The following is a 66,828-nucleotide window of genomic DNA, read 5'->3' on the forward strand; positions in this document are numbered from 1 at the left end:
GGCAGACACCGTCTCCACATTTAAGACTAGACTTAAGACTTTCCTCTTTGATAAAGCTTATAGTTAGGGCTGGCTCAGGCTTGTCCTGTACCAGCCCTTAGTTAGGCTGACTTAGGCCTAGTCTGCCGGAGGACCCCTCTATAATACACCGGGCCCCTTCTCTCCTTCTCTCTCTCTCTCGTATCCTATTACTGCATCTAGCTAACCCGGCCATTCTGGATGTCACTAACTCGGCTTCTTCTCCGGAGCCTTTGTGCTCCACTGTCTCTCAGATTAACTCATATCACAGCGGTGCCTGGACAGCGTGACGTGTGTGGTTGTGCTGCTGCCGTGGTCCTGCCAGATGCCTCCTGCTGCTGCTGCCATCATTAGTCATTAGTCATACTTCTTCTGTTATTATACACATATGATTATTGTCACACATGTATACTGCCAGGTATTAATACATACTTTCAACATATTGTACCGCAGTAACCAGAACTATAACTATAATATTATTACTTCCATTAATGTTGTTGTAAGATACTGTCATTACCTGCATATCTCTCTCTCTCTCTCTCTCTCTCTCTCTCTCTCTCTCTCCCTGTGTCATATGGATTACTGTTAATTTATCATGTTGATCTGTTCTGTACGACATCTATTGCACGTCTGTCCGTCCTGGAAGAGGGATCCCTCCTCAGTTGCTCTTCCTGAGGTTTCTACTGTTTTTTTTCCCCCGTTAAAGGGGTTTTTTTGGGGAGTTTTTCCTTATCCGCTGTGAGGGTCTTAAGGACAGAGGGATGTCGTATGCTGTAAAGCCCTGTGAGGCAAATTGTGATTTGTGATATTGGGCTTTATAAATAAAATTGATTGATTGAAATTGATTGATAATACACTCAGCAAAAAGAACCAAAAAAGCTAATCTGATCATGCACAAGAGACAGACGAAGAACCCGGATTAAAGTCCAAAAGCAGGGACAGCAAACCATTCAAAACTCCGCGCCACTAGCACACCACCACCGCCACTCACACCCACACTCACTGGAACTGGAAAGGAGAGGAGAGGAGAATGCACTTAGCCTGACTGCTGCAGCTGAACACAGGCCTACTTTGTGGTTTAGAGGACAGATGGTTGGTTTGTTATTTCATTTAATCAGAGAACAGCATTTTTATATTTTGTGTGAAGATTTTTTTAGCTGTGATGGTTATTTACTTTATAGACCACTAAAGTGTGCACAATGTGGCATTGCTGTCTTTGTTGCTGCCTGTTATAGATAAATGATAAATACAGAAAGTGAATGTGTAGCAACTGCTGGGTGCATGTAGTATCCTCCTGAGACCTGAACTTTGTTTGGTGTGCCTTTTTAATTTCTCCTAGCTATTTGGGATCAGTAGGACCCCATAGTTATAAAAAACACAGTAATTAAGTTCCAATGTCCTCAAACAAGTACTTCCTAATTAACAGCATCTTAGCTTGTTACTGTTGCAAAAATTGGTCAAATTTGTTGCCATAAAAACCACAGACATTATTCATCATAAAGAAACAAGTTTCAACCATAAAATTTAATCAGGTTTTGGACCTTGTCCATCTTTGTGTCAGGACCTGCTGTAGACTGACTTGGGAGAAATGACTGCCATCTTGTTTTTAGATGGATTAGTGTATTGTGTTCTTACTACCACTAGATGGCGCAAAATAGTGTCCACAAATGAGGACAACAGGACTTAGTTAGAGAGTTAGAGTGAAATATAAGGTCAAACCCAAAATGTGATGTCCTCATATGAGGACACAGGGTCTCAGGAGGGTATAGACATTTAGACACCACATACACCTATCAACTAAAACATTAAAACCACTGGTGGATGAAGTGAATAATATTGATCATCTTGTTACAGTGCAATGTTCTGCTGGGAAACCTTGAGTCCTGGTATTCATGTGGATGCTGCTTGATGCACTCCACCCACACGACGTGTTTTTGGACGTTTGAATCTGGGGCACTGTCAGCCTCCATTAGGTGGAGTTGTGTTGCTACTCCCTCTCCCCTTGGATCTCCGCAAGTGATGTGAGGACTCTAAAACTTCACCTGAGCCTCCACTGACATATGGGTGAGTAGATAATGGCTGAATTTTCATTTTTGGGTGTACTATCCCTTTAAGGTGAATGCTCATGTCAGCATGCTAACATGCACGCAATAACAATGCTAACATGCTGATGTTACTGTAACAGCTGTAATGTTTACCATGTTCACCATCTGAGTTTAAGATGTTAGCATGCTAACATTTGCTCATAAGCAGTAAACAGCTGAGGCAATCACTTTTGCGGGTAAAATCAGGATCTTAATTTATTCGCAGTTCTTCCTGAGGGAGCATAAATGTCTGTAACAAATGTCATTGTAATCCATAAAATAATTGAGACATTTTTCTCAAAATCACAAATGTTGACCTCACTCTTTTATACATGTGCACTGTGTACTGTATACAATGCACATGTATAAATGTTGACCTCACTCTTTTATACATGTGCACTGTATACAGTACATATGTACAGAGTTACAAGTAATAATAATTAAAAAATATATATATACTGGTGAGAAAAGGTTTGAATTGTGTGAATATGTGTGTAAAAATGGCAATTTGTGCTGCATAGGACATGATAGGAACAGTTTTTCTCTGTGACTTCAAATTTATTGATATGCTTAGGAGAATAATTTCTTTAGATACATATTCAACTGCTCAACATGCATGTGTTCTGCCATAAAAATACTTTCATATCAAACTATAATTATGAAAAATATGAGAGGTAGCCACAGAATTATTTAAACAGTAGTGAAAAAAGGACTTAAATCCTTTATTTAAGTAAAGCTATCAGTACCACAACGGAAATATACTGCATTTAGAAGTTTGTGCAAGTCAGAAGGATTTTAAAGTCAAATAAATGTAGTAAAATAAGTCCTCATGGATGTTTTAACATTGTTATATTATTGTTGGATTAAATTATGACTTACGTGTTAAACTGTCAATAATATATTTCTCCACATACTGCTGGTGTCAAACCCTTCAAGGAATAATTCAACATTTTTGAGAAACTCAACATTGCTTCACTTTTAATCAGAGCCAGGTTAGCTGCCCCCCACCCCTGTCTTTATGCTAAACTAGGCTAAACATGTCCTAAACAGAGACCCTCTACTACTAAAAAATAGCTCAACATCTTGGAAAATAGTTATTTACATTCTTTCAGTGAGTGAGATGTCCAGATTGATATCAGTGCCATGTCTGTGTGTCAAGTACAGAGCTGGAGTCAGGATGTGGTTAGCCTAGCTTAGCATAAAGACTGGAAGCAGCTAGCCTAGCTATGTCCAAAGTTAAGAAACACACCTACTAAGTGTTCTTAAGTTCATTGAGTAACATGGTGTGTGTTGCTTATTTCATTTACAGAAATACAGATATGTTAAAAAGACAAGTTTTTGGTTTTAATGGAAGTTGTGTGCTAGAACAATTTCTTGTTGACCAACAGCCAGGTACAGTGATGGTATGCAGCTTCTGAAGTCTTGTCATCAAGGTTTCCAAGTATTGGTACCATTGTGGCTGTACAGAGCAAAACCTGTGCTCCCCAGCCAACTTCTGAGACAATTAACTGAAGTAGCCCACTGTCAAATGTATAAACTATTCATCAAGAAATAGTTCCAGCGCGTAACTTAAAACCTAAAACCACAAAGTGTCATCTTTGCATTCCTGTTTCTGTAAAAGTGAAAAGGCTAGATACGTCATGTTAACCAATGAGCTTTAGAGCCAGGCTAGCTGTTTCCCTCTGTTTCCAAACATTATGCTAAGCTAGGCTAACCACATTCTGACTTCAGCTTTGTCCTAGCAAAAAGACCAACGGATTCTCATCCCAACTAATGGACTTCAATGTCTACACATGATGCACTAGGTATCCATCTGCGTCTGCTGGAATGCTGAGTCAATTTACACTTGTTACATGCATTGTGTCTTTTCAAAATACACGTTAATTTTCACAGAAAATGTACAGTTTCTGCTTGACAGACACCCCATATTTAAGTTTATTTATTAGCAAATGTTTAGGTTAAGGCAATAAAAAGACGTAGTTAGGTTTAGGCGATAAAAGCACATGGTGGGATTTAGGCTATAAAAGCATGTGGTAAGGTTTAGGTAATAAAACCACATGGTTATGTTTAGACAATAAAAGCACGTGGTTAGGTTTAGACAATAAAAGCGTGTGGTTAGGGTTAGGGTTGGGGTGAGGGTTGGGGGGTAGGCAATAAAAGCATGTGGTAAGGTTTAGACAATAAAAGCACATGGTTAGGTTTAGACAATAAAAGCACGTGGTTAGGTTTAGGCAATAAAAGCGTGTGGTTAGGTGTAGGAAATAAAAGGGTGTAATTAGGTTTAGGCAACAAAAGCATATGGTTTGGTTTGGACAAAAAAAATATCATGGCTTGGCTCAACATTCACACGGGAAGCAAAAAGCAAGCTCCCGGGTGAAAGTCCTATAGTGACATTCCAGCTTTTTATATTACATTGTAACTGGTGGCATTAAAAACTGCTGCCAGCTGATGCGCTTCATAATGCCACAAAAGATGCCTTTGTGAATTGATATCTTATGCAGACGTCCACTGCAGCGGCATTTGACAGCTTCGGTTGGTGGCTGTTGCGTAAACAGCTGCCACCACCTGGTGCACGTCATAACACTGTGAAAGGTGCCTTTGTGTGTTGGTATCTAAAGCCCAGGTCACTGAGAAAATGGCAGAATTTGACAAGTTCGGAATGACAGTAGACTAAAAAGACACAAGATTGATATCCATCCTTTCATGTAACTCTCTAAAAGATTTAATTAGTAAGAGTTTGAACCATTTTGTAAAGGCACAGTCATGCTATACATTCCCAGCTAACTCTTGGAAAGGAAGCAAATCAGAGTATTTACAAAAATGTTGAAAAATTCCTACAAAAGGAGGAAAATAACATCAAAGAAAACACAGACTCGTCACTTGTCTTTACTTAAAATACAACAAATGAGGAAGGTTTGTTCATGTTCCCCCTTGTGGAGGTCCAAGGCATTACCAATCAAGCCATGATAAAGCAATCACTACAAATCAAGCACAGAGAAAGACTAATGTACAGAGATAAAGATTTGCATCACTGAGTGCATATTAAAATAAAATCTTTGAAGCCTACACATTTCTATTATCACACTGCCTAGTTTAAATTCTAGCAGTGCATCTTAGTTATATTTTGCATCTAACAACGTTAGTCTTTAAAGTAACTAGTTATTACAGTTTAATGAAGTGGAGTAAAAAGGACAATATTTTCCTCTAAAATGTAAAAGCATAAGGTCTCACAAAATGGATTTACTCACATAAAGTAAAGTACTTAAAAACTAGTATACTAAATGTACTTACTGTTTATATCTTGGCTTAACTAACCCAAACCTGCATTACTCCCTCAGAACACAGCCACTTCAACCTCTTATTGTCTTAATCTTACAGTTGTTAAAATATAGTCTTATTTTCAATGCCACTGTATACTGATGTACAAACTGCTCTACATGTCATTTGTCAAATGGTTCAGCTTTGGAGAAACATCATCCAACCGACAGAGAAAGGCTTATCTCACATGACACTGTATGATAGTTTCTGGACATCAAGATGTGCGACAAGAACACGTGTTTTTCACTGAAGTCGATGCTACTTTACAGGAGATGGGAGCTTATCTATTATTGCCAAAGACAACTAAAGTGCATGCTGCTTTATATTCACTAACTCAATGGCTTGTACAGTAAGTCATAAAACATACATTAATATAACATTTAACCCTATAATACTTACAGGGTTTGCAGCACAATGTGATAGTATTTTATCCACTTGTATACAACGTATACAATCATCACATTTTTTTTTTTTCAAACAAAGTGCCATAAGTAACCAAAAAACATCCAATATTTCAAATCAGTGTCACATTCAGCCACTGCTTATATCACCTTTGACTTTTGTTTGTGTGCTATGGGGCTACGCAAAGACAAACATATAACCCATACATTAGTTTTCAACTTAAGTTTGTGTTGCAAAATAAAAACTCTAGAAATTTGCTGCTTTTTGGGGGGTAAATTTTCATAAACTAATTGACAAACACGGAAGTTTAGCAGACATGAAATTTGGCACTTCTTTGAGCTTCCCTCAAGCACACAACGCATCCACATCCAGTGAAGAAATATAATGCATAAAATCCAGTGTATCTACTAAGCATATTGTATATTTGTGCACAATATTTTCCATATATAGAAGTAAGCACAAGCATCCAGCACTCTGGAAATGTGGAAACACATCTGAGACTTGATGGCTGAAGATACTTTCCCTGATTAATGGGATATGGGGGCGCTACTGGGCTCGATAAGCAGTCTGCAAATTTTTTGAACCCTTTTCCTCTAATCTTATTTTTTTCATAATCAAATACATCCTGTCTGTTAGTATCCCTGACTTGTACTTGCTGGTGATGTGTGCCCATGCTATCTGTATGGTAGCAAAAATGGTAATATGTTAGACAGCAGTGCCCACTTTGTCAATGGCTTTGTTAATCATTAATAAATCATTTATAAATGCTTTATAAAGTGGTGATAAACCATTTGTTTAAATTACTTTTGGATTATTAGGTTGTGTCCTCCCAAGAAATTTTAAGTATTAATTGTTTATTGAAATGCCTGAAAACCATGTTTACTTCGTAAGGACGTCTATTGACCACGTGCATTCTGACTTGACCGTGAAAGCAGTGGCAGTGGTAGCTATAATGTTACTGTATAGATTTCAAAACCTGGATGGGTGAAAATAGTGGTAGAGAGTGTGGCAATTAAGTGTCTGGCTTTGACACAAGTTGCTGCTGTTCCTTTCCCAATCCCAGTGTCCGAATTTCTACTCAGGTTCCCTTACCTTGACAAACTTTTAACCCAAAGCTCAATATTTTCACACCAACCAAGTAGTTTTTAAATGTAACCAAACCTCAACCACAGCAGTGGCAGATAAGGAAACATCACAAAACTAATGCAGATCTTAGCAGAGAAGAGCGCCACCGCCTTCAAATGGAAAGGTAAAATACATTAGCATACCTCAAATCTACAAGTATAAAAGAAAAACAACCAAAGCCCAAAGAAGTGTGTTCCTTTATGTTTGTCTAGTGCCCTTACCTTCTAATAAAGCCATCAAGTTGCTAATAAATTTAGTTTGATACTTTGTAGTCCCAAGATGTATGTACAGCTTGTTCTTATCCCTAGGTTGTCAAATACTGACACTTTGTCACACGTCTCGATGTGACGCTGAGAGCAACTGACATAGTATAAAGAGCAAGAAAGTCTGCATGGGGCAGGAGGTCGATGGGTCAAACAAACCTGGTCTTTCAACCAGGAGACCGCAGTTTGTGTCCCATTCGAAGTAAAAGTCAATGTTGTTTAAATGTAACATTACGTTACTTAAGTTACCTACATCCTGAGTGAAACCAACGGTCACCGTTGTTTTAAGAAAACATTACATATTTTATTTACGTCACGTTTGGGTACATAAGAAACATACTTATTTTAAGACAAAACATGATCTTTCTTCTAAACCTAACCACTAGTTTAGTTGCCTTTACCTAACTGTGACTGTTTAACAACATTAACCACAGGTTACAATGTGTTTCAGCTGTGTGTCACATAGAGAGGCTAAAGGGTAGCTGTCAGGCCCCGAGGTGCATTACACAGAGTCAGTATTTGACAATCTATGAATGAGAACAGGTTGGTGTTGAAGAGCTAGCTAAAAAATATATTTTGCTGAAAGATGATACACTGTACATCAAAAGGATTTTTCACAATCTTGCAACCCAAATGACCTTTAAAGCATAAATAAATGATTTGTCTCATGAATAAATTAAATTATTAGTTACAATGTGTAAATCCTCTACAAAGTATGACTATAAAATCCAAGACCTCTGTTGGGCTATGTGTTTAGCTGTCATGCAAAATCAAAGAAATCATCTTAATAACAGCTTTTCTTTACTGATCTATATTAGCAAATGATTTATTAACAAGCATCCCTTATGTGAAAGTGGTACTGAAAGGGATTAATCCAAGAACTCTGTTTGTCTATGTGTCAACAGTCGAATAAAACCACACTGCAGTTATGCAAAGTCCAATTTCAAACTCCAAAATACAGTCATCAAAATTTGGAGGGTAAACAGAAGTGCATCAGGCAGAGTACCCAGTCACTACTATACTGAATGGTACTGTAAAGCCTTGGGTTGAATGTAGGGATGCATGATAATATCAGCATGTTGTCAGTATTGGCCGATATTGGCTTAAAAATGAAAGATCGGAATTGGTCAACACACTGATAATATCACTTAAGGATAAGAGTGTGCATTCATAATATGATGTTAATTCCACTACAGAAGAGACTTGATGATTACTAAAATTAGGTGGCAAAAAATGTGCTTAAATATCTATATCGGTATCAGCAGTCAAATGAGTTATTACATATTGGCATATCGGAGATCAGCAAAAAATTCAATATCGTGCATTCCTATGAATGATGATGAATAATGTCTTCTTTTTGTGTGGTATTTGCTTAGGCATTTTTGGTCACATTTAGGTTGTTGATCACTGAAATGATATAACCACATTTGTTGGATTGATCTCAATCTGCAGAACTCAGCGGCAGAAACTTCTTTTTAATGTGTGAATCACTTCAAGTTAAAGACCTTAGAAGTTTGAAGGAGTATCTTTACCTTTGGCTATGGTTTCAGAGGGAATTACGAACATCTGTGAGCTCATGCATTGATGATTTGTGGATGTAATGAACAATCTGGATCATTAAGAAGGCAAAGAAACACATAAAGGAAACTTAAATCTTCTGCCAGATTCATTTGCATGCCAGTGCGAAATTGTTTGGAATGTCAGAATGCTCTTGATAAGCCATAATAAAAGCATCCCAAAGATGCTGTCTTTCAGATGAGATGATGAGTGAGTCCACTTCATAGAATTTGATCAGTATTGGAACTATGCAAACTTCCATTTTTGTGTGCATATAGTAGCCAAACAAATTGGAGTATTAAAGTTCAAATATGACAAAACTCAGAATGGCAGCACAAATGGATTGAAATCGACCAGGCCAATTTATTGAGGTTGCCATGACCCAAGCAACTTGAGGGGGTAAAAAGAAGTTTGTTGGTACACAAAAAGCTTCAAGAATTACAAGTCATAGCTGAACTTTAAGGCTTTAGTTTACTTTAAAGAAAGTACTTGTCTTTGAAATGTAATCACAGTTAATTATACAATTCACATCCAGTCTTTGAAGACACAAAACAGACACAGAATCACTGAAAAGAGGTACTACAATGGCAAGCTTTTTGCCCCATTTTCAAATGTGGCCATTGGTAACAGGTATAAATGCTCTTCTCATACAACTATTTCCTTTAAAGCAAACTGAAGCCTGTAGATAGATGGAAGTTTTACAAGGGATTGTTGATTTGTAAATAGGAAAAAACGCAGATAAAAGAATGTGTCTCCCTTAATAAATTATAAAAAAGTGACCAGGAATCATCATCAAGTCCTGAATCATATACAAGACTCATGAATAAACAGGAGATCTCTAATGTCGTTTGCCTGCTTTGAAGCTTATAATATTAGGACTCAAGAAAGCAGAGCATGCTGAAATGGTGCTAAAAGTGAAGTGGCAGCAGGGCGCATTGAGTGAACATTGAAAATAGAAAGTTTTATTCTTTTTAAAGTGAGGTGATCAGGGATGACAGGTTTTTCAGAGATAAATTCACGACTGGCCACTCTTTGTTTCCTCTAAATGAGGCTGTCATAAGCTTTTTGGCCATTCCAGTGTTGACATTAGGTCTTCATTCTGGCATCTCACAAGCTCCAGTGGCTTTCCAGCACAACGTACAGTATTTACATGTGTTACATATTGTAATGACAAGACAACAAAAAAGAAGTTAATCAGTATATTTATCATAATCTGCTGAAGGATATCCTTACTTGCTGTTATAGGGTTAGGGTTATGTGAAACTTAACAGAGGGTGTATTTGATTGTGAGGAAACTCGCTCGTACAGAGTATGTTTCAAAGATTACTCAGCTGGTTAGAGTTTACTGTATTAACTGGTTGTGTGTTTGTGTCTGGGGATGGAGAAGGGCTACATATGTACATTTCTTCAACACTGGATAAAGGCTTTTAAAAAATCTTTATCTTCTAGACATCATCTTCAAACAGAAGGCAGTAAAGCACATGGGTTAAAATGATTGTTGTTGGGTTTTTTGTTGTTGTTGTTTTCTTGAAATCACAAGAAAACTATTAAAATAAGCAAGCATTGTTTTATCGTGATTACAAAAGTATCAAAACTGATACCAAACTGACTTCTCATGATCATTTAGACAAAAATAGTGAAACTCTTATGTGGCAATTCAACAATGATTAGCACCTCTGAGTCTGAGGTCATGGTGCATTACTGCAAAATACCGCAAAAAGATTGTTGACTCCAAGTTAGGAGTGAGAAGCTGCCAACAAGAAACCTGAGAGCATGCATCTTGGGGTGGAAGAAGCAGGATCGACAGGCTTTTGTCTACTGTCATGATGATCATTGGTCCCTTTGGGTTGAGAAAGAGTAACTGCCCGGGGTCAAAGAATTCAAGTATCTTGGTGTCTTGGTTATCAACAGACAAATCGATGCAGCATCAATGTAATGTAGACACTATACTGGACTGTCATGGTCAAGCTTATAATTTACCAGTTGGTCTATTTCCGAACCCTCAACGATCGCAGTGATGCAAGCAGCCTAGACAACTTTTTTTCACCCTTAAAGAAAGGGTGACAAATTCAGAAAATGTGGAAGGAACTCAGAGTAGGACCTCTGCACCTTCACTACTAAAGGAGCCAGTTGAGATGGTTCAGGCATCTAATCAGGATGCCCCCAGATACATTTCTTTGGAGGTTTTCTGGGCATATCCAACTGAGAGGAGACTCCAGGGCAGACAAAGAACATGCTGATGGGAATGCATATGCCATCAAACTTGGCAATGCCTTTCCGATCCCACAGGACTAGCTGCGGGGCATGGCTAATGAAAGGTATGTATGAGCTACCTTGCTTGGCCTGCTGCCACTGCAACCAGGATGGATAGACAGAAATGATCTATGATCTAAAGTCTTGCTTCCATGAAGCAGTCCAATTCAGTTCAGTTCAGTTCAGTACACATTAGAATGGTTATTTTTACATTTCCGTTGTCAAAAGTTGTGGATGGTACCAATAGAACTACTCCATTTCGTCCTGTTTTTTCATTACCCCTCAGCTGAGGTACCTGATACAATACGAAAAGGTGCTAGAAACACTGCAGTCCATTGACTGGTCAAGAGAAAACTTCTGCTCTTGCATTACAAGGACTCAGAACACAAATCTCCCATTTTTAACATATCCCATAGACTGTGACAGAGACTTAAACATTTCAGCAAGTTCTTTTTTGTTCTGAAAATATCTGCATCAGCAAGAGTTCGTTGGAGCAGTGAGGCAGCTATTAGTCTACCATTTCGTAACAACCCTGCCCACATAAAAGAGTACTGTCTGCTGTGGAAATGCAAAAATGATCCATGGTTCAGGTACATGTCCATATGGCTTATGTACAGGTTCTGAGGGTACTAAGAGGGGTAATGCAGCTTAGGACTTAAGGCTGTAGACTAAAGCACTGCCTTAGGCCCCAGACCTGATGGACTCCACAAAAGCCTCCCGATTCCCGTGTGGCAAGAAGTTTGTAATAATTTGCAACTTTTTTTTGGGAACACCAGAAAAGGAGCTTCCAAAGCAGAACATCAGCTGACATGATAACATGAGTAGTTCATTGTTTCTGCTGATATTGTGGAGCTAATGAATAAAATTGTGCTTAATCAAACTGCCACACACCAAAACTGGGGTCATGTTGTAGTCCAGTATAGGAATACTACAATAAATGCACAGTTTGAGTCTGGATCATGAAAGCACAGTTTGGGTTATGTTATGCTTAAATCACAAAAAAAAGGTTCTTTTATCACGATAAAAATGGATTTTCATAAATAGATTACAAAAATATTCTGTGATCACGAAAAACAAATGGTAAAAAATAATTACACCCATGGCCTTCCAATCTTTTACATCTTCACTTCATTCCTGGCAGCAAATGATAGGGCATCAGTTTAGATGAGTGGTGACTTTCTTTGGTTACAAAAAATAGCATAAAAATGTAGTTGTCCTCCTATTTTGTTATGCTCCCTGGAATATGTTAAGGATTATGGCCACTCTGACAGGTCCTCCCTAAACTATTAATAATTTAAAAAAGGATGTCTGTTTACTTTCCCTTTTGTAAAAGCCTTTAAGGATTTGACTCATCATTTAACTTTCTTCAGAAAAAAAAGCCCAGTCATCTACACAACTACAAAATTGCATACCAGAAGAGGAAGGGGGTGAAAGTCAAGATAAAGGGTGGTCAAGGCAACAGGAGGGTAAAATAGTACTTTACAAACTGAGATGTTTTTCTAACAAGATATTTCTGTCTGGCTCAGATTAATGGTCCTGTGTCAAACCCTCTTAATGGGCATTTAAAGGGAGATTTAGAGAGTGTAAAGAGTGTGCTGTGGATACTTATATGATATCATATCAATTAATCACGTGAGAAAACATTTAAAAATGTAAAACTTTTTTTTTTGGTCTGCTACGATGGCTCTAATAGAGGTCAAATATGTGGGTGATGGTGGACTAGATGTAGGTGGAGGCCAAAGAATGTGAAGCAGACTGGCGTTTCCTCCACTAACCATTATTTTCTATATGACGAGACATCAGTGTTTGGTATTGTGCTTATACCATGGCCAGTTATCACAGAAGTCTACAGAAAAGCTCTGGCTTTGTGAGGCAGTACTTTAAGGTCTAGTCTATAGGATTTAGTGGCATCTAGTGGTGAGGTTGCAGACTGCAGCCAACGGAAACTTCTCCTATGTGCCAAACATGTTGGAGAACTATGGTTGCCAATGCAAAACTGCAAATGGCCATAACTAAGGCCGGTGTATGGTTTGTCCATTCTGGGCTACTGTAGAAATAACATGGTGGACTCTGTGGAAGAGATCCCACTCCATATGTAAACTGTTTATTCTAAGGTAATGAAAACACAATGATTGTTAGTTCCATGACATTTTACACTAATAAAAAAATAACTATATAATATTATATTCCATTTCTGATAATATATTCCCCTAAATCCTACATGCTAGACCTTTAGGCACAGCAATGCTTAAACGGCAGCTAACATGACTATTGGTGTGTCTCAAATCACACACTTCTGTACTAAACACTTAATATTTTCAGCGCACTAAGTGTGTTCACACTGCACAGTACTGGAAATTGCAGTGTACTACTGGTGTAAGCTACATCACAAACTTCCCAACTTTTGATGTGACAGCTGGGGACAACAAGGATCCTTTTAGTTATACATGTTTTATTGCACTTAGTACCAATACTGTTTTGGAATAGAATGTTGGTAATGTTTGTTGGGTCTGTAATGATTTGACTGCAAACAATAATGCGAATGCATTCGCCAGCAACTCTTAATCAGCACTGATGTTGTGGCATAAGCTTGGTGTATGTGTAGATGGAGATGGTGGTCAAATGTAGGCAATAATGCTCCACTGTCCATTGGCAATTTGCCTTTTAAAAAGAAGACGAAGAAAAAGAGGAGGCAATTTAAAAAAAGTGGTCGTCACTTCCGGTAAGTGCAAAACAGCAGTGCCTGATATGAGACAACACTGCCCTGTTGAAACTAGTGCACCACGCACCACGCAAGAAGGACATAGTGCACATAGTGCACTACAGTGAACTGAATACGCTTGAATCGTGGGTCGTGGTTACACTGCTGTTTTGGTCTTGCCTGATGCCGACTACTACTGCTATTATTATTAGTCATACTTCTACTATTATTGTATGTGTATAATTATTATTGTCACATACATATACTGTAACAGTAATACTTACTTAAAACATATCTGCTACCAAAATACTATTATTGTTATTATAATATTATTACTAAAAATCGATGTTATGGTAGCTATTATCATTACTGTTTGCCCTGCATCTCTCTCTGTCTCTCTTGGTCTCTCTCTCTGTCTCTCTTTTTGTAAAATTTTGTAAAATATGGATTACTGTAAATTCATTTTGTTGATCTGTTCTGTACGACATTTATTGCACGTCTGTCCATCCTGGAAGAGGGAGCCCTCCTCAGTTGCTCTTCCTGAGATTTCTACCATTGTTTTTCCCCATTAAAGGGTGTTTTGGGGGGGGGATTTTTCCTTATCAACTGTAAGGGTCAAAGGACAGAGGGATGTCGTATGCTGTAATGCCCTCTATGGCAAATTGTGATTTTTGATATTGAGCTTTATAAATATAACTGAACTGAATTGAATTGAATTTAAATGAATGTAATTGAAGTGTACTAATCAAAGTATGCAATCTGAGACACACTCTATGTTTAGCAGTTCTAATGTTTCTTGTGTTTGCCATCGTAGTTTACTATGTTACACTAAACTAGTATTTGCTAATAAGTGAAAATAGAGCTGAGGCTGATGGGAAAGCCATTAATTTTGCAGGTATTCGGTCATAAACCAAAGAAGTAGACAAATAGAAATGTTGACCAGATGATAGCGCTAGATGAAAATTAAGAGGATCAACTAAGTTATTACAGTTATCCTGAGGGGAACATGGATATCCGAACCAAATTTTGGATTAAACTATGGGCTGATTTGTGTTATAGATGTAATGTTTCACTGCATAAGTAAAATGTTAACCTACTGGTGGCATTATGAAAAGCCAGGGGATTACCAAAGTCATTAGGATTCATCCTCTTGGGTCCATGAATGTTTGTATCACATTTCATGACAATCCATCCAGTTATTGTCAAGATATTTCAGTTGGACAAAAGTGGTGGGCCAACATACTGACTGACATCCCAATAAATATGCAGCTGCATTTTAATGGACATGTGCCTGTTGTGCGGAAATTGGTACAGTCCTTGGCCATGGTATAATCCACTGTATTCCCTTCATGTCTGCACAGTAAACTAGAAATTTGTTTGCTCTAACATGGCTGAACCTGACCAACACTGGTCTTCTATTTTCACAGGGAACACTATTTTTCAAAAGGCGTTTACCGGCTAATATTAGTGATGGTTAAAACGTATCAGTATAGTTGTGTTAAATCTAACACAGTTATATTCATTCTACTCCTCCCTGCATAAGCTGAAGTCAGTAGCAAACTGCACAGTAGTCTGTTAAACATTTTCAAGCATTAGCATTTTGTTTGGCATTATGCTAGCAATCTACAAAAGTAAGCCTAGATTTCACTTTCAGCTTCAGAAGTTAATAATTTCTGTTAAAATTTTATTGCAGCATTTAAGTGAAAATATTAAATTAGTAACGTATATATACAGTAAAAGAGTTGAAACAATAAAAAGAAAAATGCTAAGACATAAGCCTGACCATAACAAAGGATAAATTGTCAGCCATTTTGTGACTGAGCATGTTCATTTCAGTAGCAGGCTTTGTTGGTTGTTTCTGCAGAGATTTGATGTTCCTATGGTAATACTAGTTAATAGATGGGATCTGTGAAGTACCCCTATTTGATCCTGAACTATTCCTTTTCATTCTAACTTAGACACAACCTGTCTATGTAGTTTTAATAAAGTGCCTTCAGAGTTGTGCAGATTTAGTAACCCAACTCAGCTTGTGTACATACTTAGAAGGTTCATATTTACAGAAAGAACAGAGGCAAAAGGTTTTTGATGCCCTAAGGGTACTTAAAAAATTTTCGTAAAAGAATAGCATTTGCATGTTGACTGTTTTTAGGTTTTAGGTTACATCACTGCTACCGGTGTGAGAAAGCCTCTCCAAGTTCAGTCGCTCCTACTACACCTCTCCATGCCATACAACATACAGAGGGTGGACATAATAACCAAAAAGACTGTAATACTTTTAATCAAAGTTAAATTCAAGATAAGCTAACAAGGTGGTGATTCAACTCTATGGTCACTTTTGAGGCTATAGGTTGTAGTTTGTTGCTTTGGACTGTATTCAGGTCTAGTCACATCAGCATAAATAAGAACGATGCTTTGGACCAAAAACTTTCTTTCAATGGAATTGCAAGACCATGTATTTTCTTGCTTATTTATGAACTTTGGGTCTGGGTCCATTTTGGATCCAGTCCAAATGTTTTGACCCAGGAAGCAGTTTTCCATTATTTAGTCTCCCCTCTTTCTTTATACTGGGGGCACATAAGTACACCTCAAAGCTATGGCCTTAAGATTGGTACTTAGAGATGACTGTAAAGTTGTATCACCACATCTCTGACACTAATTGTATATTATTGTAATCATTACAAATATATTTGTAACAGACCTACTGAAGCTGATTACATTGTATTGTATTCAAAATTGTATGTCCACCCCCTGTATTTGTTTGTGTTGAATCTAACGTACTGCACTCTTAAAAGTTGATTTGTTTTGTAGAAACTACATTTCGTTTGCTTGGTTCCTATCCCTCAGTACAAAGGATTATGTTTTTCTGTGAAGTGTAATTGAGTTGTGTCCATTCCTTGTTGTCTAGACCCTTGTCTTCATTCCATTCTGGCTCCTTCATCTTCTACTCCTTTCCATCCACCTTCTGTAACTACACGATGTCTGACTCCACCACGCATTGCTCGGTGTACTCCTTCACCAGCTCCACGCTCAAGGTGTGGTGGCAGAATTCAGCCATGGGCTTCCAGAGTGGTGGGTCCAGGAACATCTGGCACATCACGTGACCCATCAGGGTGGCAGTGTGGCGCTGCAGGTGGCACAAGAACTGCTGCCGGGCCAGGTCAAGGTCTTTACCAAACATGTCAATGTTCAGGTAATACCTAATTAAACAAAAGTTTAACAGTTAATTTTTTTTTCTTATTTTGAGAATGAATAACATGTACTCTTACATCTTATGAGCATCTTGAAGCCACTATATGTAGTATCTAATAAATACTACAACTCTGGTGCCCCCCAGTGGTACTATCAAAAATGCTATGTTAGATAGCAGTCCATGCTTCTACATTGTTGTACACTTTCGTATGGACAGTAGTTGTCCCTGACTGAACCAGCATTATGAATTAATTACAAATAAATAAAGGACAATTACCAGTCATCTCCAATGGGCACCCTGAAAGGGAAGGTACAGAGGCTAGCCACAGTAGGGTTGGACACATCATCCACCATCCAGTCAATATCCTTCTTCAGTAGGATGGCCATGTTACTGGGCAAAGGCTTGAATGGCTGCCAGTCTTGAATGATGGTTGCATTAGGAAGGACCCCCTGCATCAGGTCAGTGGTCAGATACAGCCGGTGGATAGCTGTATGGTCAAGACGTACCGGAGAAGAGTTGGAGGTGGACAAAGAGGATTGGATATTTGCACCCAGACCAAGCTCAGACAGACGGAGCTTGAGGTCTTCAGCTCTGAAGCGCACCAGCAGAATACCCTGTAGAGAAGAAAGTCAATGCATGAACTGGCAAAGACCTAGACCAAAACACAGAAAGTCTGCTTTTGTTGCTGGTACCTGCTTGGTTATAAGGCGATACTTCTGGAAATCCTTGGGTCCAAGCTGATCATCACGGGTCAAACGGCTTACTTTGACCTCTGGGTACTTGGATTTCACCAGCTCAGAGCAAAAGCGCAGTAGAACTCCTGCTACACCCTTGCCCCTTTCTTGAGGGGCGACACGCAGACCTTCCACCAGCATAGTCTCCCCATTGTCAATCACGCACACCGATTCAAGAGCAATCTGTCGAACATCACAGAGAAAGGAGGAAAAGGACTTAAATACGATCACACTGACATGTCCTGTGTAGAACTTTACATCATTCCCAGAGATGGGGCAGAGCAGCATGACCTGTTGTAGAGATTTGGGAAACAAGGGCATATTAATCAGAGCATAAAGCACAAGCCTCTTTCTGCTCTTTATCCATGAATGAGTCAAGGTGGCAGTGGACTAAGCAACATGCCAGAAGGACCACATTACCAGCAAAAAATAGATGATGTGGGTCTTCTGGGGCTATGAGATTGAGACCCCAGTGCGCACTGGGATATTCCAATGTTCATCTTTCATCATGACATTTGGATGATGATCAATCAAATCACATCGCAGATTTAAGCAGTGCAAATTATTGTTCTTTTATAGATTGGTTGGGCTCATCCTTGGAGGCTGGGTGAGCAGCTCAGACATCCAAAAGGTGCTCAGAGTAGAACTGCTGCTCCATTATGTCAAAAGGAGCCACCTGAGATGCTTAAGGTATATAATTGGGACGCTCCCTGGTATTCTAGTAATGTCAAACTGGGAGGACAACCCAGGGAAACTCAGAACAAGCTTGAGCAATTTAGATATCCCATCTGCTCTGAGAATACCTGAGGATACCTCAGGACAAACTGGAGGATGTGGCTAGAGAGAAGGATGCTTGGGCTGCTTTACTTAGTGGGTGGTGGGTTCATATCAGATTGGTTTATATAAAGGTACCTTTGACGGAGCTGTGCTGAGTAACAATAGAAAAGCAACTTGTCAATAACAGGTCTATGTACATGAAAATGTGCCTATGTGTACAGAGGGTACATACAGTACAAATGTTTTCTCAGATCGTCAGGGTGGCTATGTCCATTATTTTATACAGTATATAGTTTAGATACAAACACCTCTTGTTTGCAGTTTGGAATAGCTCAAGTTTTGGTTTAAAATACCTGTTTTTTTGGCCACAATCTGTGGCGGAACTGCAGCAATGTCTTAGTAAAAACCAACAGCTTTCGGTGGCAAAAAGCCGCTGGAAACAGAGTAATGGGTGGTTCAAAAACATTCTTTGTTGGTCTCAAAGAGTTGTCTGCAGTGATCTAAAGCTGAAGCTAAAGCTAAGCAGTCATCCCCCCTAGGTATTATTCTGATTCTGATGACAAAGTCAGCTCACATACATGTATTCAGAACTGTTACTTTTAGAAATGTTCCCATGGTGCGTATGAAAACTTTTAATAAAACATTTTAGTGGTTTGCAGAAATGTGCAATGCCAACATTTTCTTCTGGTGACTGGGCTGTAAATTTCCTGATTTTCAAACTCAAAGTCATGAAATACCTTACCTTTGCATGGAACCAAATATCAGAGTACTATACCTTCTATGTCTTTGATTCTAGAATATAGGAACTCTGCCTTTTTTTGAAACCATAAATTAAAAATATTTTTATACTATATATTAAACTTACCACTTTTCCCTGTTTGCGGGCCAATATGACTGTGCGGTTGGTCTCCTGCAGCCAGCTGGTGTACCTAGTGGGCAGGTAGTCAAGGCCCCCATAGATGTCCTGGCTCATAGCCATGATCTCATCAAAGTCCTCTTCAGTGGCCACAGAAAACTGAAGGCCTGCCTGGGACAGGGCCTCTGGGAGCTGGAGCATAGTCAGGCTGGTATCAATCTTCATCTTGAAATAACTGATGAGATACAAAGTGGAGGAGAGATTATTGTAGATTGTGCTTATTTTCTTAAACCGGGATATAGGAGAGCTCAAGAGCTGTCCTAGTGTAGGAGGTGGCAAAGTCTGGGTAGTGCAGAAATACAGAATGGACATCTTTTGATTCAAAGCAACAACACGCTTCTTCAAATATATGTCTGCTTGGATAACAGCTGTTGATGACTGATTTTGTTCATGATGTAATCACTCCAACAACAACTGTGTCCATTCCACACAAACATAAGATATTCAATAATTTATCAGCCTCTCAAAGGTGATACAATGGAAAGAATAATAAAAATAGTGGCTCTAAGCACAAATGAAAACACATCGATAACACCAATGCATGAATGATGCATAATCCTTTATGTGATCTTATGGCTCACACAATGTGAATGAAACACTATAAGCAGCCCATGAAAGCAGAGCAGTAGTAGTGGTAAAGTGTAGACACAACAAACATTTAGAAAAAAGGTCTTATTTCCCATAGACTTATACTGGCACAGTCAACATTTTGAGTTTCACAACAATCCTATGTGTTATATATCTACACATGGTAGGCAATTGTTCTTCAAATAGACTAGTTGTCCCTTTCCTTAAAAAGACACATATAAAGTCCGTACCCACAGAACTCATTTTCGTTCAGTTATCTTGAGGTGAGAGTTCAAGGGATGCCTTTGAAAATGCCCATGCCAGTTGTTCCCTTGCCTAAATTTAGCATATTTGGGGTGTTATTTAGCCCTCTCCCGACAAGCTATGCTGACATGGTTGGTGCCAATTCCTTAGGTTGTGTAATTTCACAGGACACTACTACCTTGCTAACCTGCTGGGTTATAAATTAGTGCGTCAAAGCCTCTTATTGACAGTAATGTCAGCCTCCAATTATATTCAACGGGAGGGGGCAGCCATTGTATCAGGGAGTTGAGAAAAGGGCAATATAGACGTATGCAGGGAGAGGTCCATGAATAGAACCAAAAAACAAAACAAATGCAAGACAGAGGGAAACAAACCACGGATGAGTCAGGCTGAGGAGGCAGAAACTAACACAAAGATGGGCCAAAACAGATAAATGAAAACAGACACAGGAAGTGGAAGACTGGCACCTATCTTGATCCCTATGTCTTTTCCCATAAATCCTATAAATCCATACTCTCAGTCCCCTAATCCGTACACTAATACCCCCTGATACCCACTCCACATTACCAACACATTACAAATTCACAGAATTAAATTCACAAGATAAAATGGAGAAAGCAATAAGCAAAACTGTAAAATTAAACAGCCTTTAAAGCCTAAAACACTGCTACTACCTCCAGATGAGATACATCAGGATACATACGATCTTGCTTGTGTATTCGGTACTCAGATAGGGTGAGGGTCATCAAAGTAGGTGCACAAAACTCTGCAAGTGCTCTGGCAGCAAAGTATTGTGGGCGCAAACCAAATCAAACTAATATTGAGTAATATGAACCAAAGAGTGTGCAGGTGCCACATGTTAGGGCTCTACACTGTGGGAAACAAAACCAAGATGCTTGCGCTTGTGAAGATTTTTTGCATTTAATTAGGTTGAAATACAGTGCATTAACACATGATGCAGTACAGTGTGGTCACATCAAATAAAACAAGCGTGTGCAAAAAGTAAACATGCAGCATAACATAAGAAGCCTTACAAAAGAGGAGTGATACAATATGATAAGATATAACAAAATATGATAACATACATTAACATAAAGGTAGGGCTGGGTATAAAATTTCAATAGTTTGAATATTTACCATATTTTATTGACATGATTTTCAAAACCTGTCAAGTTCTGAAATTCCGTTTTTTTTTTTTGTTTGTTTCTTTTTTCATATAGGCATAATTCTTAACATATTTAAACATGCGTTTTTATACACTTGTTCACGAGCTACCACTTGTGTTATGAATACTTGTGTGTTTCGCTGGGAGGGATTAACATACAAGTTTAACATCACCCCCATCAAGTTCTGACCCCCAGTGTGCAGGTCCACCAACCGACCAGCAGAAGCAGTGTCACTGGCATCCATGAACACAGCAAATTGTGTTTTATTGGAACTCGAGACAAAGCCGAAGCCAGTGTTACCATAAATGGAACCACAGGACTGTGCCATCCATGCACATAAACATTTAAAATTTTGATATTAGTTGCAACACTGAGGTTTTCCACTGGCACAAATGAAAATTTCAAATGATACCCAGCCCTAGCTATGAGTGGCAGTCAGGAGATGTCAATGCAAGCATAATGAGCAGGAGACTACAAATTGTACTGGAAGTCCAACATAGAGTTAAGCAAGCTAGCTCAAAAACAGATCCTTGCCACTCAAACTACACAGCTAAATGTCCATAACTGAGGCTACTGCTAAACAGTGGCTTCCAGTGCTGCTAGCCAGACTAAAATGACACTATAGATGCAAAGAGACGATGAAAAGGAAAGACCATCATCCAACTATCCAAAACGTAAACTGGAAGCTGCCTCTCAAGAGCATGGAATTGTTTGGCCCCCAAATGGACATACAGTATCTGTAATTATGTGAAGAAGCTCAGAGGGGGATATAAAACAATGCCAGGGACTCAAAGCACTCAACAGAGATCACTAAAAACTGTAAGACCAAGCACACCAGTCTGGCCACTGCATGCACTGACATGGACAATTCAATGCAACACACATTTTTCTTGAGCGCCCAGTGCTGCAGAAGGTCAATAAAACATGATCTTGCCTGAATCTCAATATCAGAGTCATAATAGTTCTCACCGTAGAACATGACCATGGCGAAATGGTTCAAGAATGGAAAAACTATTAGCCTCTTCCGCATGGATCACATCTGCCCAATTGTGGACGCATGGTTGCAAAGAGAGAGGATTACTGGGACTGAATGGGTCGAACTAACAGATGGCCACACGGACACACAGGGCAGCTTTATACTCAAGGATTTCACAATCTCAACAACAAGACCCTGAAGCAAGAGAGACACAGAGAAAGAATTGGACTGTGCTGGAGCGCCACATCAAGAGAAAGAACTAGATCCAAGCTATCAACATATGTGTGGAAAGATGGGACAAAATAAAGCCATAGAGACTCCTAAGAAAACAAGAAGGAAGAATTCCACTTGTATTCCAGACCTAGAGACTGTTCAACCCCAGGAAAGTGAAGGGTAGGGGCAACGTGACTATCAAGGCCATTGTCCTAAGAAACACTGATGTATACATCTATATGGTTCCTTCTAAGGATGAACGTTTATCAACACATTCTAACTTCCAACTTGTCAAATACTAACGCTTGGGCAGTGGCCGTACATGTCGAACTACGACACTCTAGGTGCCGCTCCATCATCAGTTTTGGATGCTCAGGGACAGTGGTCAATGTAAGCTCTTTACATGTAGATTCTTTTCAAATTAATCTTCAGTTTAACTTGATATGTAGTTTTCACTTGTTAAACGCATTCAGTCTTTTTCAAAATAAAGTTTCAATGTAAGTTTTCTTCACTCTTATGTATAGTTTGATAAATTTAGGCAGCAAAAGTACATTGTTAGGTTAAGCCACATGATATACTGGCATACTATGCTATGCTGTTAACAAAATAACTTCAAAAATGTTGCCTAGCAAAAAGCAAGATTTGTCTCATACTGTCAATACAGGGCTGCCTCGATGCATCCATACCTGATGCCAAGAACCCCTGCCCAAGCATGACCAGTTGGGAGTGAGATCAAATTGGTGCAGCAGGTAGGGTCTATGTAAGATGCAAGGGAAAAATGGGTTTCAAATGTTCCATTGACACAGAGTTGATGATAGAGAGGAAGGCTAGACTCAAGGATAGTACAAAGTGACTAAAATGGAAGATCAAGAATAGGCGCCTTACACTAGGTCACCAAAAACAGAATCCAGCAGCCCAATAGGACCCAGTAGGACTGCCTACATCGCTAAGCATACAGTGGCACAACCAAGTTGAAGAAATCATCATGTAGAGAAAGTATAATGTTATATGTATGTATACATACGTTGTATGTTCGTCAAACCCAATGCATGGTATGAGTCGACTCAAATCACTTTTGGTTCCAGGTCCTTTGCTCTATTTTGTTTCTTACTGCAGGTAGTGCCACCTTAGTGTAGGTGGGATTCTCAGCTGATTGCCACAGCCACGTTGTGAAACTGCTGTCACATCATCTTTGACGTGTCACTTCCTGGATCCTTTTATCAGCAACCAAACAGACGTTTCCACTTCAATTGTACAGTGTAGTGTAAAGTGCAGTCGCTATTGACAGTAAAAAAAAAAATGGCAGGTTTGAGCAGAATATTCCATGTCACACAGGTGATGATTCTAGTGACAATTCTCTCTGACCAATCAGTGGTCCCAGTGTTTTAGCTCAGTCTTCTAGCATTGGCTGAGCTCACTTGGAACCTTGATTGAAATGGCACCGAAAATAGTACTACTACCAACTTCAACTTTTGCTTAAGGAAAACCAAAAAAACGAGCAAGTTGAGTAAGGCCGTGCTGCACCATGCCCTGGCATTGTGGCATTGTGGCAAATGTCCAAAAAAGTGACAAAATAATGAAAGGTTTTTAAAGTGAGATGTATTTAAAGAGCTAGCATCCTAACATCTTAAAACACACCTATAACATCCTTGTTGTTAATATATAAGACACTATAAGACCAGTCATGATAGTAAGATCGAAACAATAATGATAACAATACTAGCCAGTCTCTCCAGGATGTTACAGTGTTACAACAATTAAGGGAAATTCAGCCAGTCCCTGTGACTTCTGTGTGACCTTGCAATTTTGTCAAATCTTTGCAACTTTACCGCAAATTTTACTTTCTAAAACTGATTAAATCCCATTCAATTGTAGAGCTGCATGCAGAGTATTGACTTGCACAGACCCTCTCTCTCTGTGCCTGGGACAAAGTCACACACACAAGGCCAACTATAAGCATCACACAGCTAACGTTACCCAACGGTTATTTAGAGGTTTACAGACAAAGTAGAGCCATTTCGGTGTCGGTGGGACATTAACGGCTCGATCTCTGAGAATAGGGATGAGATCACGTTGTGCTGTGTTAGCTTGTGCTAACCAGATACGGTCCTTCAGCACTGTGTCAAATGGGGTCATCCCTATGTTTCCAGGGTTCTCTGTTTCCCGGGTTCTGTGTTCCCCACTTAACCCTGCAAAAAAGCTTCTATGTTCCCTGCTTACACAAAAAGGGTTCTATGTTTCCCACTTGGCTGAGCAGGCAACATAGAACCCGGGAAACATAGAACCTTTTTTGTGTAAGCGGGGAACGTAGAACCTTCTTTGCAGGGTTAAGTGGGGAACATAGAACCCGGGAAACATAGAACCCTGGAAACATAGATACGCTCCCCATCAAAGAGCCTCAGCAGCTGATCGGTGGGCCCCAACGCCCAACCCCTCTACCATCACAAATAGATTGTAATTCTGTGGGAAATATTGAATGCTTATTATTTTATGCTCTGAATCCCTAGCAGCTACATAACTATATTTGCAATTTTCACTGCTCCCACAAATTTGTTGCAAAATAAAATGGCCATAAACACAGCAACATGAATTGCAATATATTAGAAAAGCTACTGTGAAATCAGGCTTTTCAGGCTGCAACAATCCAGGAGGGACTGACTAGCCATGGTTGCTAAATGCTACAGAAATGCCTTTAAAGTGCTGCTGCAATGCTGATAACAGTCCAAAACAGATTATACAGTTTCACGGCATCAGCAGTAAGCAAGTCTAGCAGACATGTTTCAGTCACATTTTTTTCTGTCAATATACACTGAGACGGAAGCATGTGTTCCATCAGACTTGTGCTTGAAGAACAACTCTGTCAGACAAATTAAACTCTTGACAGGGATACTGGAAAGCACAGATGTGTTCAGTGCTTCATATGTACTTGGTATATCTCAATAAACATGGTGCATATAGATCAGAGGCACCTCTACAAGGGCACTATGGAAGTTGCTCTATCTGTGTCCAAAACCCTACCTACCATAGCGATTCATCTCTATACAACAAATGGATGATCATTTCTTTAAAACTTTGTAAAAGGAAAAAAAAAGGCACACTTGAATAACACAACCTCTTGAACAGCATTCTGTGTCCTTATTTCACTGTTCTGGCTGTGCTTGGTTTTTACAGGCCCTTTTTCATTACCTGCAAGCTTGTATTGTGTGCATTTAAGCACTGTTTTTTGATGCCATGAAAAGAGAGGACTAGAAGGCCAGTTGGCCCCTTAGGCAAGTTGTTGGTTTGTAGAGGCTAAAACAGAAATGCTAGACATGTTCCAATAATCTATCAATGGGCCATGTGAGCTGTAAGGGCATTTGTAGTGAAAACACTGTCTGGTCACAGCAGACACACACGTACACACTGTGGACACTGGTATTTTTCCATCATGCTTTGATGCTTTGAGATGAGGTGTCAGGCTTGGCTGGGTAGCCTGCTTCTGCCAATGAGAGCGATGCTGTTTTGTTTTTGTGTTTCTCTCTCCCTCTCTCTCTCACACACTCAGTGATTCACTCCTCTCCTATTCACTCTCTCATGCTCCTACTTCCTCCCTCTCTTCGACTGGCAGCGTACTCCAAACAAAATGGAATTTGGCACATTTGCAAAAGACTGTTGAACTGCCATCAAATACGCCACGGTGGGCAATTGCCAATATGCTCACTGCAGATTGGGGTCCGGTCACTTCTTGTTGCCTGTGCCAGATGGGGGAGATTTGGAGTTGGGGTGTGAAAAGACACAATAGAAATGAGAAATTCGTAATCCAAACGATGCCCACAAATGAATGCATTCCTTCATATGACTTTGTTGGTGAATTGACCATCATACTCAAACACTTTGCCCAAAATTGTACCAACAATGACCACAAAGGAGTCTTCAGTCTATGACTGATGACTCCCAGAAACCTCAAATCTCAAGAGCTGGTGCAGTAGAAATTATGTACTGTAACTCCAAAGAGATTATGAAGCGCAAAATTCAGCGTGTAAAGAGCTCGATTGTTATTTGAGCTCCTACAGACTGGCAATCAAAGTCAAATATGGCACACATTCATATTGATTTATTTGGATTACGCTGCCAGCTCTCCTCTTTGTCTTCTCCCCACTTCCACACAGAAGTGAAAAGAAGGTCTCTTGAGCACCCGAATAATACAAAACTCAAAGGAACACACCATGTCTTCAGAAGATTATCCTGTTGGTGTGATGAGAACATGGACACCAAAATCATTCATGTCTCCTGGGTTCGATCCTTGGCTCCAGTGCTTCATACCAGTAGGCTCCATGCTGACGCAAACACATAAGCAAACCACTCTGTTGCGCGATAGCAGGCTCCATGTCATTTTTCCAACGCAGCCCCGCCTATACATGAAACAAACCATTGACACACAGGCACCAGAAAATGATTAGTAGGTAAATCTGTCAATCATCAGTCTGTGCTTGTTGTCATGAAAATAAGACAATTGTGCGATATACCTCGACATTGTCACCTATACTGGTTGGTTCTGTGTAGTTATGTTTTAGGAAAATGCAAATTTACCTGTTTCTATAAATCATGTAGGGTGTGTACATTTGCTATAGTAACATAAAATCATAGCCACTATTGAAATGTCTTGACCTTGATGTTGACCTGTTATAATGCATTCAGCTCTGATTAGAAACTGAGGTAACAGCATGGTGTCAGTAAAGGGCACATAGCATAACCCCAGTATCAAACCAAAAAAATATTGCTGAAGTCGACTAGCAACCCTATTAGCATTAAGTGTAAACAACATGATATTTTTTGGGTTTTGGAGTATACTTAATATATATATTTTCCAAAAACTACAATCAGCATGACCCTTATTTGTCCTTCTTTAATATGAATATTAAAATAGAGATGCTATTTTTTTTTTTTTTTAAAAAATGACACACTGACTACAACAAGAGATAAATGACTTCTTACATCAGTGTCCAGTAAGGTTAACCCATAAGATGTGATGGACTTATCCCAATATTTGGATATAATACTTTACTTTCATTTTTAAATATATCCAGTGGAAAGAAATGGGTACTGATGAGCTTTCAAAATAATAATTAAAAAATGTCCTGAGAGCCATTGGTCACAATATTTTCCATCATTTATTTTTTTATTTAACAATGATGGAAAAATCTGAATGCCATCCATCATTTTGACACATTACAATACTGAGGGCAATCTACCTTTAAGTAATTCATGCCCCTGTCCAGGTGGTTGTGTGTGCATATAAATTAATAATTGTCTAGTCTTGTCTTTGGTCTCAAGTATAACCTCATTGTCTAGTTGGGTTGAGCCATTGCACTGATGGGCTGTTGCAAAATATCAGCTTATTGTCCAAAGCTTCTTTCAAAAAGAAAATTTGACACCAAACTGTTAAACCATACAGTATATGGTCCCAAAAAACCTGCAAAAAAAAAGTCTGGACGACAGCTGTGTTTTGCTAACAGTTAGGCATTGCTAGGCTGTTGCAAAACAAGCTGACTATCCTAAGTATCTTTAAAAAACATAAGACACCGAGCCAGTAAACAATGCAGTCTATGGTCCTGATGAACTGACACGGAAATAGCTTGACGAATATTAAATCTGTTCATGACCGCTGACTAACGTCATCCGTGTTTTGTTAACAACTAGGCATTGCTAGGCAGTTGCAAGATATCACAGGAGCTGACTGTCCTAACTTTCTTTAAAAAAGCTTTTAAACTATACAGTCTATGGTCCCGACAAACTCACTCCGAAAAGTCTCAACTCTGTTGTTTAATCTGTTATTAACTATTAGGTAACACTACCTGTGTGCTTCTAAGAGTTAGCCCTGTCACACTCTCACAAACTGTCCCTGTCTAGCCCCTTTACCTGTAAGGTGCAATGGTGCACCACCAAGTAGCTTACTGTCCGTCTCCACCCAAGCAGTACTCAAACATCAACAAGGTTTGAAAGAGAGACCGAATAAGTAAGAGGTTTCTTCAAAACAAGTCACCACTGTAACATTTTCACTGGCCTCCATGCTGCTTTCTGCTGTTTACTAACCTGTTTTCCAGCCTGTCCATGGTGTCGAATGTGACAAACCAATAAAAAGTAAATAAATAAACAGAAAGGCATAATTGTCTGCTGCAGAGCCATCACAGTTTAGGTCTATTGGCAATGGGAAAGGAGTCTAGAACCTATTTCTAGCCGTTTTTTTCCATGTTTGAAAAAAGAGGGCTCATATGCTAATTTTGTTGGAAAAGGGGTATAACTGAACTACAGGATCACACATCCTGTTATGCAAGCATGTGACTGTAAATCTAAAAAATGTAACTCAAGATCTGCCTTCCAAAATGACCTTGTGAAGTGAGAAATCTTCTCACTGCAGAGCACAAGGCAGCCATCCATCGTGGGAATGGCTCTATAGCTGGACATTATAAAGACAGAGGTGATGGTTAATGGCACCTTCTGGATTTAATAGGATTGAAACAGTCCCCCTGATCTCGAGGTTACCCCTAGTGTAAATGGATCCCTCTTTCTCATTTAAATCTAAGACAGTAAGAAACTCCACAGTCTAAATTAAGTGCTTAATTCAATGTTAATTGTTTCGTGAAAACTTTGGGGCCCTTTGTGGCTCACAAAGGTGCTCACATTGAATGTTGGATTCACAAATTGTGGATTCTTTTTATTTTTCATCTACAAATAAGGGATTATACCTGTATCACAAAATGTGGACTCGTCTTCAATTAATAGTAAGTCTAAAATTGAGTATTATTATTTACATATACACTACAAACCCATGTGCACACATATTATTTACATCATTATTTATAAGCATTTTTAAGAAACCTAGTATGTATGCAACAATATGAAGTAAATACAAACCCCATTTAAATCCCAAAAAAATGAACCTACTTTATCATCTAAAAATCAATATCTTCCATGTTGAGAGAAACATGCCAACCAATACTGGCTCTCATTCTGCAGCAGGCTGTTCAGTAGGTCATAGTGTAGAGAGTCCCTGGTGCTGACATTGTGTCTAATACCTTACATTGCTCTAACCATTAGTAACTGTGTTTACATGTACAGGAAACCAGAGGTTGAATTTGTAATCCAGGTAAAAGGAAATTTGGGGGCATGACTTCTTACCCTCGAGGAACTAAAGAATAAAAGTTCTTTATCATATGCCGTCTGACTTAGAAAATGCTCAAAGTTACTAAATGGAAAACTTGACTTTTTGCACTTTTGCACCATCTGATAGTACTATCATGCTGCTAACCTCTATCCCCTGCATCAACCCTGGCAAGCCCCCCACCACTTCCCATCCTACCCCCCCAGACCCCCAGCACACACACACACATTCACAAAAACATAATAAATCTACATGTAGTAATTTTTAAAGCGCTGGTAAGTAGTAGTCTGTCTAGATCAGACTACAAAATTGACGCTATCCGACATAAGAAGGTTGCAGTGAAATATAACCAAGTCCACATTTAGGACGCCTCACAAGAAGCTGGTAGGAGGACGTCCATGTCCAAATATTTTATCTTCTCTTGTCTAGTTTGACAATGTTTACGATGTGTTCCATGTCGCCATAGTAGCTGACATTCCAGGTCCCACACGTCTGTCTGCGGCTTCCTGCAGGATCACCTCAAGACTGCAAGCTAATATTCTCAGTAGGCCCACAGTCACAACGTAGAGGAAATATGTTGCATAGGCTGGTCCCAGCATTAGATGGCTGCAGTATGGAGGCAGACGTTCGGTGTACTTTCCAAGAATGTTCATAATCTTCAGGATGTTCTCAAGATTGTGCATCATTTCATTCAATAAAGAGTTGGTCTTGAGGTGAAAATTTCAGCAAACTTCATCCCTTCAAGAGCAAATCCACTAATTCTGGCTATTCCATTGAAATGAACGGGTATCACCACAGAATTTCACAATTTTTTTCAAGCTGGTGTGAGCAGGAAGAGGGATCCCCAAGGTAGTGTCTCCTTGGTAAATGAGGATATCCCCAATCAAAATGGCCTCTTTAACCATTCCCAAGACCCCAGCTGGGAGTCCAATTATAATCAGTGTGCCACTGACTTAAATGAAAACAAATTACAATGTACCGGATGGTATTTTGTAGCCAAACATACTTAAATGTATTATTTTTTCAGATCACACAAAGTACTGTGGAGAAGGGCATGGAAACACATCCTATGTTCTCCATAAAGACATGCAACAAGATAACTGCAGTGCATAATGCATGCACATCCTCAGATGATGATAACGATTATAACGACAGTTCAGATAAAATAACTGTATGAACCAAATAGCATAATAAAGACTCAAACCATGAAGTGTTTAAATTGTTTTATTTATAAGAGTGTAGTATTGCTTCGTTCTGTACAAGATTTTAATGCTTATTCACAGTCCTTCTTTTCGCAATGCCATGTCATCCATATCACCTGGGCCCATTCTGCAAGGGGTGGAACAAAAGGCCAAGAGTGTTTTTCCTTGAAATAAAGATAGGAAAGATATCAATTTCGAAATTTGTGTGTAAGCAACCAAATAAAAAATAATTCATTCATACTGCCTTACCTTGGCAAGAACTCAAGAGCCCGTCAACCAGCCCCTGAGGAAGCATTGCCCCACTATTTGAAGCAATACTTTCTCCAAGCACTCCCTGAACCACTTCAGCAAATGTGCTTAATGGTCACCTCCACCTGTACAATGCAGCATTGGTCATGAATAATGTGTTATCTGAGGCAGTATGCATAATTCAGAATGGGGTAGTATAGGCTTACCAGTTGCTGCAGTAGCTTTCTTGTAAGCTGCAAACCCCTGATGAGTTTTTGACAGGATGTTAAACCACTTTCAGCATTCCTCAAGCCACAACAGTAAAGTTAGCAACAATATTACTTTCAAATCCTTTCCTTCCCTCTTTTCTGCAATTAAAAACAAAACAAAAAACAAACAAATTATTTAAATCTCATTCTACACATACAATAGTAGCCATCTAAAATAGCCACTGGCCCCTGGATCACCCTTTAATGACTTTGTAAATGTGTTGCCGCTTAATAATGCCCCTATGCACCATGTATGGAAATCAGTTGCAATGCTCTATCTGTCCACCAGAAAGAGCAGTGATTATGGAAGCTGAAAGTTTGGACATTTTTTGTCGACCCAGCAGCTGTTCTTGTATTTGATGTGTAAGGCCCCGTCCACAGGTATTTTTTTAAAACATTTCTATTTCTTCCACTTTTATATGAATTTTGGCCATTTGTCCACACACAAACTGCATTAGGTTACTAAAAACATTTGTAAAACCCATCCAGTGTGAAGATTTTCAGGAATTCTGTTTTCACTGTTGTCACGATGACAGACCTGGGTTTTATCACTAACCCAGTTGGTGTAGCACGTTCTTAACAGTGTTTCTACTGTGTTTTAGAATTTTCATTTGGACAGGGAATTTTTTAAAACAGCTCTTGCGTGGACGGGATATTATAAAAAAAAACACGTTTTCACCTAAGCACTTGTCAATTTTCTATTTCAGTGTCTCTTGACTGTTTTCATGTCAAGGACCCCAAAATTGAGACACATTCTGTCACAGACCCCCATTTGATAAGACTTTGCTACAGACACTACAATCTGAAAATATTTTGATTGTTAGATATGACAAGGAAGTGAAACCCATTATTAGAAAAGTAATTTTTATGACCCTTACTCACACTGGGCTCAGTTCTATAGTGAGTTAAATAGCGAAAATAAACTATACTCCACTTTTCTGGGGACCCCCTGGAACTCCTTCAAGGACCCCTCGTTGAGAAACACTGTTCTGTTCTGGGCCATGAAGGTGCCAAGAGATGCGCTCTTCAAGAAGGCATGAAACCATACAGATATAATACAGGCTAAACAAAAGGGCATTAGCCTTGACCTTTTCTAGCTGAAAATAAGTCATGTCATCTAAAAAATATGTCCGCAACCAACCTATCTGTCCTTTCCTACATCTCTAACATTCCCGCAGAAATAAGGAGGAAGCAACCCTGGTTGAAGGTGTTGATCTAAAACAGATTTAGATAGATATACATTAGCTAGCTAGTTAGCTAGCATTTTGCTGTTATGACCCAGGTCATTATTTTTTGGTTTTGTTGTCCTTGTGTTAATCTGTAGTGATATGTCAGATGTTCTCTCTCCTCCTGTCAGAGTGTGTGCATGTGTTGGAGCGTGATTGGTTGCTGCAAGTCAGGTGGTGAGTGCTGACTGGGCTGGCACAAGAAGATTGCTGACACCGGATTGGCCCACTGCGAGTCAGAGAGTTTTTAAACCTTCAGCTGACAGAAGCTCTTCCCTCTTTGGTGGCGGTAATGCACCTAATACGCTGGTTGCCAACCGCCATTAAAAGACAAGAAGAAGAAGAAGCTCTTCCCTCCTTTAACCTTTCCACCACCAACAAAGCCAGTACTTAGACTGTGTTTGTGCTTTTGTTTGTAGGTACCTGCTGGCAAAAATTTTTGATTCTGGCAAATTAGTGTGTGTATTTTGATGGCTTGGTTCAGTAGTAAAGATATTAGCTAACTTAAGTTGAGACTTATACAGTGTAGGAAGAATGTGACAGTCCCCCAGCCACATCTTTTAACCATCTTCAGAATTTGATTTTCTCTTCAGCATAGACGAACCTAGCACATTTAGCATATGTATAACAGGAATAGGGAAGGTTGACTGAGGTTCTGCAACTCTGATTGGAGCACAGAGCGAAAAGGGGCAGGACTTAAGAAGGGTTATTTCTGAGTGTCTTGGACTGTAACAGCTTTAAAGAATGAACAAAGTTGTTAATGCGGTATGCCAGTGGTGTAGTGGAGGGTATGCATAGAAAAAGGGGTGGGTATACAGGCAATACCCACCCCTTTTTCTGGTTGTTTATAGAATACCCATCTATCAGCCAAAAAGCCATTGGAATAGGAGAGTATGCCTACTTCCTTCTTGGTAACCTACCCATCTAACTAGGGTGCATTCAGTAATAGTTTCTCTGAGTGCCAAAGCACACTCTGGCACAAACTGGACCATTAGTAAATTCAGAGCACTGTTGGAAGCTACCGTTCGGTTACCATACTCTAGAGTGGCAGAGTGTACTCTGGGCACTCTGTCGGGGGAGATGGGGCAGCAGGGCGCCAAGTGGAGTTAATGTGAATTTAACCATTCGTTAACTCATGTAAAACAGAAACAGCATGGTCACCAATGATGGCAGTATCGGCAACTGGGCCAGCTGATTCTGGGGTGTCATGGGCTGTGTCCGGTTGCCTGACACAGCCCAGGCAATTTAATTCTGAGTTTAGAATGATGCTGGGCCAGGTCATTTTGATTACCTGGGTTTGTTTCTTTAAATGACAGCTGTTCTCATTCAGTGTAAAACATCAGATTGGATTTACAAACACACCCCTTGTAGTACAACCACCTCATCAACAACCACTACACCACTGGGGTAGACATCTATTAAATCCTCTTAAGCTGTTCCCCTCTTAATACTGATGTGATTATTTAAAGTCTTTTGTTTGCAGTGGTATCAGCAGTCAAAAATGAACACTTGAAAGCTCCAAATCCATCTAAAATTAAATTGTGTGGTTTATTTTTGCTACAGCTTATAGATCTGCTCTGTAAATCACGTGTCTTGTACTCTTTTATGTTTTTACTTTTTAACTACTTATTGTCCAGTTCACACAAAAATGTTATCTATCAGGACCTGAACATTAGAGTAAGTGTAATTCTCTGAACTTTCAGATCACTGAGAGAAATCAGGTTTGGGCATATTTTTCACAGGAGGCGTTAACATGTTTTTCAGTGGTGTGATTTCTATTCAGCTCTGGTTTGTATGCAGTCAGTCACTACTCTCATGTTTAACTTAGCTCCTACCATGTCTTTATGGAATAGTTTAAAGTTGAATTTACACTGTGACAAGTTAGAAACCCAGAAAGTTAGACAGTTAGAAATGCATATTTGCCATACACTTATATTAAATAAGTACTGAAACATTATATCATGTATCAAGATATTATTTTTGGGGCACCACTAGCTGACCTGGTGGAGCAGGTGCCCCATGTACAAAGGCTGTGTCTTGTCTTATCTAATAAAGGCAAAAGCCATATATATATATATGTAAACATTATTTTTGTCCCATGCATGTGGGTGGGTAGTTGGCCCAGCTCTGCCAAAGGAATGTGTCATGGACCAAGAAACAGAAAGTAGAAATACAAAATCAATATTTTTGGTATATGCACTGGGTGATCAGCTATCACTGCATGTTTGGGGCCATTGCTAGATTTTGCACCCAGTGTTTAATACAATAAAAGTAGAAACAAACATGCTATCTATTTCAGTGTCTGTGGCTCTCCCCGAGCCCATTTGTTTTTAATGAACATGGAAATCTTCACAAACAGTGGAAGTATCATATATTGTCATAAATGGAGCTACAGACCAATATATCTGCCTAGCTCTATTTAAAGGAATGGCTCTGTCCACTGATATAAAGTCTGCATACCAGCATGTCTAAAAATCATTTATTAACACATTTTAACTTGTTGTTTAATATGTACAAGAACCAAAGAGTAAGAGTAAAAACAGCAATCAGTGGAATGACTGAAGGTTATGTGTTGGACTTCATGGCTGGTAGAAGTGACCTCCAGTGGTGCAGCAAGTCATTGTTTTGCAAGTCACAAGTCTTTGCACTCAAATCCTAAATCAAGTTCATAGTCCAGCCTGTGAAGTCCTAAGTCAAGTTCCAAGTCTCAAGTCAAGTTCCAAGTCCGGACTGACAAGTCCCTAGTCAAGTTCCAAGTCCAGACTGACAATTTACCAGTCAAGTTCCAAGTCCCAAGTCAATTACCAAATCAAGACTGACAAGTCTCAAGTCAAGTACCAAGTCCAGACTGACAAGCCCCAAATCATGTTCCTAGTCCAGACTGACAAGTCCCTTGTCAAGTCTCAAGTCCTAAACTTTGAGTTACAAGTCCTAAACAAGTTATAATGCACTCTTGTCCAAATGAAATGCCATTTTAGCAACAAAGTAATAATCTATTAAATTTACAAATGTCATGAATGCTTTTTAACATTTTTTTGTTTATTTGTTGTGGTTTTTTGTTAAAACAAGTTTGCTAAAACAAGTGAGAGTGCACTTTCACAAATTAAAAAAAAACAAAACAAAAAAAACAGTCTCCTGGCTCCAGTTTCACATTTACCAAACAAGTAGCACAGTGGTATCCATCTCGTCATATAACTAGAAATTCACATACAAGTTGAAGGGATTCAAGTGATATTTAAACTTAAAAAAAATCAATATCTGCATGTGCCTCAAACATCCACAGTTACTAACAGGTAGACTATGGTCACAAATTTATTGTTTCGGTTTTTAAAAAGGATCCATAATTTCTTAGAATTTCTTAGATTATACGCTTGTGCAACACAAAAATACGTTACATTTGCAGGTTTCATAAGTATCATATTAACATTGCTAAAGTGATGAGCTGACTTCATTGGTTTTAGGCTCCAAACGTGGGTGTTATGTAGAAAATCGTTGCCGGGGATTGTACCAGGAAAAGGAGCTGCTTTTACTGAGATACCGCTACATTTCCTGCTGGGATTTTGACCCCCAGGCAGGGTATTTTAAGTCAAAACTTGACCAAGTGGTTTTTGTGCCTAAACCTAACCACATCACTGTTGAAGCATAACATTTCTACATAATAATGTGCAAACATAACATATGCATGGTTTACAACATTTTTTCTGTTTTCACTGTGAAAAGTTGTGGATGGTACCAATGGAAGTGTTCCTTACCGCCCCCATTTTTGATCACCCCTCTGTTGGGATCCCTAGCACACTGTTCTGGTACTAAAAGGTGGAGCCAGAAACACTGCAATTCCTTGAGATCAATAGTGGACGGTCACTCTTGCTCAGGGCTGCATTGTGGCTGGTTTTGAAGCTTATATGACCACTGTTCATACCGTGGCAAGTAAATGGTAAATGGACCTGCATTTGTATAGCGCCTTTCTAGTCATCCGTCGTGGAAAAAGGATGTTTTGGAATTTAGAATGTTTACTTGTAATGTTACTCAATGCATGAGTTGACGACGTGAATTCATCAACACACCTTAAATTTAAATTTGAAATCTTTGACTGTTCCATTAGTTTTTATTGTCTCTCTTGTATGACATACACTTTTAGTAATGAGTGGATCTTCAAGCGTTTAAAAATATATTTTGATTTCGACCGCATAATGTGAACTGCATATATTCTAATCCACACTTGTAGAAAAAAACCCATTGCAGAGCGTCCTTCCTGTGAGCTACAGTAACACGAAACCCCTGCTCTTACCTGAGAAGGACTAAATGCACAAACTAGCTATTTCTAAATATCCCATCAAGAGAGACTGTCAGTGCAGCCTGTTCCATTTGTTCCTAAAATGTCAGGACGCAATTTCATTCCGCTGACGATAAACTAGGTCCAGTGGAAACGCTAAATGGACCTAGGGTCTAGATACCATGTCTGAAGGGTTACTTTTGGTTCCAAAGGTACCATACCAAATTTGTTTGGTGGAAATGGGGTTTAAAGTCCTGTAGAAAAATTGAAAGGATGGAAACTGTCTTAAAATGTATCATTCATTATTCATTTCTTTCTTGTGACATCTTCAAAGTGAATGTTTCGACTATCCCTTCAGCTTTCCTTTTCTTCTGGACTTTTGGGGCTCTGTTATTCACATAATGACTGAGCCTTTTGACAGGATAGGCAAATTCAAAACCAGTCACTTCACACAGAGGCTCTTGCTTTGCGACCCTCCGGGCCTTGGGCCCCTAGGCCTGGCAGGCCCATTCGGTAATACACCCATGATCACAACATGCATTGCAAATCTTTAGTTGCTGTCAAATCAGGCATTTTAGGCTGCAACAATTCCAAACATGAATTAATTTATGTTAAATTTTATTTTTATTTATTTTAGTTTTTTAAATAGGCAATATTGTTTCAGTTTATTTTTTCTTAAAGGATATCTTTTATATTTAGTTTCAATCTATGATGACATTTTTTAGTGCTTGTTTTAGTTTCAGTTTTGGTTTCAATTCTTTCATCCATGACGTTTCAAAAATCAGGATTCTGACGCAGGACAGGCTCGTGCAACACAGCAAATGCTGGTAGCCCAAACTGCTCCTGCTGTAAAATGAATAAGGGTCATGGGGAGGAGAGGATGGGTGGGGGGATGGGTGGGGATTACGTGTGTGTCATTACACCAGCAGACAGCTGTGGGTGTAATAAATATGATGAAACAGTGGAAGGGAGAGATGTGACGACAGCAAAAATGAGGGCTTTTGTGTCTGTTCTGTCCAATCTCAGAGAGGGAGAGCGAGCAGGGCAATGCATCACTCTGCGCACACACACACACACACACACACACACACACACTGAGCCCTATTTGACTTTGCAGTAGTTCATCACAAGCCAGGCCTATCTGCAAACAATAAAACTGCTCAGGCAGACAACATTCTTCTCCACCTCCTCCTGGTCTCCTTCTAGACTCCTCCACCTCCTCCACTTCTCTGCCTCCTTCTGTTTTAATCCTGACCCTCCTCCTCATCTCGTAACTTCTTCCAATCCTCATTTTACCTCCATCTCCCCCGAGCCTCCTCTTCAGCTACCCTTAACCACCCCCCACTGTCCTTCTATCCAGCCTCCCTACCATCCCCCTTCTCCTGTTCCTCTCCTCCTCTCTTAAATCTATCCCTCCCTTCTCTAGTCCTCTTCCCCTGGCCTTCCCTCTGCACTGCGCCACCTATAGAGTCATTAATCTCCAAGGTCCCTGTACTGCGACACAATGTGTGTGTGTGTGTGTGTGTGTGTGTAACACAGTGTCACACTTAACACGCTCTGAAAAGACACATGTACAGTCAAAGGCAGATTTATACTTTGCACGGAAGTGTCCACAACCATCTGCGCGATGTGATTTCTCTTAGTTGCTGAAATGCTACACAATAAAATAAAGATTTGTATTATTTTTCCAAGTTGCTCTGCGGGGGCCCAAATGTGCAACATGAGACCATTTCCTCTCATGTTCATTTTGACACATTTCACTGATTAAAATCCGGACTTGGGACCCATGCATGAGCATATGAGAGCCCTGGAGGACTCGCAGATGCATCCACAGTTTGCCCAGAACATAAACCTCTCATGTGTGTAACTTGTCTATCAGTCACATACTAACACTCCTTCCTTGGCAACTGATTCTGCCCCCAGTGTGTTCATAGTATGTTGTTTGTTGTTAAGTATGTTTTCTTTACTGTTCTGTTAACTTAAGGCAGATTTATACTTGTGCGTCAGCTCTATGCAGAGCCTACACTGTAACACACGTGCCCTATGCCATTGTGAGCATTTATACTTGTGCAGTGGTGTGTCTGTGTAACTCTGCAGTTACACCTCCAAAAAACTAGTCCGTGGTGAGGTTTCTGTGAAGTGTTGTAAAGTTTAGTTGATTCAAGACACACCCAAAGCACACATTAAACATGGCTTAATAGAGACAAGTTCCAACACAAGTACACAAATCAGCTTCACTATAACTCCCAGGATTCAGAGAAAAAAAAAACTTTTGCTGGGCACATTTTCCACAAAAATACAACATGCTAATGTTTTTAGCACAAGCCTATGTCATTTTACATTGTAAAAATTAGCCTAGCGACTAGCAGAGATTTCTTCTACTCATATGAAACCAGAATAAATCACATACGAGACTTAAAATGCTATTTTGTAAGGGGTTTATTGTCTTCACAATTTATTGTTTCTTATCTGTGAAATTAAAGTAAATACAGGCTTAGTTTCCACTGAGGGAAATGGTTTCAGCTTACAAAAATAGACAGGAGGTCTGCATTGCCGCAGTGGGTAGTTACATTTCTGGGGAGGTGCTTGTCAGGCTACGGCGTTGATGCAGAGCCTACACCGTAGGTACAGTGTCAATGCAAAGGAATAAATCCTGCTTTAGAATGCGTCATTATCTACATACATAGAGAGTGAGTTCTCATCTATGAAGTCTGCCATGTTGCATGCCATGTTTCTACAGTCGCCAAGAGCAGTCAACCATTTGCATTTTCACATCAGCCAATTTAAAACACTGTCAAAATTAAGAATTCAGAAGGTGTTTGTACAGACAGGGGCAAATCAAATTCATAGACTTTGAAATGAAAGATGTGCAGTATATGTAATCTAAATCATTATTATCACTTGCAACCCAAGGATGAGGTGGCAGCCTGCATCAAGTTCATTACACCCAAGAAGGATCATTTTGAGGTTTTGAATTAAACTTTTCCTCCACTGGATTTGTAATTCAAGTACGGAGAACCTGGCTTAATGTGAGTAACTGTAGCCTGTCTGTGTTTAATCACGGGTTGGGTCGCAGAACTTTTATTAAAGGGTGTGAGCAGATGCGGCTTTGACTAAAACATAATGACAGGTAACTGGTCAGTTTTGGCACTAAACTTCACAAGTATGAGCGGGTGCGGGTTGTCAAAAATGACCCCATGCAGGACTCTGATTCAGATACCTTAAAGGGACATTGTGTAACATTTGTGTCTGTGTAGGAGCCTGAATGAATATTCCATGAAGTATCAGATGCCATGCTTTCATCAGTGTTATCATAGCATTTTGGTACACAGCGGCCACCATTCTTGCAATCCGCGTTTGAAACAGTGAGGCACTAGAGGGCACTATCCGTTTGAATGCAATACATGATTTCAACATTAGATGGGAGAAATTCCTACACACTGTGGCTTTAAGGTGAGAGTTCAAAGGACCTATTTAAAAATGGACATGACAGTTGTGTTATTTAGCCCCCTAACAAACAAGCTAGTATGACATTGTTAGTGCCAGTAGACACATTAGGTTGTCTAGTTTCACAAGATACTTCTATCTTGGTGTCACAGCCTCTTAATGACAGTAACATTGGTCTCAAAATATTTCCACGACAATTGTATCAGTGTGGCCATGACCTCCCCTGGTACCCCCCTTTTGGGGCACCACTGACTATTTCTCTCTTAAGCCAAACTAATACTACTCGTGCTGTAAATAGATTTTAAAATAATTTGTTACACGACATGCTTAGTAGATCAATAGGGATTCATAATGTCTATCCAAGGTGAGTAACAGAAAGCCTGAAGAGTCACAAGAGCCATGTAACAGGTCACATGACCACATATGACAACAGCAACATGAAAGCATCAGTTAGATGGTCACAATAACACAGCTGAATTTAACAGGGTTTCAACACATACAGCACCAGACTTTACATCTTGCTTGATAACACACCTAACAAACTGCACTGAGTGTGATATTATGTACAGAGCCACATCTACGTGTAGATGTCCACTGCTGGTTGTCTGTTTGCATGGGGAGAGGGAGACAGAGAGAGACTGGACTGTGTGAGTATATGTGTTGACAAAAGTGAAAAGAAACGGATGACCATGTTGTGCTTTCCTATTTTTTTTCTCCCCTCCATGATTAATACAATAATGCCTCCACGCTTTCAATTCCAAATACCAAACTGTCAAAAGACATCAGATCACATCCTCTCTCTTTCTCTTTCTCTCACTCTCTCTCTCTCTCTCTCTCTCTCTCTCTCCCCCTCCAGCAGCTGTAAGAGCGTGTGCGTGACAGTGAGTATTTCACTCGTGAGTCATCATGCAAAAGAAAGAGGGATAAAAAGAGTGTGATGACAATGATGATGAAGATGATGGGGGAGGATGGATGCCACTTTAAAAACAATACACCTGTCCCATCACTGTTTAAAGTTGCACTAATCAATAGTGTTTTATTAGCAATGGATCAGATGACTGTGTGTAATGTGAAAGGAGTTGTTCGTAGTGATGAACCCGCAGAGAATTATCATTAACTTTGCAGATTTTGTCAGTTGTACGGAGCTTTTTAGCCTCTTTGTTTTGGTTTTGCGGCTCACAAACCGCACAGCTATTTTTAGCAAAAAAGTTGGCAAGTGGAGCATTTAGCAGCCGAGGAGTGGAGACCAAACCTGAGCTAAAAGGGGAGTGAAACCCTCACCCTGACCCTAACCTTACTGGAAAAGAAAGTGGTATTTTCAGCCTGGGTTTTAGTCTAGCCAAGTGAACTAGTAACAGCTTCAGATGTGTGAACAAACCAGCATGTACAGGTGAAGAGGCAGCTGGTTTGGTTAGCTAACTCAGATGGTTAATTTAGCTTTTCAAATACTGCTTTACATTCATCAGACAGAAACACAAGACACATTTGCAATATTAATTTTAAATAATAAGTCAGATGCTATTTCAACTTGTATGTTGCCCCCATGTGGTCAATAATGAATCAATGCAGCTTTAAGTCTGTAGAATTTGTGAATCATTGCTGCTGTTGTACTATGCCTCCCAACATAGTGTCACAGCCTAAATGCAAAGTAAAAACCAAGCATTCCTGCAACAAAAGGCTTACAATAATATCTGTGCATTCGTTTCACATCATTCCATAGTCTTGTCAAGTATGCTTGACATTAACTGTTACCATTAAGAATTCTCTATAAGCAATCTTGGACCAATCCCTCCATTTTGTGCACTCTCATGAAGTGTGTTGTGTCCCATTTCTGTTTGGGATGAAGGGGTAGTGGTTATCTAGAGTCCAGATGGTCCGCCAAATGGAGCATTTCCACATGCATAGTCAAATCAAGAGACAGAAGAATTTTCCCAGAATGCATTTCAACTGTGGCTGAGGAATGGCTAAAACTTACACAAATGTAGCCTAAATATCTTTATATTATGTAACAAATAAACATCTGATTCACATGCAGTGACTTTATGTTACTAATTCTTCATGACAAGTACCTGACACCTGGTCCTTGTAGTTCCTTTCTAAAGGGTCATTACCCAATCAAGAGCACTTTGAGATGGGTGATAGTGTTACAGGAGAAGTAATGGGATAGGATCACTGTCTAGTCCTTTCACTTAGTCTTATACAGTATATCTACTTACATTCTAAGTACAAGCTGCACAGGCTTCTAGATTCTCATTTTGCAGAAACATTTGAGTGGGTATAGGTTAGCAAGTTCATATGCTTACTTTAGTATCTGGCCATGCATGCTGTATACATGTTAACATACTGTGTTAAGTTTCACACGTTAAATTTTATCATGTTAATATACTAAATATACAAATTAATGAAGTTAGTTTACCAATTGTAAATTAATACGTTAATGCCATGTAGTAAGTTATTCAGGCTGTTCCCATGCACTGTTCAGAAGTTTTCCTTAGGCTAAGTACTACACCAAATTTCATACATAATCATGGGACTCAAATTCGTGTATACTCAATGTAATTGGGAAAGCCATTACATGACAAATGCACTGAGGGGAGTAAAGAAGGAAGCAGTCCCCATAAGGAGGCAGGTTAGGGTCAGCGACGGGTCACAAAATACCAGACTTCCCCTTGAAGACCATTGTTCGGTACCATGACAACTTTGAGTGAACTTTGATTCACTTTAATGTACGTCATCATCATGTTTATTTTCCTAAACCTTACCTACGTAACTTAACTCCATTACTTTACATTAAGTACGTTATGTCATTTGTGGGGCGCTAATTAGTAGGATATCACCTGTTGTATTGCATTATTAGCATGCTGATATGTTAAAAGTGACAAGCAAACTTTGGCATGCCAACGTACTAAATGTTACATGCTTAACAGAATCATGTTACCAACATCGTCAATAGCCAATGGTTGCTGACAGGCTAAATGTATGCATCATAATAGGCTAATGCTAGCATAGCATGCTAAAGTAAGCATTTATTGCAAAGCACAGCTGAGCCTATTGATGCATTAATAGCTCTGCTACAGAATTTTAAAAAAAAAAAAAAATAGAAAAACACCCTGTTGTAAGGACCTTGGCGTTACATTGCATCCTAAATGAGGTTATTTACTGCATACTGACAATGGACTAGCCTACAGCTAGCTGTTTTCTATACATTTAAGCACATAGAAAGAACCTTTAACACTATACTTGAATGTTTTAGTGTTATTGTTGAATTTCATTCACAAGACAATAGTGGCTTCACAGCCGTTTTAGCACCAGTTTGTTAACTATATTTGTATGCTAGTTGGCCGTGTAGGGGGAAAAATACTGAACATTTACTTTTTGTTATCTTGACTGATGGGCTTTAGCTGACATGAGATTTACAAATTTGTCCACAGAGACACTTTAGGACTATTTTGCCCAATATGACTTTTGAGAAAAAATACAAGAGTAACAGTCAAAACTACCACTTACATGCACCAAATGCAAAAAAAAGGAGCCAAATGGCAGATTTTTGCCCCAGGGATACCCAAAATATTTATTCTCCTCTGACTGGATGTAAAATAAGAAGTGGCAGGTTTGGCATCTGGTTTGGAATCCTGTTTTAGTAGGATATTGTTCAAATGAAGCCCTGGTGTCTGTAGCTGGTTTAAAAAAGAGCTCCTACATGTGGAAACAGAAACCTGCAGCCTGCATGCTTGTCTTCACCTGCCATTAGGTGTTTATGTTTTTTTGTCCAAATTAAGTATAACTGAGGTTGAGAATGCACACCTTTGACAGTTTTAGTTACCTAAACATGGACTGAAGATGTTGGATTCAGATGTGTATGGCAACACACCTTAGTATGTCTGGCCCAGATAGTGGTCCATAACTCATAAGCTGTCTATCCATTTTCATCCAGCCAGCCAGATCTGCTTTATAATATAGCCTAAAATTAGTGTTTCAGCTGTAGATTTGTCATTTTATTTTATCTAGGGATGGTATTGGGTGATATCAATAAAGATATATGGTGTAACTTGAGCTTGTTTTCTGTCCAGTGTGCCATTATGGGCATCTCCAACTATCTGTCTACTAGAGCCAGTGCCTTAAAAATATGGAGCACTTTCTAAACTTGTCTTTATTCCAAATAACTCAAAGCAGCAGAGTACATTATAATAAATCCCTGGAGTACAAAGCCAATAAGGATCAATGACACTACTCGACTGAGAAAAAATATTGATGTCCATGCTTCCACAGTATACCCATCCTGTTGTTCTATTTGACTATACTGACAGGCAGCTATGCTAGTTTAAATGTGGGGAATAATTAACTGACAGATCAGAAAACATTTTTGTAATAGCAAAGGGAAGTGCCAAATCCAAAAGTCTGGGATGTTCTGGATCATGTTCAGGTTGGATCCTCCTCCTTACCTACCATCACTAAGTAGGTGTTTCTGTTATTTGGTTCAAATATGCAGAAACGCAAAACATCAAATTCAGCCACAATAAAATCAAAACATGTACCAAAATTCAATGTCACAGGACTATCAGAGGGGGCGGCACGGTGGTGTGGTGGTTAGCACTGTCGCCTCACAGCAAGAGGGTTGCCGGTTCGATCCCGGGCGTGGGAGCCCTTCTGTGCGGAGTTTGCATGTTCTCCCCGTGTCAGCGTGGCTTCTCTCCGGGCACTCCGGCTTCCTCCCACAGTCCAAAGACATGCAGATTGGGGACTAGGTTAATTGGTAACTCTAAATTGGCCATAGGTGTGAATGTGAGCGTGAATGGTTGTTTGTCTCTATGTGTCAGCCCTGCGATAGTCTGGCAACCTGTCCAGGGTGTACCCTGCCTCTCGCCCGATGTCAGCTGGGATAGGCTCCAGCCCCCCCGCGACCCCTCAAGAGGACTATCAGAGATAAACATATTGAATGATGATTATTGTATTGAATTTCAAGTGTTATTTTGTCTGAAGTTTGAAACAATTCATCTGCTGGTTAATAAAGCAGTTCAACATAAAATTAAGCAACAACAGTCCTAATCTCATTAAACAGATATGCAGAATCTGTAGACAACAGTACAAGAGTCTGGTATCGGAAGCATTCTGGTTTCCATTTGTAGTCCCAGTAGTACTGACCAATCACGTTTGAGCAAGCTTTGATTGACTGCAGATAAAGTCTGTTTGGAGAAATGCATTGGCTAATCTCAAAACATATCAGCTATTGTATGATGACTATTTTACTTTTCATTAGTTTTTTTTTCTGATTCTGTTAACAGATATTAGACAAATTGAACATTGCATGGAAGAGGAAGTCTTGGCCCAGCCATCCACAGATCTTCTGAAATCCTGGCCCTTGCCCACAGTGGCTTTATTCTCATCTCAGGATAGCCGATGGGTTTTGAAATTTAAACAGACCCAATCTGATCTGTTTAGGTCTGATTAGGTCGACATCTAATCAGGCCTTTTCAGTGCTGGGTACAGTGCCTTCAAAGTGGCAAACCAAGGTGGTGGTCCCCATTTTCAGAAAAGGGGACTGGAGGGTGCGCTCCAATTATCGGGGTATCACACTGCTCAGCCTAGTTTTCTCCAGGGCGCTGGAAAGGAGGCTCCAACCAATTGTCGAACCTCAGATTCAGGAGGAGCAATGCCGATTCTGCCCTGGCCGTGAAAAAGTGGCTCTTTACCCTTGTGAGGCTGGAGGGGTCATGGGAGTTTGCCCATCTAGTCTACATGTGCTTTATGGACTTGGAGAAGGCTTACCACCGCCTCCCTGAGGGAGTCCTGTGGGGGATACTGCGGAATTACAAGGTGCTGGGCTCACTGTTACGAGCCATCTGGTCCCTCTATGACCAAAGTTAGAGCTGAGTCCGCATACCTGATGTAAAGTCAAACATGTTCTCAGTGGGTAGTGGCCTCCGCCAGGGTTGCCCCTGGCAACTGATCCTGTTTGTGATATTCATGGGCTGGGTCTCGAGGCACAACTGGGGGAGGAAGGGGTCTGGTTTGGGGACCTCAGAATTGCATCTCTGCTTTTTTGCAGATGATGTGGTTGATTTGGCTTCATCACACCTCCAGCATGCACTGGGGCGGTTTGCAGAGTGTGAAGCGGTCAGGAAGAGAGTCAGCACCTCCAAATCTGAGGCCATAGTTCTCTGCTGGAAACCGATGGATTGCCCCCTCCAGGTTGGGAGAGAGTTAGTGGCTCAAGTGAGGGAATTCAAGTATCTCGGGGTCTTGTTCACAAGTGAGGGTAGAATGGAGCATGCGATGGATGGGCCGTTTGGTGCAGCTTCTGCAGTGATGCAGTCACTGTGCGGGATGGTCGTTGTGAAGACAGAGCTGAGCCGGAAGGCAAAGCATTGGATTTACTGGTCCATCTATGTCCCAACCCTTACCTATGGTCATGAGCTCTGGGTAGCTACCAAAGGAATGAGACTGCGGATACAAGCAGCCAAAATGAGTTTCTTCCGTGGGGTGGCTGGGCTCAGCCTTAGGGATAGGGTAAGGAGCTCCGACATCCGGAGGGAGCTTGGACTAGAGCTGCTGCTCATTCTTGTCGGAAGGGGTCAGTTGAGGTGGTTCAGGCACCGGATAAGGATGCCTCCTGGGTGGGCACCTTCTGTTAAAGGTGTTCCGGGCACTGGAGGGAGGCCCCGGGCTAGATCCAGAACACGCTGGAGGGATTACATATCTCATCTGGCCTGGGAACACCTTGGGGTCCCCAGAAGGAGTTGGAAAGCTGCTGATTATTGCATTGTATTATAAGTTTGTATGCTGTCAAGAGCTGACATGATTAATCAATTAGTTGATAATTCAACAGACTACAAACTGAATACATTCAAGTCATATATGAAGCAAAATGCTAAATATCCACTGGACAATAAATAGATATTATACAGATATTGTGAAATGACACTAGATATCATCTTAGAGTTTGGATTGGCTTTTCTTGGTTTGAAAGGCTGCATTACAGTGTTGGGATTCACGGGACCACAGATGATTTGTCATTTGTTAAAATCTAAACTGGACATTTGAAGGCTCTCTCTGCATGCTCTTTGTTCTTCAGACAAAGAGAGCTATTTCTCACCTCAGTGAGAGCAGTCGTCAAACTTGATTGGACAGGATGTTTACAGTGACTTGTGACTCTGTGATGTCACAGGCAACTGTAGAAGGTCTGCTACCTATCCTGGGCCTTTGGCCAGCCCAGACAGACCTCTCTTCCTCCTGGGCTCTGACTAACACAGAGACCATTGCTTACAGACTCTCTTAACCCGAACCAGAAAAGTTAGAGGTGCAAACACAAGGTTTGCAACTAACTTTCCAGCAACAAGGAGAACCAAGTGAGTTAGCACCCAGCATCTAACTCTGCAAGGACCCTGAGCAACCAGCTTCCTCGGATCTGCACGTTTGGAACAAGGACACAACAAAAGCTCTTTTCAGATAGGAATTGTGCAAATTTGAAGGAAAGCCCAGTCAGTCATTTTGCAGCATTGGCAGTATAAAAACAAAATCGGGGAGTGCGGCAAAATGCGGCCTACCTACTTTTGTTTATACAGAATGTGCCTTTTCAGGGCAATGGGGGCGTGGGCAAGTAACAAAACGTGTAGCTCAGCGTGTGAAATAAACAGTGATGTGGGAGGGAAGCCGCGGCTAGTCAGTCTTTCAGCGATTCTCTCGTAAATCAGCCTGTTCTTCACCATCCCCGTCATCTGATGGTTAATGGCCTCTTCATTTGCATGAGGGCATGGAGGGAACGCAATGCCTTGTCTCCTCAGTTGCTCATCTTTACAGTGTCTGTCAGGTTTGCATTTCCCTCGCTACTAGCTGCTTGCTAATTCCTGCTGTAGGCTGTTTCCTGTTTATCCACCGTCAGTGGCTCGCACGTGCAGCGTCATCAACAGCTCCTCCCATAAGTCTTCAACAGCCCCTCCCATTGCAGAGGGCCACCTCAGTCTGTTTAAACTAAAAGGGTTAGGCCAATATGACTACCCTACGAAAATTGGGCGCCTCGGATCAACTCGCCATTCCACCTATGAATGCTTGCAGCTGGCTGGCAAAACAGCCCAACATTCGCGGAAAATCTAGCAGTGTAAAAGGGGCTAAAGACTGCTTCTGGAATTGCAGCTTTTTCCAGCCTTCGTCTGCCAGCTAACAAAAGCAGCACATCACAAAGCGACTCTTTCTTCCATCCATTCAAGGATTGATAATGTAACAACTGGGCATAGCTTTATCACAGCTGTACAGGCTAAGCAAGACTGTTTAATTTGTTGTATGTGATTTAATGCTGTTTACCGAGTTATTGTTGTGATTGTTTGCAATTAGGTCATTGGTTAGTTGGCTTCGATGATGTTAGTTTGCTAATGCTGTTCACAGATGTCTTGCATGCAACTTAACATCCTCTGCACTAATCCAGACTTTATGCAACACAAATCACATTCACATAGACTCATTTACAAACAGGCTTTCAACAGAGCTACACCCAAGATGCAAATCAAAGTTTCCGCTTCCTTTCCTTTGTCTTTGTCCTGTCCACACGGTCGAACAAGACCTCCCCCGATCTGAAGCCAGCTTTGATTCAGCCATCTTGTAGTTCTCTGTTGTCAGCCATTTTGTTTGTAGGCCAAATGGCCCTTTGATTACCGCACCCACCTTTGTCTCTCTCTCTCCCTCTCTCTCTCTCTTTCTCTCTGTCTCTCTCTCTCTGTCTCTCTCTCTCTCTCGCACATAAATACTTTTTCTTTTTTTTTAATATTGCACAAGAGTGAGCCGAAATCCTTCAGGCTTTGCTATTAAATTTGGTTACTGTTAATAATTCAATTATTAAGAAAAATTCCAAATTGATAGTTAATTGAATTTTATAAGACTGATATGTTTAACTGGCTATCACTTTCCCTTTTCGGGAATGGTGCTCCATGAGGTGATTTAATGTAAATTAAGTCATATCATTTAACATAATCCATAATTATTATTAATCATTTCTGATAGCCAATGTGATACTTTCATTGGAGGTCTATTACAAGGTCAGGCCCGTGTTGAGGCTTAAGTACCAACAAATAGTGCTGCAGTGTAAAACATAGCACTAGTGCCTAGATCACAACAAATAGTATCCCCTCTTTTACAGTATCACCAGTATAATTTACAACATTAATAATGTCCCCCCTTGAGGGCCAGAATTGTTCCCTACATTAATGGTGCCCCTTGGTGAGGCCTAATATTATTGTTCCCAACAACAGTAAAGTAATTTTCTGGACTTACCAGACTGTTCTAGCTGTTTTGTCTTTTTTTGTTTGTTTGTTTGTTTGTTTGTTTGTTTGTTTGTTCTTGCACAATTAAAGTCATTAAAACTATATTACTGATAATTATTTATAGAAAAGGTCATTGCATCAATATTTTGTCCAAGTACCAATAGTCAATCCCACAGTATTGTTCAATCAACAGTTAATTTATTTAACGGTGGTGTGGTGGTTAGCACTGTCGTCTTACAGCAAGAGGGTTGCTGGTTCGATTCCGGGTGCGGGAGCCCCTCTGTGCGGAGTTTGCATGTTCTCCCTGTGTCAACATGGGTTTTCTCCAGGTACTCTGGCTTCCTCCCACAGTCCAAAGACATACAGATTGGGGACTAGGTTAATTGGTGACTCTAAATTGTCCATAGGTGTGAATGGTTGTCTGTCTCTATGTGTCAGTCCTGCAATAGTCTGGCGACCTGTCCAGGGTGTACCCTGCCTCTCGCCCAATGTCAGCTGGGACAGGCTCACCTGAATGATTAAGCCATTATTAACATAGCTGCCAATTACTTTTCCTAATATAGAATTTGTTTAATGACTCATTGACTCAACTAATAGTTTAAACCCTACATTAAACAATAATGAAAATAACTGTTGTTAGTTGTAGAAGAACTAAGAACATGCTTGACTGACTATAGCTGCAGACTGCATCCTCATCATCACCTGTCATTGAAAAATGCTTTTCTGTCAGGGCCGTTGTTAGGGCCTGGGTGTCAGAGGTTTCAGCCCTGAATGATTTTATATATAGCCCCGGATCTAACAGGCTGGGTAGTCACGTGCTAACCACTAACATTCTGCACGGTGTTCAATCTGCTCCTCATGACTGACCGTTTACATGACACACCCCCTCCACGGAAACTCTACCTCTACCTGCGCCAGTAGTGGCACCTCGGAGTACTGTTCCCCCTGCCAGCTCCCCCTACAGGCCTCATTTGTCACTAACACTCTCACCAGAAACATTCCCAATAGAGACCAAGGTGCAGAGCATCCCATCCACACTGCAAACCTCGAGATAACAATACGATCCTGCACCCTATTCACTGTGTGCCTGTTTCTCTTCCCTCTGCTCTGTCTCCTTACAAGTTTGGCCTCCTGAATGTGATATCTCTTTGCAACAAGTCTTCTATAACTAATGATTTTATTGTTTCAAATGACTTTCACTTTTTTATGATTACTGAGACATGGCTGTCCCCTGGGGACATTGTCCCCCTGATTGACACCAATCCCCCTGACTTTGCTTATTTTCATATCTCCAGACCATCTAAAAGAGGGGGTGGCCTAGCTGTTTTTTATAAGTTAGGCCTAAGCAAGTGCCATCCTGTTACTTTTGGTAATTATAACTCCTTTGAAGTTTTAAGTTTTTTAATCACCCCCCCCTATGCATTTTAATTTACAGGACACCTACATCAGTTAATTTTATCTCTGAGTTTTCTGAGCTTTTGTCGATTGTCACACCAAGATATGACGACAAGGTGCTTATTCTTGGTGATTTTGATATCCATGTATGCTGTCCCTCCCATTCCCTCACCTGCAGCTTTTTAGATCTTATCGAGTCTTTTAACCTTGTGCAATCTGTCAGAGGAGCCACACATTCTAAAGGTCATACTTTAGACCTGGTACTCTCATCTGGGTTCTCACTCAATGTCTTAATTTGGTGGACTTGCCTGTCACAGATTATAAAGCTGTTGTTTTTAAAGTCCCGCTAAAGCTCTCCATTTCCACTCCCTGCTCTACAACTTGCTCTCGCATTTCTAACTCTGGTTCTGCAGCGAAATTCTGCAATGCTCATAATTCTTGTCATTTTAACTATGCTATACCTCTTCCCAATCCTGATGCACTGCTAAAGTCATTCAATGATCAGTGCCTAGCCATCCTCGACCAAATTGTCACATTTAAATCCAGGAAACTAAAATCAAATAATCTCTCCTGGCCTAATGATCACACTCAAGCCCTTAAAGGACTCTGCATAAAGTCTGAACGACAATGGAAGGCCAATAAGTCAGAAATAACACATACAACCCTTAAAAATCACATGCTCAGTTATCAGAAAGCAGTTAAAGATGCAAGACCTGCCTATTTCTCCGGTCTAATTTCAAGTAACAACCATAATCCTAAAGTCGTCTTTAAGGTTATTAATTGTGTTGTTACTGGTCCTTCTTCTTTCCCTGAGCATGATGCTGAGCTGCCTGAGAAATTTCTTTCCCGTTCTGTAAAAAAAAAAAGTGGAAAACATCAGGTCCCAAATCCAGCCTGACCCTTGCTCGATTTCTCTTCCTTATGTCAGTTCAGCCTCTGTCCCTCAGTTTCAACCTGTTCCAACCTCTTAGTTAGAGTATACAGTCTCCCACATGAACTCCTCCTCTGGTACCCTTGATACCATCCCAACTAAGCTCCTCAAAGAGTATTTTCTGCTGTCTGCCCTGTTATTTTACAAATTTTAAACAATTCCTTGGTTTCTGGCTCATTCCCTGATAGCTTTAAGCAAGCCATTATTCACCCACTATTAAAGAATCTCAACTGGACTCCCGTCCTTCAGTAACTATAGACCAATTTTCAAATTGTCCTTCTTGTCCAAAGTTCAGGAGAAAGTAATTTCCTCACAACTTTTAACAAATTTCAGTCAGGTTTTAGAGAACTTCATAGTACTGAGACAGCCCTTGTTAAGGTTACTAACGACCGTTTGCTTGTTGCAGACAGAGGTGACACCTCAGTTTTAGTTCTTTTAGATTTAAGTGCTGCTTTTGACACTGTCGACCACTGAATTCTTCTGCACTGCCTAGAGACTTGGGTTGATTATATTTTGTATTATCAATCTAAGTTTTTAAAGTAACTAAAGCAGACAAATAAATGTGGTGGAGTTAAAAAAAAAAAAATGTTTCCCTGAGATGTGTAGAAGTATAAAGCAGCATTAAATGGAAGTAGGCTACAAGCTCTCAAATTTTTCCTAATTTTAATGATAGCAGTTGCAAAGTAAGCTATTTCTGCTCAATACCTATTACTAACAACTACTAATATTTTTAACATCACAATTCATAATTAATCTGAAGAATGAGATTTAAAGGAAAAAGGATGCCATAGTGCATTTTTTTTTAAAAGCATCCAAATAGAACTTGATCATAAAAAAATTTCCCAAGGGAGGAAACACCCCCACCCCCCACCCCCCCTCCGAACACCACCACCCCAGCGCAGAGGTGCAGGCTAAGCCCCCAGATGTCCCCAAATCTTAGAACCATCTCTGGCCTCTGTTATTTTGTCCCATTTTTAAAAAATACATCCAATTAAAATGACACAGCCAAAATAAATATCAAATATGTATCAATAAAACATTTCAACCTCTTCAAAGTAGCTCTTTGAGTGGTTATTGCATTGCTGTGGGCTACAAGAGTTACAGTGTGCATTCACCTTTTTTAGATATTTCAAGTTAAATCAGTTGTCATGCGTGTGTTCATCTTTGATTATGTTGTATTACAGGATCGGCTAAGCAGATAGGATGGATGAATGAGACTTAATTGAATATGACCATAATGACCTTAATGCCATGTTATCAGGTATTATATGTTCAGCAATGTGATCAACTGGACACCACAGAAAAATCCTGTCTCTTACAGAAACATGTATGATGCTATAAGATTTTGATAAGGTTTTAACTAGCCTACATATTGAGCAGTTGTGTGTGTCGTCATTAGTGATACCACCGTGATGACCGAGCACAGAATATATGCAAGAATCCAAATAATCCCGCAAGGTCACTATCCTGTCATCACTGAGAAGCCTACAACACATTTTAAGAATATTACATAATACCGATGGAGATTAAAATCAAACAATACCATAAAATCCAATACGTCACAATGTACCCAGCGGGCCTACTAAGCACCGCTGAGCACCGCACGCGCTCCATAGCCCATATAGGGATGCTGAAGGCTGGTAATTTTCCTTCACACAACCTCTTGGACAGCACGGAGCCATCCGTTATTTAACCGGCAGCCGCTTTCCAGCCGTCGGCTCTGCGGGTCTTACCGCGGATGATGGCCGACGGTGGTGTCCTTGGTGTCGGTGGTCGGAGGAGACAGGATGGTAGACGGTACCACGGCTGATGCACGAGCTGCACAGTTCCGGTGATGAATGAAAGACAGACAAACCGGCTCTGTCGGTGATACACTGGAGACTTAACACGAACCACAAGCCCCGCCTCTCCCAGTTCCCTACGTCAAGCCTCAGTACTGGACTCACTGGAGCGGCTCAGCATCACCGCAGCCCTCCCCCCTCAGCTATCCGCGCGCGCGCGCGCGTGTGTGTGTGTGTATGTCAGTATCAAAGGGACGTGCAAAGACTTCCAAGGAGCATAAGCGGTTGGGTAGCACACCTCATTTCTCCCCTTTTCCAGTAATTTAGAAGTGTTGTCTTTTTTTTTTTTTTAAGTGGATCAAAATGTCATCAGATCTACTGAAATAAACTGAAGCATGATACACTTACAGCCTACTAGGCTATAAATAACATCCTATCAAAACATCAGTATAGATATCAGAAGAAACACAACCAAATGACCCTTTTTCTGACCTGAGGAACAAAAAAAAAGTTCACTTGCTGTATTTATTTTTAGACCCGTCAAAAGCAGCTGATTGTGATGGTCTTATCTCTAAGCTTCAAAGATATGGATTTCAGGATGTTATTCTCAAATTATTTGTTAGCTATATTTGACATAGAGCAATAATTGTTTCTTGGTGAGGTGCTGCAGGGATCTATTCTGGGCCCAATGCTTTTTGAGCTTTATGTCATTAAACTGCCTATTGCCAGTGTTTTTTATTGTTCTTTGTTGATCATACAAATCCTCCAGCTTCACATGAATGTTTTAGTAGTGGTGATGGTGGTAGTGGCCTGTAAAAGATTCAGATCCAAAGCACAGCTGATTAACTGTTTATACATGGGGTGGGGGTGGGGCATTGGGCTTATTACAAAAAGGCTTCTAAAGGGATTCACACAACATGACCAAACTTCACGACCCCACACACACACACACACACACACACACACAAATATAATTTTGCCATGTGCCATTTCAAAACTCTCAAACCAGCTTTCATAAGGAGGCATCGCTGTACCAGTGACAAATGCAATGCATATGATGTGCATATACAGTTGTAGTTATTGCCAGTTTGCACTGGTTCAAATATTCATAATTAATAGGTAAATAAAGATTTTTTTTAAAAACTATTCTTCCATTTCAATGAGAAAATACCACAAACATGTAGCCCAGATCTTTAGGAATAATACTAAAATTATGAAACTTTCTTTTGCAACATGTCTTGGCAGTCTTTTTAGATGAAAATTCACATTTGGAATATCTTTAAGTGACTGAAAACAGAATAGTGAAGACAGTTTTGTTCACTGATCTACCACTCTTTTTTCTTTCACAGTTTAGTCATATTTCATGATTATTATGGCCCTTCTGGTGTTGTGATGGGGTAGATGGGGGTCGAGGTGGAGAGATGGTCTGAGCATGGGGTAAGGGAGGAAATATTATGTAAATCTACTATAAACACTAGGAGGTGCAAAATAATGTAAAAGATAATTTTTTTATAAGCTGTCACTTGGATCATGTAAATGATAATTTCATGTAAGCATTAATGAAAAAAGTACATAATAATAGGCTAATAGTATTGGTTAACTATGACAATAATTCATTTTCCTATTCTGTTTTTAAACTGATGAATAATGGAATTGTAAAACTGACCAGCTGTTAACCTCTGACCCCGTGGAGCCGGCCACCTGTTCCTACTCACAGTAGAAACCGACTGCTGGCCAATCAGAGCTCTTGTTGCTGTTGTGTGGGTCAGCCCTGATTTTATTTTTTTGTGACACCCTGCAAACATTTCTTAAAATAAATCACAGAAGAAATAAAGCAGGATTTCAGTTTTCCAATAGACATTACCTCACATGCACTGTAAACCCCAAACAGCTCACTCAACCAAAAACTGGGAAACATCTCAAAACTTTTAGTTTAATACAATGCAGTAGCATAACATTTTTGAGTACACCAGGCACAAAATAAATGTGTGACATGACCTTTGTCTGACAGGAATTTTATGTCAGTGTAACATAAATTTTTGTTGTATAAGCATTTAATTCTTTGTCATATGAACATGAAAACACTGACTGTGTTTACAAAGTTTTTAGTATCCCGGTTTTGAGGCTTATCCCGGCTTTGAGCATATCCGGGATATGATGTTTACATGGAACACAGAGAAACCTGGTTATTCATATCCCTGTACACATGATAAATACCAGTAACCTGTTTTCTGATCACTGCATCTGCGCAGGCTTGTGTTAGGTCTTTTACGTCTTTTGTTTACAACAGATTGAGCGGGAAATGTGATATATTTATTATTTTTAGAAGTAAGACAAAAATTAGACCTCTGTGGCTTCTAGCGGGCTTAGCGTTAGTAAATACTCACGTTGCATTACAGCTATGGCTCATCCACTTCATCTTCAACAATGGGAGGAGAGAGCGACAACAAATATTGTATACGTCACCAACTTTGATAGGTATTCGGCTGTCACTGTCACCACGCAGTACAAGGCAACAGTGGATGAAAATACATAGCTGTGACTGGTGGGATAGGATCGTTCTCATGGAGTTTACAGATTCAGAGTGGAGAGAAAACTTCAGAATGAGTAGGGCATTCTTCAGCCGGCTGTGTGACGTAGTTGAACCATTCATGAAACCTGGATAAGGCCAATCAAAACCGGGATACTAAAGACCTTGAGTGTGTTTACAAGGTCTTTAGTATCCCGGTTTTGATTGTTTTTTTTTAAGTATCCCATTTTTGTGTTTGTGCATGTAAACACCATATCCTGAATTCAGAAACCGGGTTATGTCCTTTTCCCGGTTTCAAGAAACCCGGTTTTGACACCTGGAGTACCCCGATAGAAGCCGGGATACTGGTGCATATATACGCCTTATCCTGGTCTCTAACGGCTGCCCGCCGTGTGCGCAGGTGCCAGAGTGACGCACCAGATATACAAGCAACATGGCGGTAACAAGCACTTCCCATTTTTGGAGCGCAAAGAGACTGAATTTTGTATTTTACATATTTTCATCCACTGTTGCCTTGTACTGCGTGGTGGCAGTGACAGCCAAATACCTATCAAAGTTGGTGACGTATTCAATATTTGTTGTCGCTCTCTCCTCCCATTGCTGAAGATGAAGTGGATGAGCCATAGCTGTAATGCGACGTGAGTATTTACTAACGCTAAGCCCGCTAGAAGCCACAGAGGTCTCATTTTTGTCTTACTTCTAAATATAATAAATATATCACATTTCCCGCTCAATCTGTTGTAAACAAAAGATGTAAAAGATGTAACACACACCTGCGCAGATAGGACGCAGTGATCAGAAAACAGGTTACTGGTATTTATCATGTATACAGGGATATGAATAACCAGGTTTCTCTGTGTTCCATGTAAACATCATATCCCGGATATGCTCAAAGCCGGGATAAGCCTCAAAACCGGGATACTAAAGACCTTGTAAACACAGTCACTGAGAACACATTGTACAACTTTTTTTTTGTACCTTCATTGGACTATAAAAATATACTGTGGCATGCTCAGAGTGTTTGATTTGCAACAGTGTGGTCAAAGGAATGATCTCTGCAGCTGGACATGCACTTCATCTCACCTCAGCACAACTCTACATTAGATACTTTAAAAACCACACAGGCAGGGTCACTAACTGTGTATAAGACTTAACTCATGGTGCAAAATGTCTTTTACCACAACATTAACTGTAGCCTATTTGAAGCATTGTGAAATACATAAACATTAATCACTGTGTAATGGGTAACGTGAGTGATTTAAAACACATTTAAACAATTTTCTTCAGCTTATGGCCTTAAACACATTGTTTCCCAACATGCTGAAAAACTCCACCCATCTAGCCCCAACACACCACAACATAGTAAGTGCACAATGACAGTGTTATTGGCCTTAAACTAATCAGGTAGTATCAGCTTCATACATTTTAGTCAAATTAACTCAAAACTCAAAATTGTTGACTTAACATAAAAGAAAAACATGTCAAGCTTACAAGAGATGAGTTTTTGTGTTAAGTGAACATAAAGTTTTTATGTCAGTTTGACATTCCTGGGCATTTATGTACACTTAACATTAAAATATTGTGTCATAGGTGGATTGGGGTTTACAGTGTGGTTTGATGACACTGCCTGACACATCACCCCAAAATCTTACATAAATCTTACTGAGGTACAATTTTGTGGTACACAAAGTACCTCAGAATTGAGTAATTCAATTTTATGCTACTTTATACTTCAGCACTATATTTTAGTATTAATTTTGTACTTTTCACTCCACTACATTCAGCAGGCATCTATGGATACTTGCACTTTCAAATTTTACATACAAAATTTATGTTCAAATAATAGATTAGTATGCATTGTTATAAATGAAAATGTCCATATGAAGTATGTTAGTAATATAAATGAGCTTTCTCCACCAGCCATTAATGCATTAATAGTAATGATTGAATAATGTGGTTTGGATTAGGTATTAATTTAGGTTAGTGTTAATCTCTGTGTTCATATATTGCCATATGTATGCAAAATATGTAGGTAGCAGGACAACATTTTGGTATCAGAAGCATTTTCATTTGCTGTCCATTTGTAGTCTAAGTAGTATTGCCGATTCACATTTGAGCGAGCTTTGGTCCAACAGTCCATGTGGAAAGCAAAAGAGGCAGGGGCCAAAATGCAATCTCAGAATTTACTGGAATTTGGCTGGTGGCTGGTGCTAATTTCCATAGTTCTGAGATTGAGTTAGCATTACTTCTTATAATAAAGCTTCATCTGTCCCTTCTGTGATGGGTTAAAGAACATTTAAGGACAACAATTCCTGTGTTATTATAACTTTTCTCCTTTGGTAGTTTTGGTTCAGTATCATTTAGAAAAATTCTTACTTTTTGATACTTCTTTCACCTGAAATAGTGATGTCACAGGTCCCCGGAGTCCATTGCAGCAAGTCGAAATACTGAGGTCAGGGGGTAGGGTTAAGGTTGCCTGTAAAGTAGTTTAATAAAAAGATGAGGACATGTGGACTTTATTTTCGTCTTGTTTGAGGATATTGGGACTTAATTATCATTGACAATGTTTAGATTTTTATACTTATTGGTCCTACTGATCCCAAATAGCTAGAAGAAATCAAAAATACATACCAAATAAAAGTCTAGGTCTCAGGAGGATATAATAAAAGCAATAATATCCATATGATTATTTATTTTTAACCTGAATATTCACCATAACGCTTAAATTATCACAAAAATAACCACTGAATTTATTGTTGCTTTGGTAAAATGTAGCCTTTTTCATATTGAAATGATTTTGGGAGCACAATCCCTGCTGGAAAAGCAGTGATGTCTTCGTAAATAAACAACTGCTTTTCAAGTCACTTGGTCAGTGACTTCCGGCGTCAGACACAGATGAAAAAAACATCCTTAAACACCAGCATGATATGCAGCTGGTCGCTGTTATAGTTTAATGGCAGCCGGCAGCGTCAGGGGGAAACACATCAGGACAATAGCGAAAGTTGAGAAAGTAGGGTGGTTGGTAGCAGTGGTGGATGGGTCCAATAACCAACGACTTTCACCCAGGAGAGCGGTGTTTGCATCCCCTAAGATCATGAAGCCAAGCCCTGCTCTTTTTTCCTAAACCCAACCATGTGCTTTTGTTGCCTAAACCCAACCATGTGCTTTTGTTGCCTAAACCCAACCAGTGCAGACCCAGACAATGCACGTAACAGACAGAAGTTGACAGTGTCCCAGGACATCAACAACCAACACAACGAGGGTACCTTGGACGTCGTATCTGGATGTGGAAAGTCCATGACCAAACGTCAATATGTGACAAGGTCAGAGTGAGAATGTGTTAGAAAACCCCCACCCACTGATTATGCTATGAGTCTTTTTTTTTCTGCACACAACTATTAAAATACCTGTTTTTTGTGTCTAAAAAACTGCTGGAAACAGTGATGACCCACTAATTTAGATCTGTTTTTTGTTGATCGTTGGTCTCGAATACTGGTCTGCTGTGGTCTTCAACTTGACAGATGTCCCGTCTAAATAACACACCATCCATCTTCTGTCCCACCCTCATGGCAAAGCAATGGTAAATTGAGTGCTCTCATGTAGCGCCTTTCTACTCTTGCGACCATTCAAAGTGCTTTTTCACACTACATGTCACATTCACCCATTCACACAATGATGGCCAGCTACCATGTGGCTACATGTTGCCACCTGCTACTCAGTAACTATTCATACATTCTCACACACTGATGGAACAGCCGTCGGGAGCAATTTGGGGTTCAGTATCTCGTCCAAGGATACTTTGACATGTGGGCTGGAGGAGCCAGGGATTGAACAACTGATCTTCCAGTTAGTGGACGACACCCCTGAGCCACAACCACCACAGTCAGTTTATATACTACGTCCTTCTAGAAACCTTATGATATGATATGATATGATATGATATGATATGATATGTATAAAACATGCAAATGTAATATATTTGTTGTTATCAGCAAGCCACAATTTTCTTCTAGCGGGATGATAAAATAATTTCAAAGAACAAGACAGCAGTGCTTAATATACCTCCCTCTGTAATCCCGCAGACCTTTGAATGACAGAGCTCAGGACATCCACCAATGGAACCTTGTGTGTGAGGTAATGTATTGACAGGGAGATGTGTCCCCATCTGTGTAATCAATGCCGCTGCACAGGTCCACACTGCTGATAGGACTACAGTCACATTGATTAAAAAAAGTAATTAGTTTGTTAGTGCTCTCCCAATTCCCATCACAGGATGGCTGTGAGCTCCTGGCTTGTAAACTGTGATGTATCCGCTACTGTACCAAAACTCACCAACATCATGCCTTATTTATTTTTCTATGTGCATGTTATTTTTGTGCTTTATTGCATATTATCCATTGTGAAAACATAGCAGCCATGCACATCCAAAAAAAAACTAAGGCAGGTGCTTGACAAAAAGAATAGCAATAAACAACATGAAAACATCTGCACACTGTAGCTCTCTTAAGTGCTCACTTGTGGATGTGCCAATAAATTGCTATTTTTTTCATCTTGATCAAATAGATAAAAAAAATATATATATATTGTGGACATGTTGGTATAACAGGGTCATACAGGGATATGTTGCGGTTACAGTGGTGTGCAAAAGTTTGGGCATCCATGGTCAAAATTTAGTTTCCTGTGAATAGTTAAGTAAATAGAAGATGAACCAATCTCCACAAAGCATAAAATTAAAAAATTCTTCAGTATTTTAAGCAAGATTAATTTTAAATTTCAATCTTTTACAGTTTCAAAATAACATATAAGGAAAAGGGTCTGAAGCAAAAGTTTGGGCACCCTACATAGTCAGTACTTAGCAGCGCCCCCTTTGGCAAGTATTACAGCTTCTAAACACTGTATCCAGCTAAGAGTCTTTCAGTTCTTGTTTGGGGGATTTTCACCCATTCTTCCTGCAAACAGCTTCTAGATCTGTGAGATTTGTTCGGCCATCTTGCATGCACTGCTATTTTGAAGTCTATCCACAGATTTTTAATGATGTTTAGGTCGGGGGACTGTGAGGGCCATGGCAAAACCTTCAGCTTGCTCCTCTTGAGGTAGTCCATTGTTGATTTTGAGGTGTGTTTAGGAACATTGTCCTGTTGTAGAAGCCATCCCCTCTTCATATTCAGCTTTTTTTTTTTTTTTTTTTTTACAGATGGTGTGATGTTTGCTTCCAGAATTTGCCATTCTTCCCTCTACCTGTGAAATGTTCCCCTTGCCACTGGCTGCAACACAAGCCCAAAGCATAATCGATCCACCCCCATGTGAAACGGATGTTCTTTTCATGAAATTCTGCATCCTTTCACCCCCAAACATACCTTTGCTCGTTGTGTCCACAAAGTTCTATTTTAACTTCATCAGTCCTAGTAAGGGCTTGTTTCCAAAAAGCATCAGGCTTGTTTAGATGTTCCTTTGCAAACTTCTGTTGCTGAATTTTGTGGCGAGGACACAGAAAAGGTTTTCATCTGATGACTCTTCCATGAGGGTCATATTTGTACAGGTGTCGTTGCACAGTAGAACAGTGCACCACCACTCCTGAGTCTGATAAATCTTCCTGCAGGTCTTTTGCAGTCAAATGGTGGTTTTTATTTGCTTTTCTAACAATCCTATACGAGCAGCTCTCTCTGAAAGTTTTCTTGGTCTTCCAGACCTCAGTTTGACCTCCACAGTTTCAGTTAACTGACATTTATTAATTACATTACAAACTGAGGGAACAGCTACCTACAAACACTTTGCTATCTTTCGTAGTCTTCTCCTGCTTTGTGGGCATCAGTTATTTTAGTTTTCAGAGTGCTAGGCAGCTGTTTAGAGGAGCCCATGGCTACTGATTGCTGGGACAAGGTTAGGAGTCAGAGTATTTATAAAGCTTTGAAATTTGCATCATCTGGAATTTCCTAATGATGACTGTGAACAAGCCATAGCCCTAACAAGTTAATTATGGTCTGAGACCCTGCTTGTTGTCTTGAAGTGCCCAAACTTTTGTGCAGTGCTCCTTTCCTTTTTTTAAAAAAACAAAATAATACACTAATCTTGCTTAACATTTTAAAAAGCATGTTTCACATTTTTTCATTAAATTAATGCTTTTTGGAGATCAGTTCACAGTGAAACTTGGGGTGCCCAAAATTTTGCATACCACTGTATGTGGTGTAGGTCACAGGACAACCCATTTTCTAACTTTTTACAGGGTTATTTCAGGGTATTGTTCATTTCATGTAAAAACTGACTCTCTTAAATCATCATAGCATGTACAGTACACAAGAGACTCACTCACTCAGAAGCTTTCCCTGACACACACAGCTCATTGTTTTTGAGTGATTTTGAATCAGCAATAATTCAGTGGCCAGAGAAGAAATACCAGTTTGTAATTGTGCAACTAAAGATTGTGGTGATCTAAGTGTAACATGTGATCAGGGCCAAACTTTAATTCATATGCACACATCCTTCATTCTTTGACAGAAAGCTATTTTCAAATAATTTTACTTGACTAATCAAGTCCTAATTTATTAAACTGCGCTCTATAGTTTAGTGCAATCTATGCAGCAGGTAATTACTTTAGAAATAACTGTATTAAGTATGGCTATAGCTGCAAAACTTACTTGGTAACTTGGAGTCACTTCCAGAGGTGTAAAAAGACTACGCCACTATTTACACACCACATGTGCTCTGTTGTCCTCTATTGTTACAATTTGGAACTGCAGCTAAGGCAACACATCTCCTCTGCTCCTGTTGATGCTGCTGTGCCATATGTTTCTGCCTAGAAAGAAGTCTCTTCTGTTCACATCCTGCAAACTTTTTTCTGGAAAACATAAGGTTGGGGCAGATAAAGTCAAAAACATTGCACACAATTTATATATTTTTTTTCAAGATAAAAAGCCTAAAAAAGAATACTGGACATATTTGAAGAAAGAGTGCCTGAGCTTTAAACCAGAAGCCCTCTGAGGAGCATCAATGTAGCAGGTACTGCAAACAAGATGAATACAATTTCAGTTAAATTAAATGTTGGTAATAACACTTTTTACCAGATAAGGAATTTCAGCTTTTGGCTGATGACTTTAGCATTAAAACTTACTGTACACAGTGCTGGATCTTTTTGCCCATCCTATATTAACCAAAGGATAGCACAGAATATCAACAATACCAAAGAAAATAAATACATTGATTAATTAATAAATACATTATACCCTAAATTATAAAACTCAATCATTTTACATTCCAAGGCTTTTTTTAAAAAAAAAAAAAAAAAAAAAACTCAACAGAGAGCAACACAATTTCAGCTCAGCAATGAGACATTCCATAGTTTGACTCCCAGAACTGAAACACATCTGCATTTTACATTGGTTCTCACTTTACATGTTTGATAAATACACAACCCTCTGAAATTATAATTTATTAATTTACCCTAAAAGTTCCAATAAAAGCCTAGTCCCAATTAAACGCCCAGTCCCTTTTACTAGTCCAGTGTGGCTACACATTTAGACAAATAAACGCCTGTATCATTTAGACGCCTGGTCTGTTTGTGAAACTGATCATTTTTTTATAGACGATCTTCAGATGTATAAAACTGGGTTGTTGGCTAACCCAAATTGTGTTTCCATTTCCTCGATTACCCTGTAATTCATATTCCTTTAATCCGCAAGGGTCCTCAGATCAAATGAGTCAAAGGTTGTTGTTTTTTTTGTTTTGTTTTATAAAAAATTCATCCAAGTTGTGAGTATTGTTTTAACAGGATAAAGTGGTATTGTGTCGGTATGCCGGGTGCCGTAACTCTCTCTCACTCTCTCTCTCTCGCTCTCTCTCTTTCTGAGCTGGGAGGCTAGTGGAGGCTAACTGGCTGTGTTGGCAGCTGAGTGAAGTGGAGCATGAGGAGGAAGCACCGGTTAGCCCCCGCTTTCACTGCAGGCAGATTCACTCGCCACAGGGGCAAGGAAATAAAACCTATACTGCCAACTTAGTTTGGCTTAGTTTAGAAGTTAGCAATGTCTTTCACTCAGTCTCGGTCTCTGCTGTGTTTAGCTATTTCCCTGCTTTCCTGTTAGCGTTAGCACTACTCGGCTGCCACGCTAACGCTCCAACTCCAACTGAGCCGGGAGCCCAAGAGTTGGAACGTTAGCATGGCAGTCGACTAGTGTTAACGTCCCTACGCTTCTCCGCCAGGCTCAGTGAGCCAGAGCTGAGAAGCATGGGGACGTTAGTGTTAGCACTAGTCCGCTGCTATGCTAAAGTTCAAACTCTTCTTCATGAGACTGTGAGCCTGGCAGGTTCACATGAACGTACATGAACGCACAGCCAGACCGGCTTGTAAACAATGGGCTGGAGATCAACACAGAGAGAGGGTGTGTGAGGTCATGCTATACTCCTGATGAAATTACACCTCCAGTTCTTCACATAGCAATTTTTTAATTCCTTCAATCTAGAAATGATGAATTTCGCTTATTGCTCCTTTAAAGCCTAATCTTTAACTAAGTAATATTCATATTGCTTTAAATAAACAATTTGATTGTACCACCCGATATTTGCTGAGCAACAGTTTTGTATGAAAGGAAATAGCAAATATAGCCTATTGATTTCAGTAGTTTATGCAAATTATAGCCTTGGTTATTAATTGGAATTTTATGGTAAACATTTTTTCATAAACAGGAAGACAGACTAGAGGGTTTTCATTCACAACTCAAAAAACTATTTCCAATGTTTTTGAATACATAATGTCTAGAAATTTTAAGGCTTAGGATGGCATAAACAGCTGATTAGTAGATTCAAGATAATCAGCTTTATGTATACTCTAAGAGCTCTTTTCTGAAATTTAATTACAGGGACTATATTTGTTTTCTTTGCATTTGCCCAAATTTCAGCACAGTATGGCATTGCAAGTGAACATAGTACCATATATACAAACATTTCTTGTTTAACAACTCCCTTGTCTTTTAAAGAACCGCAATAGATATTTATTACAAACAAGAACAAGAGCTAATAAGAAATAAACACAAATAAACAACTTGCAAACAACAGTAGAAAAAAAGGATATGATATGTGCAAACTCAGAAATTTGTCGTTTTTGTTGTTGTTGTTGTTCTTCTTCTTCTTCTTCTTCTTCTTCTTCCTAGATGGCTTTTGCCTTTTCATTTTCTCTTACTCTGATGCTGTTTACATAAAATTCACTCCATTTTCTTTATGATCCAATTTTTTGAAAGTCAAGGGGGTTTTTTTGTTTTTTCCCCCCAAATGATCCAGTATTCTGTAGCTATCTACTCTACTTTACTGAATACAATGAATCAGTCAACATAGTCTGAGAGAGAGAACTGGAGAGTAAAATGCTTTATAAATTAATTGAAATAAAAGCTGGAAAATTGTTGTTTTTATTAAATACAAAATATAACAAATGGAGTTGAAACTTTGATTATTTTTTCTCTCTTGCCGTGTACTTCAATTGCAATTTTATACAGACTACATATTTATGTAGTTAACTCATGACTTATTAATTATAAAAACAAATTTGCCAATCTTTACTGTTTTAGCATTTTGGTTCACTACTCATTGTGTAGTTTTAAACTTTAAGTACACTGTGAAATATTTAACTGTACATTTACAGTAAATTACTGGCTACTACTTGCATCACTAGCACAGGGAATTTCTGTATCATTTTTACCATAAATTGTTGTGAAATGACAGCTGTATACCGTGATCTCACAGTAGTTATACCTGCATATTACTGTGATTTAGCATTATGCTCATAAAATTACTATATGTAACTGTAACTTCACAGTTTATGTACATTTGATCACTGTGGTTTAGCAGTATGCTCCTGTGGAATTACTGTATTTCACTGTAATCTCACAGTTAAACTCCATACATTAATGTGATTTAGCAGTATGCTTCTGTAAAATCACTATATTTACCTGCATTAATGTCACAATAAAATGTGGTTAAATATCACAGTAAAAGCCTGTAAGGATGATGATGTAAGTTATTGTGAATTATTACAGTTATATACCAGGACCTTCCAGGAAATAAGTTGCAGTGTAGGCTATTGTCCTACTCAAACTACTGTCCCACTTTATTAAATAGTGTCAGGGTGAGAGGAGCATCAAGTGCAACTTTCTTAAAATTTGTGTAGATTCTACTGTTTGGTACATTCCAAGATAATAACACTTTTAAAGTTCCCCTCCTGATATCAATTAAACCCCCTAAAAACTCAGCTCTGTTCATTAAAATGACATATTTAGAAGTTTTTCTATAAAAAAAACCCTTCATGCCTTCATATGGCTTAAAAGCAACTCTATACCTTTTTCACCTTTTCCTCACATACTAAGCACAGAGCTACAGTATAAATGTGAAACCTGTCTCCACCTCCATCTCCACCCTCAGCCGCTTGCATGCAGCTTGAGAAACTACATACATTTAATTCTGCTAATTGCTCTCTACAAAGTGACAAACATAATGCGAATAGATAACATTCATCTCTTGACCATGTTATTCATCATAATGTGTTGCTAATGTTAGAAAATACCTTGTTCCTGATTGCCAGCTCTGACAAGCTGAAGTGAAAGTGAACGTGAAACTTGGCTTGCAAAATGTAGCTACACCTTTGCCTCAA

At 39.6% G+C, this 66,828-nt stretch overlaps 1 protein-coding gene across 2 annotated transcripts; it reads right to left on the reverse strand.

The window, feature by feature from the left end:
* Window positions 1–2,885: 2,885 nt before the first annotated feature.
* Window positions 2,886–53,854, reverse strand: nat16 (N-acetyltransferase 16). Of its 2 annotated transcripts, XM_049568890.1 has the most exons (6): window positions 53,621–53,854; window positions 26,729–26,915; window positions 19,288–19,513; window positions 17,604–17,828; window positions 17,188–17,525; window positions 2,886–16,918 (listed from the first exon to the last, which is right to left on the reverse strand). In XM_049568890.1, exons 2-6 carry the CDS (start codon window positions 26,782–26,784, stop codon window positions 16,690–16,692), a joined length of 1,074 nt encoding a protein of 357 aa, XP_049424847.1. In that variant the 5' UTR covers window positions 26,785–26,915; window positions 53,621–53,854; the 3' UTR covers window positions 2,886–16,689. The 2 variants fall into 2 exon arrangements, with proteins under 2 accessions (XP_049424847.1, XP_049424850.1); XM_049568893.1 differs by lacking the exon at window positions 26,729–26,915.
* Between the last annotated feature and the right edge of the window lie 12,974 nt (window positions 53,855–66,828).

This window comes from Epinephelus fuscoguttatus, linkage group LG23 (genome assembly GCF_011397635.1).
Source record: "Epinephelus fuscoguttatus linkage group LG23, E.fuscoguttatus.final_Chr_v1".
NCBI lineage: Eukaryota > Metazoa > Chordata > Actinopteri > Perciformes > Serranidae > Epinephelus > Epinephelus fuscoguttatus.

What these genes read in the sequence shown, in the direction of transcription:
- nat16 (XM_049568890.1), bottom strand. Translation starts at nt 26,784, where the DNA reads ATGATTTTGGTGTCCATGTTCTCATCACACCAACAGGATAATCTTCTG. An exon ending in GATAATCTTCTGAAGACATG is followed by an intron (nt 19,514 to 26,728) that starts GTGTGTTCCTTT and finishes GTATCTCATCAG; the next exon opens with TTATTTCAAGATGAAGATTG. An exon ending in ATCGCCTTATAACCAAGCAG is followed by an intron (nt 17,526 to 17,603) that starts GTACCAGCAACA and finishes TCTTCTCTACAG; the next exon opens with GGTATTCTGCTGGTGCGCTT.